This window comes from Ptychodera flava (assembly GCF_041260155.1).
Source record: "Ptychodera flava strain L36383 chromosome 23 unlocalized genomic scaffold, AS_Pfla_20210202 Scaffold_24__1_contigs__length_23054250_pilon, whole genome shotgun sequence".
NCBI lineage: Eukaryota > Metazoa > Hemichordata > Enteropneusta > Ptychoderidae > Ptychodera > Ptychodera flava.
In genome coordinates this window covers 15,376,070-15,447,218 of record NW_027248278.1, presented here as the reverse complement: position 1 = coordinate 15,447,218, position 71,149 = coordinate 15,376,070, and the positions used below count along the sequence as shown (strand labels likewise).

Genomic DNA, 71,149 nt, shown 5'->3' with positions numbered 1-71,149 from the left:
CCTGCCATTTTCTGAGAAGTCATTTTCATGTTCTAAAGTTTTTATTAAGGAGGGTAGATTGTAGTGACTACATTTCTGTTCCTCTCCATAATGTCTATTTGTCTTTGGACTTTGTTTCGAGATCTGTGACTTTGGGTATTAGGCCTTTTTTGCTTTTTTGAAGTGATTCACCTTCTCCTTGGAAACGACCTTGCTGGGGATACAGTCATTACTAATCCACTTGTAACCAATACGCCTAATTTAGTTCATGATCCAGAGCCAATTGAACTAGAAATTCCTGAATGTATCCCTCATGTGTGTTTACTCGAGCCATATGGAAGAAAACTTCTGAGAATCATAATATTCTTAAAAGTGATGTCACAGACGTTGGCTTAAATGACACTTTTCTCAGTCAGGTGTTTGTGACTGATCATTCTGTTATCCCAAGTGGATTTGAAACCTCCAGTAAAACTTCTGATGACCAAGGTCAAACATTTTCTAGATCAAGTCTTATTTCAGGACAACACAAAGACCCACAAAGATCTTGTGTTTGTTGGACAGGATTGTTGACAAAGCTAAAGTTCAGATAATCCTGCTTGTTATTATACAAAGTCTGGTATTCTCATGCGAAAATGGAGACCTCAATATGTCTTGGTTAATGATGATTGGGCTACAAAACATCAAATTGTGGTTCCAAAGTCCTACCGTGCTGAAATATTATGCCTAGCCCATAAAACGCCCTTGGCTGGTCATTTAGGTGTCAGGAAGACTTATCTTATTGGCCTAATCTTAGACAGGATGTAGCACATTTCTGTAAAATTTGTCACACATGTCGAATGATAGGAAAGCCAAATCAGACCATTCCAAAGGCCCCTTTACAGCCAATTCCTGCATTTCAAGAACCATTTAGTATCATACTCATAGATTGTGTTGGGCTCCTACCTCAAACAAGATCAGGAAATGAGTACATGTTGACAATTATGTGTACATCTACTCGGTTCCCAGAAGCCATACCACTGCGGCAAATACTATAGTGAGAGCTTTAGTCAATTTTTTTCACTTTATTTGGCCTTCCTAAATGTGCCGAGTCCAATCAAGGCTCCAATTTTATGTCTGGAATTTTTCAACAAGACATGGATCAGTTAGGCATTAAACAGTATAAGTCCTCTGCCTAACGCCCCGAAAGTCAAGTGCTATAGTGCGATTTCATCAGACTTTGAAAAAAATATAATTAGGGCCTACTGTTTATACACAGAGAAGCTGTTGGATGAAGGAATTCATTTTCTGCTCTTTGCTGTTAAAGAATCCATTCAAGAGTCTCTTGCTTTAAGCCCATTTGAGCTTGTATTTGGACATACAGTCAGTGGCCCACTCAAGCTTTTCAAAGAAAAATTCCTATGAGATGATAATGATTGTCAAAATATTTTGCAATATGTATCCGAATTTCTATGTATCCAATATGTATTGGATCCAATATGCAATATGTATCCAAAACTTACGAAGGCATGTGAATTAGCCAGAGAAAACCTTGAGTCATCTCAATTAGTTCTTGTTCTCCTTCTGGTTGCCAGCACACCACTCCATGCTTGTTACTTTGGACCCTATCTAATTGATAAGAAAAAAGGTGATTTAAATTACATTATAATAACATCTGACAGGAAAAAACAAAAACAGTTATGTCACATTAATATACGTAAGCCATATTTAAATACGAATAATCCATAAGTAAGACAACCTGTCAGTGTAGTCAGTTCAAACCACTATCAAGGTAGCGATGATGAAACTGACTTGAGTGAAATACTCTAATTTCAAAGCTGCTAAGTTCAAAGCTGGGCTCGGTCAAACTCCAGAATTCAGAAATCATGGAAAATCTTGAGTCAAAGTTCCCACACCTCCAGCTGTCACAACAACATTAGAAGAAAGAACTGATTTAAGAATACAAACACTAGTTCCAAGATGTTCCAGGGACGGTAAGCCTGTGAAACAAGATTCCTCCAGACTGAATCCAACGAAATGGAAATATCTCCAGGAAGAAGTCAAATATCTACTGGACAATGACTTTATTGAACCCAGAAAAGAAACTGGAGTTCGCCGTGTATTCTTGTGCCAAAACCAGATCAAAACTATCGTATGTGCACGGATTACAGAAATGTGAACACTTTCACAAAGACGGACACTTTTTCAGTCCTTGGGATTGGTGATTATATTGATAGAGTGGGAAAAGCAAAGTATGTGACAAAATTTGATCTACTTTAGCAAGTCCCTCTGACGGATCGTGCTCGTGAAATATCTGCCTTTGTTACACCAGGCGGATTGTTCCTGTACGAGGTAATGCCATTTTGAATTAAGAACTCGCCCGCAACATTTCAACGGATGATTAAGGACGTCATATCCGGTTAAGAAGGGTGTGAAGCATATGTCGATGATGTTGTCATGTACAGCAACACCTGGGAGGAGGAACACATCAAACTAATGCAGAAATTCTGTGAGAGATTGAGCAAAGCAATGTTGACTATCAACCTAGCCAAATCTGAGTTTGGTCAAGCAAGGGTGACTTACCTTGGACATACTTAAGGACAGGCTGAGGTAAAACCTGTCAATATAAAAATCAGTGCCATTTCAAGTTTTCAATACCAAATTGCAAGAGACAACTGATGCGTTTTCTCGGTAAAGCTGTTTACTAGAGAAAATTCTGTCCAAATTTCTCCACTATTACTGAGCCTTTGACAAACATACTTAAAAAGAAAGTAAAGTTCGTTTGGTCAGAACAATGCCAACAGGCATTTGATACACTTAAAGACATACTACAAAGTTTTCCTGTCTTGTCTGCACCAGATTTCAGTTTGTCATTCAAATTAGCAACAGATGCTAGTGATGCAGCTGCTGGTGCTGTTTTCTTACAAGAGAATGCTCATGGGATAGATCATCCTGTTTGCTACTTTTTTGACAAATTGCAGAAAAACTACTCTACAATTAAAAAGAGTGTTATCTTTGATATTAGCTTTACAGCACTTTGATGTTTATATTACTTCTTTAAATCAGCCAATAGTGGTTTATATTGATCACAATCCTCTTGTTTTTCTGCAGAAATTAAAGAGCAAAAATCAGAGGTTGTTGAGATGGGGTTTAGTGTTACCGGAGTATAGCCTTGACATTCGACATATCAAGGGTAGAGACAATTTAATCGCAGAATGCATCTCTCTTGTTTGGAGTTTGTTCTTTACACTTTTAATAGCATTTGTAAAAGAAAGATTTTTCTTTTTTTGAAAAAAAAAATTGAAGAACGGGTGTGTTTTGTAGATCTTACACGCTTGAGTTTAATTAAACTAGAACATTCAGGGTCACTGTCTTAAATGACCTGAACTTTCAGATTAGTCATAGATGGAGATGTTTTGGTGCAGTTATTAGTATATCAATAGAAATTCTGGATTGTTCTTTGTTTTCTTATATAACTATTAGTATATATACTGGGGCAGCGTGGTTTATTCAGACAATTTATGGGGATCCTGTCACAGACGTTTTACTTCAGGACTTTGGAAACTCCAGCAGTATAGTTTTCAAAACTTTGTCTCACTGACACACTGGATTTATACTGTTAGACTTTGCACTGCAGTGGACTTTGCTCTCAAATCTTCAAACAAGCAAAAGGACTGTTCACTTTGTCTCACTTTCACGCTGGACGTAGACTTTGCACTGCAGTGGACTTTGCTCTCAAGTCTTCAAGCAAGCAAAGGACTGTTCGCTTTGTCTAACTACCGCGCGGGACGTAGACTTTGCACTACAGTGGACTTTGCATTCAAGTGTTTAAGTAAGTCAGAGGTAGGGTTCAGTAAAGATAAAACCAAAAATAGGAAAAGTAAAATTAAGGATCTTGAAGATACAGTAAAACTATTGGAAAATATCTACTCTGTTACTCCAAATAATGAAAATTTTAAGTTATTAGAAGATGCTAAAACTCAAGTAGAGAAGGAGTATGATTATATTACAGAGGGATCCATTATCCGCTCTAGAGCAAGATGGTATGAAAAAGGAGAAAAGAATAATAAGTATTTTCTTAGTTTAGAAAAGATTAATAAGAAGAATTCAACCATTAAATTCTTAAAGAAAAATGACGATGTTATTTTAAAGAATGCACAAGAGATTAAAAATGAAATTAAATCTTTTTATGTTAATTTATACAGTAAAAGAGAAGTGGATAATATAGATGTGGATTATTTTTTGAATGAAGGGCTACCAAAGTTATTTCCAGACCAGAAACTCATTTGTGAAGGCCCGTTAACCCCGACTGAAGTATTTAAAGTTTTAAATGCCCTTCCTAAAAATAAAAGCCCAGGCAATGATGGCCTGACAAAGGAATTTTACATTGCCTTTTGGCCAGTGATAGGTGATATAGTCATTGACGCTTTAAACCTAGGTTATACTCAGGGTAAATTCTCAAATTCACAGAGACAAAGTGTTATTACCTTAATTGACAAACCAGGGAGGGATAAACAATTCTTAAAAAATTGGAGGCCGATTTCGTTGATTAATTTTGATATGAAACTGGCTTCAAAGTGTTTAGCGCGTCGATTAGAACAGTGCCTTCCCTGGCTTATTGGACAAACACAGTCAGCCTTTGTTAAAGGTAGAAATATTAGCGATTACATACGTTTCATTGATGAAATGTTCCATTATACCTCAAAAAATTCTATTCCAGCAATTTTGTTAGCAATTGACTTTGAAAAAGCCTTTGACACTGTGAGTTGGGAATTTCTTTTTACAGTTCTGAGTCATTTTAATTTTGGCGATTCCTTTATGAAATGGATCAAGGCTCTTTATTGTAACATTGAGTGCACTGTTATGAACAATGGTTACAACACAGGTTATTTCAATTTAGAACGAGGAGTTCGTCAAGGAGATCCTCTGTCTCCTATGCTTTTTATTTTGGTTCTTGAAACACTTTTATTTTCTATAAAATCAAATACAGATATAAAAGGTGTAAATATTCCAGGCACGGAAGCCAAAGAATCTGCTTTTGCAGATGATATGACCTGTTTTTTAGGGTCTATGGACTCTGTTTCAGTTCTTTTTGATATCCCTAAAAAATTTCATAGTAGTTCGGGTCTGAAGATTAATACTGATAAATGTGAAGCAATTTGGCTAGGGAAATGGCGAGATAGAAGAGACAGGCCGTTCGGGGTCTCATGGCCCACCTCCACCATCAAAATCGTTGGGATTCATTTTTCATATAATTCTGTTTTTGCTCAAGAAAAAAAACTTTTGTAAGCCAATGGAAAATTTAGAAAATGTGCTTAAGATTTGGAAAACTAGAAAATTGAGTCTTATTGGTAAAATTCATGTGCTTAAGACGTTAGCCTTATCTAAACTTACTTACGTAATTTTAAACTCTCCTGTGTCCAATGATTTGATTAAGGAGATATATAAAATCGCTTACAATTTCCTTCGGGAGGGTCAAGACAGAGTTGCAAGGAAAACAATGATTGGGGAGGTGGGCCAAGGGGGGCTCAAAATGCCAGATCTTTTTATCATGAAAAGGGTTCAAAGAATACTTACAATCAAACAATTACTTTTCAGTAATTCGCAACACCCATGGAAAAGGCTTGTACTTGATAACCTTAAAACAGTTGGTGGTTCATTGTTATTTCTGTGTAACTACAGTAAGAAATCACTGCCAACCACATGTACACACTTTATTGGTGAGTGTTTGGATGCATGGTCAGAGGTCAATCAGATAACAGGGGATAAAGACCAGTTCATTTGGAACAACAAGTATATTTTGTTATGTGGAAAATCTATCTTTTATAAAAACTTCAATGATGTTGGAATTCATTTTATTTCGGACCTGTTTAAGGGTCAAACAAAGATTTCATGGAGAGAATTTGAAAGGAAAGGTTTAAGTTTGAATAATAAGTTGAAATGGATGGGTTTGCTGAATTTAATTCCCGATTCTCTGAAGTGTAGAAGAATAGAACAGTTTTCAAATGAAATTTTCATTTGTATTAAAGATGAAAAACTGTTACTTGAATCTTTATCTAAACCCAAACTCAAAGATATGTTGCTGAAAAAGATTATAACCAGACCAAAATCTGAAGAGCAAATAGAGTGAAATCTCTTGAACTACCAAGTTTAGAATGGGATAAGATGTACAAACTGATTTATAGAGTCTCAATTGATAGCAAGTCAAGAGTGTTTCAATTTAAACTTCTTCATAACATTTTGTACACAAATCAACAGCTTTATTCATTTAATTCTGTTAAATATCCTTCGAACTTGTGTGGAATTTGTCAGAATTTTCCAGAGACAATAGAACATCTATTTTACAACTGTAACCATACGAAAGCCCTATGGCAAAATATTATGTATGCAATAGGTCGATCACTAGCTCTCAGTTCGACTCCATCAAAGCTTTGTATGATTCCTGGTGATCCAGCAGATAATCTTAATGTGAACTTATTTCTTTTGTAATTCGTAAATATATTTACAGATCAAAATTTGCAGGGCAACCCCTTTCTTTTCGGGGTTTTGTTTTATTCCCCAGAAAAATTCATGATATTGAATTATGTATAGCTAAGTCCAAAGATAAGCTTGACACTCATAATGAAAAGTGGTCACCTTTTCTCGACCTTTTTCAGCAAATTTAAAAAGCTGACTCTGTACACCAGTCTGTTCTTGTTTCCCAGTTTTGTTTTTGTCTCTTTTTTGCTTCTTTGTCTGCTGTTCTGGTTTTTTTTTGTCAATAAAAATTTTGTTCATTGCAAAAAAAAGTCAGAGGACTGTGCACTTTGTCTCACTGCTATCCTGGAGTGTTTTCGACCCAGGTGAGATAAGTAGCTTGTAGACTTTTACAGTTTGTATTTTATCCCTTGACTAAGCGACTCTGTATGTTTCTTTGTTTGTTTGTTTGTTTAGTGTTTATTTGTCTTGAGATGAGCATATACTCCAGTACGTATGTGTCGTAATTCATTCGTTAAAACAGCCACCTATTCATTCATTATTTTCTGTAAGCAACGACTGAAAGGAGTACTGAAGAGTTCAATTCAACAGAAACGGATATGGCGACTACAATCGTTATCCATGATATAAGCGATGCATACAACGAGCGCTATGATAATGAACATTCCAGTGAGACCCCTGGCGTTGGTGAGTTTCTAGCAGAGCAGTGGTTTCTTTAAAAGTAATTATGCTTATCTTGATGAATCAGCTATATTAAATGTTAATATCGATGTCGCGTATCAATATTACACATTATTGCCTGAACACATGTGTTATATTGTCTCTTGCTACGCGGGCATATATACCGACATCTTCAAGTAATGATAATTTTATTACATGCCTCTTCACAGTTAACGCTATATGACATTTAGTTACATGCAGGGCATTCTCAAACAATTTTACCATTATCGACCACCATCAAACATATTTTAACGAAAGTCAAAATAGCAATGCGGGCATTGATATATTAAATCCAGTATCAAACATCTACCTTGACGTCAAAAACGTCGAAGGGCTTCACCTGACCGGTTAACTATAAAAACCGGTCAGTACATCGTTCACCAGCCGGCTAACCCCCCGGGTGTTCACCGATTTGCACTCGCATTGAGGCATATAATAAAACCTGTTGTTTTACCAGAATTGCGTAGTCTAAAGTCCCAATGAAGATAGTGACAAATGACAAAATAGTGACAAATGAATAACGATGATAACCTCCAAGTGAGCACTCAAGCCTTCTTGAAGGAAAGCAATTTTATTGATCCCAGTGCCTCGTAACACCAATGTAGGAAAATCCTTCAATTTGCGAAACGTTGGGGATTACTGGTAGCGCTACCGTCTACTTAGAGAATATCTGTATTGTATTAAGCATCAATTACATTTCATGAAAGTTGAATTATTACAATGAATAGTAACATCACATTGACGTCATAAAAATTGATTTACAAAAAAGGCAAGTGATGAGAACACCTCATAAGAACATCAACATGTTATAAACACTAAATGCTTGCAAAGATAGTGACTTTAATGTGAGAAAAACAAAAAAAAATACAAATTGCACTTGATATGAACATTATGAAGTATCACTTTATGCTTGGTATTAAAGAGCATCTGTTGTTAATAAACGGTAGATTACGCCACGGGGACAGATATTATGAATATACAAAAGTTTCTGACCCATCGCTTGTCGGGGATTGGATGTTGGCGGCGGCTCATTTTGAAGCTCTCAGAGTTAAAAAAAGACTTTGCTGCCTTAATTTTGTGAAATCTAAAGTTTAATTTACCTTTCCCCATAGAGTTAATACATCGTTGTCTGACATTGTGAATACCGAATGTCGAAATTGTGTGCACAAAGAACTGTGTTTTCATTGTCACGATAACCTTAGACAGAGAAGTAGTTTTGATTGTTTTTTCCAGTGACCTAATGTTCAGTCAGACCGACAGAGAGGGCGTGGGTCGTTTCTAGAGCTAGGGAGGGGATTCAAATGTGAAGGACTCATTTTCGTCTGTCAAAATATTATGTACATTGATATAAACTGCATATGTGTATCTGAAAATTTGACATAATGTTCTCCATTGCATCGAGAATCATGGCGACATTATAGCGTTGTTTCTTCATATTTCAATTTAATTTCACAATAATCTGAAATTCTGCTTCACGAGTATCTCAGTCGTAGCAAATACATCTATCACTGTCATTGTACGCTCAGGGTTTTGCACCGGGCAAATGTACCCCTCATTTCAATGGACATGACTTCAGAGTCTCATTGCTATGTAAACAAATGTGCATTCTACGATCATAACGTTAACTAAGTTTTAGCACCGTTTCATTTCTATTTGCTTGTACCATTTCAGAACGGAAGGGCAATGGCCTAACCCCACTAGCGGTAGCAGTGCCAGCTATTGTTGGAATATTTGCAGTGTTGGATATGGTAAGACGAATGCTCCGAAATAGAAAGACACTCCAGAAACCCCGTGTGCGGAAAAGAAAAAGGAATTCTCCTTAAAGGTGTGGGCGCTGTGACGAGAAGAAAGCCAATAGCCCGGTATACACGGTTCTAAGGCTATCCAGATGTTTGCAAAAAGTCGACGCCTGTTCTTAGTTATTTCTAAAAGCAAAAGTTGGTGAATGGCAATTGTAAATTTGTACTTAGCGTGACACAAGTACCTGTAATTCATTTTTGGACTTCATCGTTTCAATATTTTGACCTTGTTTGTCTTCACAAATCAATTAATGCCCTTATTGATTGCCAATCAATTTTTAATTTACACTTTAAGGGGCGATCAACTAGACAGAAAAGGACATTTCACGAACCTGGTGGTAGAGTTAAATTTACTAGCAATTCACTTTTTAATCGCATTCAAAGGCTATATAATATTATTATTAATGTCTGCCAATTTTTAATATTTCTGTTTCGAGTTTTAAAAGAAAAGCTAAAAGCGTTTGTTTTTGATTTTTTACTTTGTCCTCGTTGTGCATGTCATTTGTCATTTGTTTTAACTAGCTTTCTTGTCCTGTAACATCATGTTATTTGTTTTTTACTAAAATCCTCCTGTAAGTGTGGATGTATATGGTTTTTAACTATATCATATCTGTGTTGGAGTTCGAAGTCAGTCAGTCAGTCAATCAGTCAATCAATCAATCAATCAATCAATCAATCAATCAATCAGTCAGTCAGTCAATCAATCAATCAGTCAATCAATCAATCAATCAATCAATCAATCAATCAATCAATCAATCAATCAATCAATCACTCAATCACTCAATCACTCAATCAATCAATTGAAATCCCCATCAGTTGTCCAAACAAATAAATCCGGTGTTGTATTTGTTAGATATTGAAGGTGAATGACCTCTGCAAGTCAAGAGCTTAATAACCCTGTATTCAGCTTCAATTTCCTACTAGTGTCTATATTATCATAGCGTTGCCTCGAGAACGTTTACAAATAGATCAATTACAATCACATCATTTTGAAACCAGCCAGATTTGCAGTTGTAGACGTTTAAATATTCATTAACATGCCGTGTCAAATTTCGCCATCGTTTGAAAAAAAAGACGAGTTAAGTTCAGCCTCAAGCTAAGTGAAAGTGAAACTTTGAGGCTTCAGGTCAAGATGTTCCAGAGAATTACTCCCCAAAAAAACCCGATAATTCAGACAAATTCACGTTAATGAGTTGCCTGTATTATAGTATAATACACGTGAATTTACATGAATCCACATGAATACAGGCTTTCTGAATACAAGCAATGGATTCTTGACTGTATTCATCTGTATATGCACTCTTCAGCTAAAATACAGGCAATAATCCATGTTAATACAATAAGTATTATAGGGTTTTTATGCAGAGTTACTCCCCAAAACATAATGATAATTCGAATGAGTTACGCCACAAGTATGCGTACTTTGGCATTGAGGAATTCAGACACATACTATTTAAATCAGTTGGGCGTCAGGGGCAATGTCAAAGGTCATCGAGGCACTTGAGAAGAACTGGTCGGTAAAATCCTGTCTATTTTTTAACATGATGTATATATCCAATTAAAACTATTGTACTCTATGTAAACAACGCTCGCTCTCTCCCCTCTCTTTCTATCTTTCTCCATCTCTCTTTCCCTCCCTCTCCATCCTCTCTCTCTATCTCTTTCAATATAAAGAACATTTCTCGTAATCGTTAGTAGTCTTTACATGAAGTAAACAGTGATTTTATTATCAGTTAACAAGTTTGTGTGAACATCATTTCTTATTCGAAGTTATCCGCTGAATTTAATGATAACTTAATCATCTGATAAAACGGAACAGCACATATTTGAAAAAAAAGACGAATACGACCAATCGAAATCTTGCATACAAATATACATTATCGTATACGTATCATTTTCGACACTAAATTACTGCCGCAGAAGTCAACTTGTCATCACCTCATTGCTTCGGCACTATACCTACAGGGTTACTTATAAAATCTGTACACTGGCGCAATCGCTCATGGCGAGTCTTGCAATAAATAATAATTAAGTGAATAAACCATGGCAAGTTTTCTTCAAAAATTCAAAGGCTGGGTCATTACCATGGTTAAAAATTGTCGCCGATTGGGAGAATTTAGTAAAATATGCAGTCACGACTAGTAGCCCTCACTGCATATTGTACTACCTGATTTAGGTCGCCAGTTCATTAAACTTGACAATGAGATGTTTCAAGGATGTGATTCAATGCATCGATTTGATGTCTTTGATCTGTCTTGTTATCTCGGCACTCTATAAAACACAAACAAACAAACAAACAAACAAACAAACAGACAAAAAAAAATAATTTTAATACATTTTTAGATATTCTAGCGTGAGGGCGTGCTAAAGTTACTCCGTTACCACAAAATTGAAAAATCTATATATTTAATAGAAGTGCACCAATATGTTGAAATATTCATTTATTCATATATTAATTAGTACTTTATGATATCTGAGACTAAGAAAGCATTCATCTTCACATAAGGTCATAATATCATGTGAGGTGAACCACATAGGGATAGCAATGTTACAAAGAAGTTGTACCTTGTCGCCGTTTGTTTCATATGCGATAATCTATCCTTACAGTTTGCTAAATATTTCAGTTCCGAGAACATTTTGATCCGTCATCATAATTAGAAGACTATTTCACATGTTAGCAAAAAACACATCAGAATTATCTCACTTTCATTTATTATATATCCTTGGTAACTCTATTCGGTTAAAACGATCATTTCTGCGCTTTTATACTAAGTTTGTCCAGTTTTTATCTGAAATAATACTAGCCTTTTTCGGTGACCAAAGTTCCGGCTACGTCGCCACCAGCGGCGGCTGCGCCGACTCTGGCGACAATGAACCCGGGTAGTGAAAAGGCCAGGAGATCCCCCAACAACAGTCAACAACTCTAGGGCGCTGAGCACTATGAACCCGATGCCAGCAGCCACATTTATTAACTTCTGTGATTCTAGGTAGCCAACGATGCTTATTGTTATATTCTCTGTCAAACTTAACGACTTGGTCAGCAGTGTTGTCACTTTCTGTGAGGAACTTTGACACCGATAGCCGAGTCTAGTCAAATTTCCTTCCATGCAGTTTTCAGTATACTGTTTATTGGTTGCTGTTTACAATAATTTTGAAGATTCCTGATGTAAATTGTAAAGCATCTAACAGTAAACGGGTAATAATTCCTATGTTTACTCAAAATGTACTCACTACAGAGTGGTTTTTCAGTTTAAATAAACGTAAAAGCAAACTACAAAAAGGCAATAATTTATCATCTTAAACGTTCACTTGACTGTGGTTTAATTTTTAAACAAAACCTGTTGAACTGTTTTCTAGGTCTCTTTCCATATATACAGAGCATAAATAATAAAAATACTAACTCCTCATATATCTTTCTAAATTTGACAGAAAAGCAACGGTATCATGGTCGGGTATTAAACATTTCCTTTTCGCTGCTTAGTCCTATTGAACACTTATAGTCCCAAATTTCAACACCTTTTCAGCATATTTTGTTTTGTTTTTCTGAATACCATCTGCAGTGTCCTAGTCGACTTCTGAAGTATGTAGTGGCTGCAGTAACACGTAGATTACAGCTGCCTCGCCCTGCCTAATCGGTTCTATACACAAGACAGTGAATAAAAAATTACACACTACCATACATTAAACGCAAACAACCAATCCATGATCAATGTGTGGAGTTGTTTTCCTTTTACGAACTAAGTATTAAGCCTAATCACGCAGTCTGTTAATTTCTGATGTGTATTCTTTATCATTGATGTTCGATGTTCGAAACTACGTCTGGTCACGAATGCATCGCATATTTTCAATGTAGGCCCAACATACAAATTTTATTTGAATACTCAGTATGTCAACAACCTTTAATTAATGCACGGAGCAACAAAGCATAATTTTGATATTGAATAAAAGAACTAAAAGAACAAACTTCTTCAAAGTGGCAACTAATGCACGTGAAGTTCAAAACATATCAGACGAAAATCAAACAGCCATAGCTTTATCAAAACATGACTCAAAGTGAAACAGAGACTAGATAAGGACACTGTTTACTTCACTATGAAACTCCACATTTCTTTCAACTCAATAAAAACACCTTTGTTAGCGTTAAGTTACTGTTTTTCAAAAAAACAGAGGTCTATTTATATAGCTGACTTTCGTTTCATTAGGGTGTCACCCCTGTCAGTTTTCGCTTATACTTCCACACATGTGTATCATTCCGGAAATCCCCCGACTGAAATAACTGACAAGTACAATCACGCCAGTTTGCCCAGGCACTTCGGGGATTTTTGTGACTCATGCACTCTTCGTCGTCTGATTAAAGCGCAGCATACACGGTTCAATAAAAGACACTGTAAAAGAGACAACCGACAATACAGATTGATTTGCCGCTTTGAATTTCAGACAGAAGCAGTCAGCGAGTAATAGTCTGCAGTGCAAGGCCACGCCGAACAAAAGATAATTTCTGATGACTAGTCTATAGTCGTTTATAGATCGAAAATGAGCAAGATACATCCTGCTTTAATCATTACACTTGGCGAATTGGAAGTCCAATTTGACACATTTTACTGCTTGTTCCAATTTTTTAACAGCGCAGTGACACTGGAAATCTGAAACATCAGGGCTGTAATTTTGCTGCAAGTAAATTAAATGCTTGGAACAATGATAAAATCACAATTTTAAAATAAGCCGGCGTTTTCATTTAATCTTTCTAAACAAAAAAAATCAAATCAGACGTGTAACAGTAGCTGTTATTGTAAGATTCATGCGACTAAATATTTCCACTTTAATATTCATTTTTAATGGAAAACCTGCTCTTAAATCACGTGAAAAAATTTCTGTTCCTGGTATCGACGGTCATGCTTATAATACAAATGGCGACGTTATGGAATGCAGAAATAACGCAAAACAATTCTATCTGCAAGCGACTTTGAGGACGTTAAATGACTAGAAGTACATAAATTTTACTGTTTTTCACGCCTAAATATTTTATTTGTCAACCGGACTCGTGCTTGCAAGAGGGATGCGTCTTGGAGTGGCGTGACGCTCTGTCTGAGGGCGCGGATGGTTCTGTGACTTGACGTAATTCCTCGAATAGAACCGAGACCAAGTTTTACTGAAGACGGTTTTCCGTTCATCCCTCGGTACACCAACGAAATTTGTCCTATGTCGGCCGTGAACATGTCCTACCGACGTATAATCAAACAGCTTGGTACGTGAGTTTGTATTTTCATTTTAAACATGCCTAGTTTGTGCAAGAATGTAAGTTCTTACTGTTTGTAGCGTCCTACATTACGTTTCAACTGTTAGCTTTCGGATTGTGATATTTGCATCTTTGCTGACTTCCAGCACACACAGTACAGGAAATTCCTCGCTAATAAAAAATCAACAAAGCAAAACTTACAAATACACTGCAGCCCACTCGTACCTACGTAGGCACGAAATCTTTAACGCTGTAATTTGCGATGATTATTCTGGGGGATTGTCCGAGACAGCTTTTTCCCAGTGCAGCAAACAAACACCGCAGATAGCATTGGGTGACATCCGGGTGCAGACTTCTAGTAAATTCAGTTACATGTAATTTTACGTAATAATCACAAACATATTTATCAAGCTGATGTATTGATGTAACATAGTTATTGACTTCGACATTATAGTTTAGAGAAGAAAGTGAAGGTTTTCGTAACTGCCCTATCCCCTATGAAAAATGAAATTTTCTCCCTCTCTCAGTTGCAACTTTAATATTTTTCAAGGTAGTATGCGACTCAAGAATATAAATTAGGGATCACCGGACAATAATGAATAAGATTTGCTAATATTTGAAAATTAAAAATCCCTAGGTTAACTCTATGGAGAAAAATATGTTTTTCAATTTTCGAAGAACTAAAACAGTGAAGTTTTTTCATACCAATTGTCTAGTCGGAAGGTAGGGTTCCCATGCACCCCATTAGTCCAGTCAAAATATGAAATGACCCACCACAAATTGCAACAGAATTTATTTTTTCACTCTTCACCTCAGAAAAACCCAGAGAAAAACATATCAAAAGTCTTCCAAAATCCAAGGAGTGGAAAAGTGCCTAATTTGCATAAATCCAAAATGGCCGCCCTGGTATTATAGGTTCAATGCTTTTGGCCACTTACTGCCCAATATTGGTCCGATTTTGGTAATTTTTTTTTATTTCCATGTACCTTGTACATTTTCATCATATTTTAGACATGTTTACAAAAATTCCATTGTTTTTATTTACAAAACAGGAACATAATTGTAAAACAATGGTATTCTCACACACTATGTCTTCTAATCAATACTTGTTTCATGATTTTATAAGGTGCAAATGTCTGTAATGTTAAATAAATAAATAAATAAATAAGTAAATAAGTAAATAAATAAATACACAAGGAGTGGAACAATGCCTAATTTGCATAAATCCAAAATGGCCGCCCCCGGTATTATGGAATCAACACTTATGACCACATATTGCGCGATATCAGTCCGATTTGGACAATTTTTTTTTTATTTTCTTATAAATTGTACATTCTCTTCTAATTTCCAACATTTTTAGGGCATTTCCAATTGTAGTTATTAATAAAACAGGCACACAAGTCTGAATTTCAGGGTAAAACAATGGTACACAAACACACTTCACCTTCCAATCAATACTGGTCTAATTTTGCAAGATGCTAACGTATATGGTGTGAAATATATAAATAAAATTGAAAGCAATCTCAGTATAACTAATACAGAATATGTATCCATTTTGTTTTTGGTTGTTAATTTGCCAATAACCTATTCCCTATTTCACATTAAAAGCCATCGGCTGAACTTACGCATTTTTTAGAACATTCGTCCTATAAAAAGTGGGCGGTTTATTCATATCAAACACAGTCAACCTGGTTTGAAGTCTAGTTATATCTAGTGTGTTGATATTGTGTTACCAGGGTACACTGGTTGTCACCATAGTTGTGAAACTCAACATGAGGTTCAATACTAGCTGGTAATTGTAAAATTACCAGTTTCCCAAATGATGTTTATTTTACCCAAATTGTAGATAAACAGCCGCGCCTGAATTGACAAAGTGTGCCAGCGCGGGAGAGCCAAGCAAAGGGAGAGGGGGTTTAAAGTCTCCTGGAAAGTGTACAGATCACATGGGAATTAAATAGTATTGGTAGTAAAGGGAAAGCAACTCCACACATCGTTCATATTTTGGTTGTTTGCGTTTTGTGAATGATATTGTGTATAATATAAGTGTTTGGCTGTTTTATGTAAAATGTTGCTTAGCCATGGCGAGACGTACCCGTAATCTACGTGTCTTGTGTTAATCCGCACTGGCGCAGAGAGATTGCTGTGACACTATGATCCTTTGGCGCTACGTTTCGAAAACAGACTTTTTCTTCATCACCCACTTAAAATTCATTTTTGATTGGTGAGACCAATTGATTGATTGTTAGATTTTTTAATTTGGTAATACGTTGTTCCACTTATGTTTGTTGTTCAAGTAGGGAAGCTAGAATGTCTACAGTTTGATCTCGTTTTGTTTGTGTAGGTTTGTGTGACCCTGAGTTTGAGCTATTGTAGTTTTTGTGAAGTCTGGCGCTTATAAATGTGTCACCTATATTTCTGTTCCTTCTAATAATTATATGCGATTATTGGTTGGGTTTAGAACAGTTTTTTTAGTGTTTTGTCTTTTTCAAGTTCACTCCAGTTTTCTGTCAGGGCTTGTTTGATTTTTGTCGTTTCTATGTACGGGCTATATGTTGGTATTGTTGGTGGCGTTATTTCTTTCTTTTTGTTGTTCAAGCAGTCTTTTTCTGCTTTTATGATCTGTCTCTCTGATAATGCGTTCTATTTCAGTTTTTTGTATTGTCAGACTTGTAATTTTTCACTAAATTGTGTGACTTTTTGTGTAAAATCGATTTCGTTGTTACATGTTCTGATGTATCGTAATGATTCACCTTTGATCAGACCTTTGAATGTTGCTGCCGGATGGCATAAGTTTCTTTGTAAGAATTGAAATGTATCTGTTGGCTTTGTGTGTGTGTTGATGTCGAGAATATTCTCTTTGTTGTATCGACGACCTTTGTAGATAGGTCTAAATATGTGATTTCTTGAGAGGAGCTTTCAAACGAAAAATTGAAAGTAGGATGCATTTTGTTGATGTTTGATATGAATTCATTGAGTTCGTGTTGTGTTCCGATGAAAATCAGAAAACATCGTCCCTGAACCTCAGCGAGGTCGATATTTGTTGTTTGTGTTTCTGTATTATTCTCGTTCCTGTCTCATGAAATGTAATATCTGCTATTTCTGGAGAAGATGGGGACCCCATCGAGCATCCCCATATTTACCAGTAGCATTCATCGTTGAATTCGAATGTGTTGTTTTTTTTAAGATTACTTCTAGAAGAGCTATCATGTGTTTCGTTGGCGGTTGCTTGATTATGTAACTGTTTGATGATCTTTCCTGATTTAATGCTCTGCCGATTGATTCAATTGCCTCATCATGTGGTGTATTCGTGTACATGGAAATTACATCCAGTGTTACTAGTGTCGCTTTTGGCCGGAACTTTGATCGTCTCAATTTTCCGTATAAAGTGTGTTGTCTTTGATGTATGTCGGTTCTTTCTTGACGATTTGTTTGAGAAAATGGTCAATGAATTCTGATATGTGAAATGTTGGACTGGAGCATCCACTTATGATTGGCCGTACTACGAACATAGCTGCTGGTGGCGGCAATTTGTGTATTTTCGGTAGAAGGTACCAAAGTGGCGTTCTTATCTTTCTATCGACTGGATTCAAATATTCATATGTGTGATGGTCAATGTGTTTTTCATTGGACATTTCTGTTATGAGATTGTGTACCGGTATGTCTTCTATTATATTTTTTGTGTCATCTGTTGCCAATTTTGTGTAGTATTGTTGATCGTTAAGTTGACATTATCTTATGTAATCATCAGTGTTTAAAATTACTGTTCCCCGTCCTTTATCAAACGGTTTGATGGTTATCTTCTTGTTTTTTGAAAGCGTTTTGAACACTATTTGTTCTGCACGTGTCATGTTGTTTTTTTTGTGTTTCGAATAGGTATGTTAACAATAGCCAATTTTGTTGCTTCCAAATAATTTTCTATTTTTGTGTTCTCGGTTGTATGTGGGATCCATTTCGAGTTCATTTTGACTGGGTGTTGTACGGTCTGTGTCTCATGATATATCAGAGTCTCATTTTCGGAATGTATATTTTATGTCCCCTAACAGGTGGATTCTGTTAGGACGATTTGTTGTGGGAATGAATTTTAAGCCTTTGCTAAGTACGTTGATTTCAATGTTGGTGAGTTTGTGTGTCGATAGGTTCTTAATGAATCTGAGTTGTTTGATGCAGTGCTCAATTTTGTTCTATTGTGACTTTTCGTTATTTTTGTCATTCTATGATTCTTGTTTATGTCTCTCTCTAATCCGAACCTATCTCCAAGTGTGTACCCCAGAAAACTCTGTTTTCGAAACGTAGCGCCAAAGTATCGTAGTGTCACAGCAATCTCTCCGCTCCAGTGCGGATAAACACAAGACACGTAGATTACGGGTACGTCTCGCCATGGCTGAGCAACATTTTACACAAAACAGCCAAACATGATATACACTTATATTATACACAATATCACACACAAAACGCAAACAACCCAAATATGAAGTGGAGTTGCTTTCCCTTTACTAGCAAAGACGAACAACAACTGATGAATAATTTTGTCTTTCTTGTCTTTCTTTCTTTCTTATTTATTTATTTATTTATTTATTTATTTATTTATGTATCTATTTATCTATTTATCTATCTATTTATCTATTTATTTATTTATTTCACATTACAGACATTTGTATCATATAAAATAAAACAAGTATTGATTACAAGACATAGTGTGTGAGAATACTATTGTTTTACAGTAAAATTCGGACTCATGTCCCTGTTTTGTAAATAATAACGATGGAATTATTGTAAAAATGTCTAAAATATGAAGAGAATGTACAAGGTATATGGAAATAAAAAAAAATTATTAAAATCGGACCAATATTGGGCAGTAAGTGGCCAAAAGCGTTAAAACTATAATACCGGGGCGGCCATTTTGGATTTATGCAATTAGGGGGTTTTCCACTCCTCGATTTTGGAAGACTTTTGATATGTTTTTACATGGTTTTTTCTGAGATGAATGGTGAAAAAATAAATTCTGTTGCAATTTGTGGTGGGTTACCCCCTTTTTTGGCCTAAAATGACTGGACTACATGGATATATCAACGATGTGAACTGGTCCGAATATTTGTAATAAATGTATATATTGTTAAATAAATGTGGTGCAATTTTTATGTGTTAACACGTTATACAAAGAAAAAAAGCACGTGCACACATACAATGGTGTTTCTATCTAAAATTTTGGATAAAGCATCCTATCATACAAAAAGGACATCTCCAAGCATAATTATATGTCTTAAGCATGGAGGAACACGCCATCTGACGGACAAACCTCACATCGATGCGGGCTATACTTGGGATTTTCTTTATATTTTTCATGCGCTCTTAAAGGTGTTAGATGAAGGTGCTTTTCAAGGAATTTTAATTATCACGCCATATAATTTGAATGGAGCCTCCGGGAAAAAATCGCAGACATAGTTTTGAAGGATATTGTCAAGGCTTGTCAATGAAGAAATTCTAACCGGAAATCTTGCAGCATGTTTGCATAAGGCGGGAAAAACCGGTTTTTTGAAGCTTCAGCAAAACGCTTGTCACGTGACTCTTATGCAAATAATGACTGTGTATTGTGCTTGGTCGGATAGCTCTATATCAGGGCTTTCAGAAAATGTATACTTTATTGGGGTTTGGGACGTGTTCAATTGAGAAAAAATAAAAATCTGTAAGTGTTAAAAGGTATTTAGCTACCTTAATAACGTAAAATTGGAAGTTGAAGGTGTCGCTCAGGTATTACGTTGAATTGCCTTCTTCCAGTGGCGTTATGGTTGATCCTTTGGTGAAATTTCTCTTCACTGGGCATCGTATTCCTTGTACATATATTTTAGTAGTGTCATTATTATATTTTTCAACTTTTATCTGATTTTAGAGCTTTTTTTGTTTGAGATCGAAGGATATGCTCGAAAGAGCAAGACCGATACATGAGTAAATTGCAATGGATTCTCAGATTTAGATTTAATGTTTTGCTTGTTCTCTTTATATTAAGAGAAGGAAAAAGCATGCCAAATTGAATTCGAATTTTCTCCCTTCAAGTCGTCTTGATATCACTGGCAGCGGTAGCAATAGTATATATATATATATATATATGTGTGTTGTAACCTCCACAAATGTAATAATCTCCACAAATGTAATATCAACCACAATTGTAATAAAATGCACCCATAAATGTAATATCGCCCATAAATGTAACAAAAATCGCCCATAAATGTAATAGAAACATCAACCACAAATGTAATAAATGGTAACCATAAATGTAATAAAAAAACACCCATAAATGTAATACTTATCAACCATAATGTAATAATCTATTTTTTCGTTGCAATTGAGGAATAAGCCCTTAAATATTGATCTATGTAATAAGGAAAGCACTCCACACATTATTCATATCTTGATTGTTTGCGTTTTAGTGTGTTTGTACGTATATTTGAAAGTGTATTTTACGTTTCACTGTTTTGTGTATAGAACTGATTGGCCACGGCGAGACACAGCTGTAATATGAATGTAAGTGCAGTCTCTACTCCAGAGTGGAGGAGACTGTATAACACTACGATCCTTTAACGCCGTTTTTTCGAAAATTGCCGTACTTTCTTAATCAATTGCCTCAAATTCGTCTTCAGTGGATAAATTGTGTGGAATAATCGATAGATTGTCTGTATTCCTATGTTGTCCGACTTGAAGTTTGTTCCTTCACTAGGGATGCCAGGATGTCTAATTTTGCTCTACTGTGTTCAAGGTATTCTTCGTATTGTTTTTTACTAGATTTTATTTTTTATTTTATTTTATTTGATACAGGGATCAACGGGCAAACCCACTAACAGATCTGCGAAACAAAAAAGTCACACCATCACAAGACAAATGTACAAGACAACCATAAAAGTAGCACGATACATTAAATTGAAAAAAAACATACACGAATCAAAAGGAGAACTGTTAAAATGACTGGATAAAATAGTTTTAAAACTACACAGCGTAGAAAAATATCTATATTACATTTAAAAGAGATATCATTAAAAACAGACATGCATCTGGGCACTGTCGAGAATTTTCTGCAATTAAAGAACACAAGTCTGGTTTAAAAAGGGGTTTCCTGCGTAAATTTCTACTGGGGCATAAAAGCAGATTTGATTTAGAATATCTGGAGCATCATAATGTGAATGAATTATTTTGTACAAAAAGCACATGTCAAGGGTTAGTCTTCTATTGTGTAACTTAGGTTGAAATATATGTTCTCGTCACCATGTTTTGTGTCGTAAGTTTCTGTTATAAGGTTTTATATTTCTCTGTCATAATTGTTCTGAGTCATCTGTCATAAACTTGGTGTGGTATCACTGGTTGACGAGTTATTTTGACGCTTCCTTATTATGTAATTATCAGTGTCTAGAACTGCTGTTCCACTTCCATATCTAACGGTTTGATCAGTACCTCGCCGTTTTCTGATAGCGTTCTCAAAGTATTCTATTATGTGTTTCGGAAAAAAAACCTAGTTTCAGGAAAGTATGCAATAACATTACACTAGTCTTATTAAAGTTATATTTACTCAGGGCAATGATAAACAAATGATCACATATGCAAGTTCAAGTTTATTACATTTATGGTTGAGTTTTATTACATTTATGGTTAATTTGTTTATTACATTTGTGGTTGCGGGTTGTTACATTTATGGTTGACTATTTTATTACATTTGTGGTTGATTTTATTACAATTGTGGTTGATATTACATTTGTGGAGATTATTACATTTGTGGAGGTTACATGTGTCACTGTACTGACTGGGGCATTAGACAGTCCAAGATAGCTTGCCACCATTCTGTAATTATTTGTTTGTAATAATTAAAAGCAGTTAATAGATTTGTCAGTGATATTCACTGAACAATAGATTTCTCTGATGTAGTCAATCGGGTTGCACAGAAGCACTGTCGTAAAGTTGGTTGTCCATTGAAAAGTGAGGCAAGGCTTTTATCATAGGTCAATTACATTAATACTATTCTCTATCCGTATTTCTGCTTTGATAAATGAGACAGTTGCTCCATTACACCGTTAATATCATTCAGATACACTTCTAGTAACTTCTCCGTGTCATTGAAACATTTAGTCATAATTTCACAGTTTCTCATGTCTTTGCTTTGGTGTGATTGTTTCAGAACTGCCGCTAGTAGCTCTTGAAGACTGCAAAATAGTTGTTTTACTTGAAAGCTTTCTGCAATGGCTGCGGCTTTCCACAATTCTATGTCTGCATTTGATTTTTCTTCTGTTAGCAGATGCAAGTGAACAAAGCCTTCGTCGTCTGTTGAGAAATACAAATTAAAATAATAATCAACCTACCACATACTTTGCAGAAGATTTCAAGGCTACAGACAAATATGCTACCTGAGATCAGCTTTGTCCGGCGTTGGAAGATGACATACACACAGCCCGTCACAGAGCTATGTAATCTCTCTCTCTCTCTCTCTCTCTCTCTCTCTCTCTCTCTCTCTCTCTCTCAAAGTGTGCAGACGTCCTAGTAGGAAATAAGTGAGAAATTACAGTGCCCGATGCTAAATGCAAATAGTTATAAATTATTTCAAGTGCTAATTATATCCGTTGACTTACATTTTATGCATCTAGCAATCTTCACACTGAAGTCTGAAGATTGGTAGATGCATAAAACCTAAGACGCAGATAGAATTACTTTGCACTTAGAGTAATACGTGATATGTCCTGAAATTAGATGAGGGTCTTTATAATCAAAATACGTGTGATACATACAATCAGCCTTGGTGTCCTCCTCCACGCACGTGTTCGTCTCCACCTTTCTCTTCTTGCGGATACTCAGATTTTCCCCCTCAGTTGGCGGGAAAAACCGTGCATAAACTGACGAAGTTGCATTACTGACCGTTCTCTTAGCCTGGTCAAAGTAGCCTGCGAGCAGATGCGATTCCTTAGATCGTTGCTCTGTGACGGCATTGGTTCGGAATTCCTCCCATCGTGAATTGAGTCGGTTGATGATTTGCTGTAGGTGGTCAGCAATCTTGTTGACTTCAGCGACGTGTTTTTCCGCGGCCCTATCGATGTCAACTTGAAGTTGAGAATCGCAGTATTCAGTTACGGTCCCTGGAAAGTTAAGAATAAATGCAATTGAAATCCCTCTACATGAAACACTAGGCAAAAAAAGCCCACACAGACTGCTTGAATACACTACTTGTAACTTACACACAGCAAGTCAAGAAGCCACCATCAACCAGCCAGCGGTCACACAGAGACATGTTAATGCAACACACACCAAGCATTCGAATTCTCTCAACGTTTGCCATAATAAGCAAATTCAATCGTTTTGATCCGAATGTATAATATAATAAACTGAATCATAACAATAGAGTTATCTATAGTGAAAAAAGTTATTTCCGTGTCTGTTTTGTTTAATAATCAAATTATGTTCTGTTGTACTCTATGATGCGTAATACTACTCTGCACAATTTGAACATAAATTTCTGGTTTTTTTTGGAAATTCATAAGATGGCGCTACTATAACTGTACACACGCTCAATTAATTGAGCACATAACGTCTGGGAGATTTCAAAGGATATAAGCTTTGACCTAGTATACTTACGAATGCTTTCGATTGTCTTGGTTAACCTTTGAATTGACGCAGGTCGCATATGTGGTCTAAACTCATTGATGTCAACATTCAGAACGTCGAGGAGAGACGAAAGCTCTCGTTCCTTGAACAGATTCAAATGTTTATCCAGCTTTGCTTCATGAACAAAATCATCGATGGTTTGAAATTCATAGTTGACACGAATCTTGATGGCTTTAAAAATGTCAAGAGCCCGCAGTCTATTCGCTCTGAAAAGCAAAGAAATAAACAATAAAATAATAAAATAAATAAATAAATAAATAATAAAAATAAATGAATAAAACAAAAAAAATTGAAATTATGATATTGAAACTGTTTATTTTCAACCACGACAAGGGCAGCTTTGTAGTAGTAACGCGAGGAAAAGAAGAATGACAGGAGCTTAGCACAAAGCAAAATTGTGCATTTTTCACTTCAAGTGAAATATTAAGTAAGATTTTGCGACTTTGTTGTGCTTTCACTACTGTAACTTCAGATAATATTGTCTATGTCATATCTGATGAGGTGATGCAAATTGAAGCTTTAGTTGCAGTCAAATGGAAATGGATGATATTGGTTACAAAAGAAAAGATGACCGCTAGTTTGTAATTAGTACAATTTTGAAATTGATTTTCTTTTTCGTGTAGTGGAATCTCATCTCCAATATTTGACGTCGGAAGATAGCAGTCGATGTATTATCCTTACTCGTTTTGCAATATGTAAAAAGACTCGATGCCGTTTGTTAAGAACGAATGGATACATCATTACAACCAAACGAAGGCTTTTCGAAGGTAATATTTGACACATCGTTTTTGCAAATATAGCCTGAAAGTTGTGGCAAAAGATGCCACAAGCAGTGTGTCTGTCAGTCTGTTGCGTGGAAGAAAGGAGGTATAATTCACGGAAAGTTAAATGTTCGCTAAATCGCCTTTTTGGGTTCGATGAAGGTGATATTTGTGGGTAAAATGTGATTTTTGAAAGAAATTTTGTATTATCAAGAAAGCTGTTCTTCACAGTATCAGCGAGCATTCATGTCCCATTGTTTTAAAGAGGTTTCAATAGGCGACAAAATCTTCGTCGGATGTAAAAGCTTGCGGTGTGTAATAGTTCAGTTACTAGTAGTGACGTAGGCTGTTCAGTGTTCTTTATATATTAACTGCCACCATGTTGAGTTCAAAGGTCATACAAAACGTCCAAATGTCATACTAAAATTTATGAGGCACTCCCAAGGTAACAGACTTGTACCAAATCGATATCAACATGATATCGAAATATTAGTACAATCCTATGGTGAATATTCTCCCATATAATTAATTTTGTGTGATATGTGCCGTTTTATACTTAAACAATAGCGTGTATGGTTTTGTAAGTTTTGCATTCTGCATTCTAAAGGTCAGTGTAAAATTACTTGACACACTTACTGTAAACCAGTGAAGCAGGCAGTCACCTCAATCAAGTTCTGTTGTTCGTCGAAAATAGCTTTTCTTACGTCACGTCGCGTGTTCCAGTCATATTTACTGAACTCACTGATGTCAAACGTCTGCACTAGAGTGTCGTGAACTGCCGACCATCTTTTTTGTTTGTCGTCTGTTGCACTCCTGACAGCCTCCAAATGCTTGTACACGGTATCAGATCTAGACGCTTCCTCGGTCGCCATGTTTGCATGCACAAACACGATAGGTACCAGTGGTACCTCAGCCAGTTGGCTATTTTTATATACCGGGTATTTCCAATGACTCTACACCACTTCGGAGAACCACACGGGGGTATCGCATACATACGGGTGTCGCATACGTGCATCAGCCCAAACGTCAAGAATTGTTGCCTCGCTACAGCCTCGACGCCCCGCCCCCGGACAACCTCAGCCATATATTAGTTCAGTGTGCAATAGAGTCTGTACCTTCACGTGAGAATCACTGAGAAATAAGGTTGTCGCGTGCACGTTCCCTAAAACCGAAACGAAAAATACACCAAGATGGCGTCGAACGAAACAACTTTGTCATCATGCATGACTAAAATCAACACTTTTGTGGAATGCATCGATCCAAATCAGTTGACCGAGGGATTAAATAACATCGGTGGATGTCTCTCATCTATCAAATCGTTCATGGATAGCCTGGCAACGTTCCCCGAGGGTGATTATTCGCTGAAGAGCAACTTTAGAGATGTTAAGTTCCAAACCCGGCAGGTGTTGACGAGTATCTTCGATGAAATGGTGGAACTCAGGTACAATTTAACTGTTCCCATATACCTGAAACATTTTGTAATATTGGACAAGATTCTTTGAAGTTACGAGTATCAACAATAAGAAAATTCAGATTTATGAGTGCCTGCCGCTTGTTTCGAAAAATAGTAGGCTGAGCCTTTGACCTTTGACCAAAACATTAATTGTTAGCTCACATTTGGTATATTTATACCAATGAGAGCTTATATTGTAAGTCAGAGGCGTCTGTCTGTCTGTCTGTCTGTCTGTCTGTCTGTCTGTCTGTCTGTATGTATGTATGTATGTATGTATGTATGTATGTATGTATGTATGTATGTGCGGATGTATATCCGCTCGCATCAAAAACTCCCAAACCGCAGCACCTACCGTCTTAGTATTTGGTGTACAGGTGCACCCGGGGGAGAAGATGTGAATTCATTGAAATGAATACATGTCAGTGTCAAAATATGCAAATGAGGAAGAAAAGGGAAAACACTGCAAATTGCTAATCACAAAATCTGTAACAACAGGCTATATTTGGTTGAAACTTGGCATGCAGGCTCTTAAAGTGACTTTGATTTGTTCAAATTGTGGTGAAATTTTTAAAGTTGTATTTTTGGGGCAATTTTTCCTGTTTTTTTGTCCAAAAAATTCTCTTCTCTGAAACAGCTTGTCAAATTACTTGAAAATTAGCATGCATAATCCTAGGGTTGTCCTCTGCTAGATTTGTTCGAATTGTGGTGCAATTTTCATATTTCTATTTTTGGGGCAATTTTACCCATTTTTGGTCAAAAATCATTTTCTCTCAAAGTTTGTATTGGATTGCTTTGTAATTTATTATGCTTGATCCTAGGGTTGACCTCCACCAGATATGCCAAAATAGTAGAGACATTTTCATATTTATATTTTTGGCAATTTTTCGTATTTTAGGTCAAAAAGTCATTTTTTCTGAATTACCTATTCTGATTGCTTTGAAACGTGGTATGCATATATTTAGGGGCAAATTTAGTTGTGTGTCTTCAAATCGAGTTGAAATTTTCATGTATGTATTTTTGCATTTTTCCTATTTTGGTCAAAAATCATTTTCTCCAAAAGTTATTGTTGGATTGCTTTAAAATTTATTATGCTTGATCCTAGAATTGACCTCTATTAGATGTGTTAAAACTGTTAAGACATTTTCAAATTAGTATTTTTGGGCAATTTTCCATTTTTGGTCAAAAATCATTTTTCACCGAAATGGCTTTCCGATTCCTTTGAAACTTGGTATGCATGTTCCCAGGGGTTTACTTTGTTGAGAATGTTCAAATAAGGACATTTTAGTTTGAATGAAGTTATCATTTTGACAAAAAGTACTAAAAAGGAGCAAAATTGTAAACTTTGTGAAAATGCCAGTAAATGTGCGTCAGAATTTTACACGTTTGTATTATTTTTACATAAACGCTACCAAAGACGTCCAGGACAATAATAAGTTGGGGTTTGTAAAAATATTGTTATGTAGGTCATTTCCCCCACACTCATCATGACCTGAGTTCAATTAGTCTAGAACATTCTCAAGGTCACTGCCCTTGATGACCTCACAACCTTGAATTCAATTAGTCATGTTTGGAATGTTCTGGAAAGTTGATTAGTTGTGTAAGGGAGATAATTTTAGAACAGTAATTAGCATGTCAATAAAAGTTCTAGATTGTTCTTACATGCCTTTATAAAAGGGACGTGCACAGCTTCCAGTCAGACTTTTGGGATCGTGTCTCTTGTGTGTTACTAAACTCCAGCAGTAGTCATTCTCAAGACTTTTCAAGACCTTCACTGTCAACGCTGGATTTATACTGTGGTCTTTGTGCAGCTTCAAGCCTGCAAGCCAAAGGACTGTTCATTCATCCAACTGACTGTTACAACTCTGAGACTGGAGCTTTGCCGTCCCAGCTGAGATAAGTAGTCTGTACACTTTTAAAGCTTGTACTCTGTCCCTAACTTAGCAATTAGTTTTGTTTTCGTAATAAATTTTGTTTAAACGGAAACTGCTGAGTTCACCCTTTTGTTCGTTTTCTCTGCACGTAACAAATTGGGGGCTTGTCCGGGATACGAATATTTTGAGCCGTTTGACAACATTTTGCCTGCTTTTTTTAAAAACTACAGTATTCTGTGAACTCAGCGAAATTTAATCATGGCGGAATTTAAACCAGAGGAAATGGATGACCTTGATCAGGACACATTTGATTCCCTCAGAAAAGACGACCTCATTGCACTGGCCAATTTCCTTAAAGTAGAAGTCAAAAGATCTATGCGCAAGAGGGAAATACAGTACCGTATTGCCAAACATCTAGTTGATTTAGGCCAATTTGAGGAATCCACCCTGAAAGATTATGAGCCCGAGTCTACCTCTGAACTCAGAAAATTAGAATTAGAATTGCAGACAAATTTGGAGATCAAGAAACTAGAATTACAAATGGAAAAAGAGAGACAGGCATTAGAAAAAGAAAAAATACAAATGCAATTAGAAATGGAAGAAAGACAGAGAGAGAAAGATAGGCAGAAAGATTAGAAATGAAACGTTTGGAGCTTGGACAGTCAGGAAAATTCTTCCCTTCAGACAAGTTTGACATCACTAAGCATTTCAGGTTAGTTCCCCCTTTCCAAGAAAAGGATGTTGATAAATATTTCCTTCATTTTGAGAAAATTGCTCAGAGTCTGAACTGGCCTAAGGAGTCCTGGTCTATGCTTTTGCAGAGTGCTTTGGTGGGTAAAGCCAGAGAAATTTACATTCAGTTGTCAGTAGAGCAGGCTTCAGATTATGATTCTGTGAAGGAATTAATTCTCAAGGGTTATGAGTTGGTGCCTGAAGCGTACCGTCAGAAATTTAGGGATTGTGAGAAGGTGAAGGATCAAACTTATGTTGAATTTGCTCGAACAAAAGAACAACTGTTTGATCGTTGGTGTTCTTCTGAAAGAGGTTAGTCAGAATTATGACAAATTACGACAACTTGTTTTGATTGAGGAATTTAAAAGGTGCATCCGGAGTGACATCAAGACGTTTATCAATAGACCGAGTTTATCAATGAACAAAAGGCAGATACATTGGAGGTTGCTGCACGTTTGGCCGATGATTATTCATTGACCCACAAATCTTCATTTCTCAGCAAACCATCCCAGTCCTTTTCCTACAGAAACAATGCAGGTAAATTTAACTCCGTCCTTTTCATCCAAGAATTTTTCAAAGGAGAGTAGGAAATCAAATGACAACAGTTCACAAAATTCAAGTAACACTTCCACATCATCAGATCCCAAGTCTCAATCTCCTTCTGACAAACAGTTCGGTACACTTTCTTGTAATTATTGTAAGAAAGACGGCCATTTAATGTCAGAGTGTTTCAAATTGAAAAGAAACGTGAAGGTCAAAGTGGTCAAAGTGGATCTAAGCCCACCGGCTTTATTTCTTCAACTCAATTAGAGTCTAATAATGTGTGCAACACATTTTCTGAGGTTAGACCCCTTATTCCCAATCAATGAAGACAGGGTCAATTCTTTTCAAGATAGCATTATAGGTATTTTCGAACCATTTATTCACGATGGTTTTATATCACTTTCTAGTGATTTGTCTTCCGCTACCCCTGTCAAAATTTTAAGAGATACCGGGGCTTCCCAGTCTCTTTTGTTGGCAGATACCCTGCCGTTTTCTGAAAAGTCATTTTCAGGTTCTAAAGTTCTTATTAAGGGGGTAGATTGTAATGACTACATTCCTGTTCCTTTCCATAATGTCTATTTGTCTTCGGACTTTGTTTCTGGACCTGTGACTTTAGGTATTAGGCCTTTTTTGCCTTTTGAAGGGATTCACCTTCTTCTTGGAAACGACCTTGCTGGGGACAAGGTCATTACTAATCCACTTGTGACTGATAATCCTACTTTAGATCAGGATCCAGAGCCAATTGAACAAGAGATACCCGATTTATTTCCTTCATGTGCCATTACTCGAGCCATGTCAAAGAAAACTTCCGAGAATCAAAATACTCTCAAAAATAATGTCACAGATGTTGACTTAAATGACACCTTTCTCAGTCAGGTGTTTGACACGGATCATTCCGTTATCCCTCGTGGATTTGAAACTTCCAGTAAAACTTCTGCTGACCAAAGTCAGACATTTTCTAGATCAAATCTCATTGCAGAACAACACAAAGACCCAGATATTTTGTCTTTGTTTGACAGGGTAGATGATGAAGGTAAAACTTCAGATAGCTCTGTTTCCTATTATACAAAATCTGGCATTCTCATGCGTAAATGGAGACCTCCAGACGTTTTGGTTGATGACGATTGGGCTATAAAACATCAAATTGTGGTTCCAAAGCCCTACCGTGCTGAAATATTGCACCTGGCCCATGAAACCCCCTGGGCTGGTCACTTAGGAGTCAGGAAAACTTATCATAAAATTCTCAGTCACTTTTATTGGCCTAATCTCAGGCAGGATGTAGCACATTTCTGTAAAACTTGTCACACATGTCAAATGGTAGGAAAGCCGAATCAGACCATTCCAAAGGCCCCTTTACAGCCAATTCCTGCATTTCAAGAACCATTTAGTAGGATACTAATAGACTGTGTTGGGCCCCTACCAAAAACAAGATCAGGAAATGAGTACATGCTGACAATAATGTGTACATCAACTCGGTTCCCCGAAGCCATACCACTGAGAAATATAAAGACAAAGACTATAGTGAAAGCTTTAGTCAAATTTTCACTTTATTTGGCCTCCCTAAATGTGTCCAGTCCGATCAAGGCTCCAACTTTATGTCTGGAATTTTTCAACAAGTAATGGATCAGCTAGGCATTAAACAGTATAGGTCATCCGCCTATCATCCAGAAAGTCAGGGTGCTCTTGAGCGATTTCATCAAACTTTGAAAAACATGATTAGGACCTACTGTTTTGACACAGAGAAGCAGTGGGATGAAGGAATTCATTTTCTGCTCTTTGCTGTTAGAGAGTCAATTCAAGAGTCTCTTGGTTTTAGCCCATTTGAGCTTGTATTTGGACATACAGTCCGTGGCCCACTTAAGCTCGTTAAAGAGAAATTCCTATCAGACGATGATGATTGTCTGAATATTTTGCAATATGTCTCAGATTTTCGTACAAAACTCTCTAAAGCATGTGAATTAGCCAGAGAAAATCTTGAGTCATCTCAGCAGTCAATGAAAACCAAATACGATAAAAACACCTCAAAACGGAAGTTTGAACCAGGTCAAAAAGTTCTTGTTCTACTTCCGGTTCCTGGCAAACCACTCCATGCTCGTTACTTTGGGCCATACCTAATTGATAAAAAATTGAGCGATTTAAATTACATCATAATAACACCTGACAGGCGAAAACAAAAACAGCTATGTCACATAAATATGCTTAAGCCATATTTGGATAGGGATAATCCTACTATAACTCAGCCTGTCAGTACCGTCAGTTCTGGCCATTATGAAGATAGTGATACTGAAACTGACTTGAGTGAAAATACTCTAAACTCAAAGCTGGGCTCGGTCAAGCTTCAGAACTCAGAAATCCTGGAGAAGCTGGAGTCTACAAAGTTGGCACACCTCCAGCCAGAACAACAACAACAGGTGAAAGAACTGCTCCACGAATATAAACACCTGTTTCAAGATGTTCCAACGAGGACAAACGTCATCTATCACGACGTTGATGTTGGGGACAGTAAGCCTGTAAAACAACATCCATACAGACTGAATCCAACAAAAGCGAAATATCTCCAGGAAGAAGTCAAATACCTGCTGGACAATGACTTTATTGAACCCAGTAAAAGTAACTGGAGTTCGCCGTGCATACTTGTTCCCAAATCAGATCACAGTTATCGTATGTGCACGGACTTTAGGAAGGTCAACACTTTAACAAAGACAGACACTTTCCCAATCCCGAGGATTGATGACTGCATCGACCGAGTGGGAAAAGCCAAGTATGTGACAAAATTTGACCTACTGAAGGGATTTTGGCAAGTCCCTCTGACGGATCGTGCTCGTGAAATATCCGCCTTTGTTACACCAGACGGATTGTTCCAGTACAAGGTGATGCCATTCGGAATGAAGAACTCTCCGGCAACGTTCCAACGGATGATCAACGACGTCATATCCGGGCTAGACGGGTGTGCAGCTTACGTTGACGACGTCATCCTGTATAGTGACACCTGGGAGGAACACATTAAGCTCATGCGGAAATTCTTCGAGAGACTGAATAAAGCAATGTTGACTGTCAACCTTGCCAAATCTGAGTTTGGTTGGGCGAGGGTAACTTACCTCGGACATACTGTAGGACAGGGTGAGGTAAAACCTGTTGATGTCAAAATCAGTGCCATTTCAAGTTTTCCCATACCAAACTGCAAACGACAACTGATGCGCTTTCTCGGTATGGCTGGTTACTACAGAAAATTCTGTCCAAATTTCTCCACAATTACTGAGCCTTTGACTAACTTACTTAAAAAGAAAGTAAAGTTTGTTTGGTCAGAGCAATGCCAACAGGCATTTGATACACTTAAAGCCATACTGCAAAGTGCCCCAGTGTTGTCTGCACCAGATTTCACTTTGCCATTCAAATTAGCTGTAGATGCTAGTGATACGGCTGCTGGTGCTGTTTTATTGCAAGAGGATAGTCATGGTATAGATCATCCCGTTTGCTATTTTTCACGCAAATTTAACAAATCCCAGAGAAACTACTCTACAATTGAAAAAGAGTGTTTATCTTTGATATTAGCTTTACAGCATTTTGAAGTTTATGTTACTTCTTCAAATCAGCCAATAGTGGTTTATATTGATCACAACCCTCTTGTTTTTCTGCAGAAATTCAAAGGCAAAAATCAGAGATTGCTAAGATGGAGTTTAATGTTACAGGAGTTTAATCTTGACATTAGACATATCAAAGGCAGAGACAATTTAATTGCAGACTGTCTCTCTCGTATTTAGAACTTATTGTTGTTCACACTTTTAAGATTACATTTGTAAAAGAAAGATTTTTCATTGAAAAATTTTCTTTTTTGAAGAGGGGGTGTGTTATGTAGGTCATTTCCCCCACACTCATCATGACCTGAGTTCAATTAGTCTAGAACATTCTCAAGGTCACTGCCCTTGATGACCTCACAACCTTGAATTCAATTAGTCATGTTTGGAATGTTCTGGAAAGTTGATTAGTTGTGTAAGGGAGATAATTTTAGAACAGTAATTAGCATGTCAATAAAAGTTCTAGATTGTTCTTACATGCCTTTATAAAAGGGACGTGCACAGCTTCCAGTCAGACTTTTGGGATCGTGTCTCTTGTGTGTTACTAAACTCCAGCAGTAGTCATTCTCAAGACTTTTCAAGACCTTCACTGTCAACGCTGGATTTATACTGTGGTCTTTGTGCAGCTTCAAGCCTGCAAGCCAAAGGACTGTTCATTCATCCAACTGACTGTTACAACTCTGAGACTGGAGCTTTGCCGTCCCAGCTGAGATAAGTAGTCTGTACACTTTTAAAGCTTGTACTCTGTCCCTAACTTAGCAATTAGTTTTGTTTTCGTAATAAATTTTGTTTAAACGGAAACTGCTGAGTTCACCCTTTTGTTCGTGTTTCTCTGCACGTAACAATATTACTGCTTGTTGAATTACCTAATATTGTTTACATTAATACCATGTAGAGCAATATCACAAGAGGACATCAGTACCTAGGTATGGTACACTCCGACATTTTGATGTACCAGGCTGCATATTTTGTGTGTGTGTCCATTGCAACAGTTGCCAACCTTAAATATTTCGACTTTGTATTGGATGGACTTTTCATCAATGTACTTGACATTATGATTACTATAAACCACGGGCCATAAAAGCTATGAAATATTGTATGTGCACTCACTCTGACGTGCCGCATCGAACCAAATGTGAGACAAGTGTCATTGACGCTATGTTTTTTTATGTAAGGTGTATAGACCTTTACTGGTCGTCCCACTATGCACCGCTGTGGCTGTATCAAACACCGTATACAAAGCAAAACAACAAACATACTGATAATGTGCTTTACAAGGAATTGTTATACAAAAATGGCACAAATTTGTATTGCAAAAAATGCATTATGTATTTTGCATCCACCGGGGACGAAAATATAGGTCAGGGTGTAACCTGCCATATTGTCTATGAGTAACAAACCCTGCGTGTACCCTACGTCTTAAAGGTCTATGAGTAACGTATGCTTTGTATACCATAACACGCACTGCATCATTGAACTGGTGAAAGGATTATATGCATAAGAGTGTTAGAGATCATTGAATATTGCCCTAATATGATATTCGATGTATCATCAGAGGAAAGAATTGTACAATGGTAAAAAGCAGGAAGTTAAACAACGACCTCAGTAAATGATTGTTCTTTCACTTCTCTGAACAGTGCTTGTAAACTCGTATCAGCCTGAGACGTTCGCCTTTGCAAATGCCGTGATCTCGAAACTGTTATTCATATTATCATTAAAGTAAACGATGCTACAGTTATATTTCCAATAACATTTTAATAACCTTTAAAACTTTTAAAGACTTTAAACGTTACATAAGTGAAGGTTTTCGTACACATGGTGATACCCCGAGTACACAATATACGGTGTGGCTTTGCTACTAATTAGGGTGCCTCATTTTTCACCACATCGTATTTTGCAATAATAGACTCTCACAATCTTAATCAATACTTGGTACTTTGGCAACAGATCTTTCCGAAGAGTGGCTGTCGACGCCCTCTGGTGTCTGAAGAAGGAGTTGGATTTCATGGCTATGGACATCGATACTTTTCTGGAGGCAAACAAGCTGTCAAAATACAAGGAGGTGTTCGAAGAAGAAGAGATATTCTATGCCCGAGAACTGCTCAACGAAGAGAACATAAAAATTGATGATCTCAAAAGTGTCATGAAACCAGCGTCTTTCAACAGACTTAAGGAGAAACTCCGTGAAGCAGGTTGGTGTCGAATAACATTAATTATTACGCATAACAATTTTACTTGTTTCCGTATTGTCGATATCTTACCTTAATACATTACTAAGAACATTTTGGACTATGGCATTCACAATAACTTGTCATAAAACTAGGAGGTCCATCTCATTGTTTTTTTTCATGTCTAAATGTGCATCATCGATGTTGATATTTTCAAATCAGTGAATTCATTGTGACTCAATGGCCTGCACAAAAAAACAACAACAAAAACAACAAAAACAAGAAAAAACAAGGCAGATTGGCATACTTTAGGATAATCAATGTAAGAGACAGGGTGGCGTGTTGTGACACACGTTAGTTGAGCACAAGTGACGCAAGAAAACTGTTCCTCGATTACGTTCATCTAGTTGTAACTGTAGCATTTTCTAGAAAGGGTGATGTAAGAATGTCTCGGTGCCATGTGTCAGTTAGACTTGAATTTAACTCGAATCCGTAAACTGTAAGCATGTCGGACCCTCTTACTTACCTCTGCGAACCGACATGCTACTTTTGAATTCTCGTCCCCTGTTTACACAACTCATGCTACCTTGACAAGATACCTCAACGAGGAACATTGTGTTGTGCCAAACCCTAAGGCTAAATTTAGCCTTGAAAAGTCACGTTTTATGAAATCCTTGTAAGATCTGTCGCTGAATGATATACATGAAAAACGTGAAAGATATACAAAGCCCCGAAAGAAGGTTCGCCCCACATTTGATTCTACGATATGAAAGTAATATTTATTTATTTATTTATTTATTTATTTATTTATTTATTTATTTATTTATTTACTTATCTATTTATTTAGTTATTTAGTTATTTTTTGTTTCTTTGTTTGTTGATTTATTTGTTTTTCTCTATTTATTTATGAATCTATTTATCACTCTTTATCACTAATGAGCACAACGTTTATTTTTCCTTTTTCAGAGAAAGTGAAGAGTTTCCTGAAAAATGAAATGGAAGACAAACTGAATAATGCTGGGGCTGTGTGTCAGAGCAAATCAGAAGCAGTGAATGTTAGACTTAATAATGCCTTGCGTGATCTGGGAAAGGCTGCTGAGGACACGATGAAGTCTATAGACGATGCAAAGAAAAGGGCCGAGTTCCGCAAATTGATGTTCGACATCACAAAGTTCGCCGCCGGAATTATGATCAGTTACTATGGATTCGGAATGGTGTCAGCTCTTTCGAAAGGCGTCTCATCTTTTGCAAACGCTATGGTATACCAGGGCACAATGACTGTTGCCGGCGTACAGTTGCGTAGTGTCGCACAGGAGGGAATCAGAAATGTGACTGAGGGTAAGAAATTGTTTAATGGTTTTACCACAGGGATAGAGGGAGTGTGATTTTACTTTAGCATAACATTGATCCCCATCTCGTAATCTGATTACAAGACCTCAGTGTCTTCTGAGGCTGCAACTACTGGGCGCATCCACTAAAATTTTAATTTCCTAGTATTCCATGAAAATTACGAGAAACTTTTTTTCTTCCTTGCTTTCACATTTGATGCATAGTTAATTTATGCACTTTTCAGGTTCTCCTCCCGAGTTGTATTGCTATGTACAGTCACCTGTAATCTAAAGTTACCCATATACGGTCAAAGGGGCGTTCCTTGGTATTCAAAATGCCCATATGGGGGTGCTGTTTTTTTAAACGCGGCCACCCACTTACAATCGGTTAGATTTTCTCTTTCCATGGTAACTGTGGCAAAATTGGAACAGTATACTTTTAAAACCAAACAACTAATATCAAACACATTTTGTGCCTTCTGACATCCAGATGCACGTCTCTTTTTGTGTCTGTCATAAGTCAGGACAAAAAAGTTATTACACGTTAAGTTTGTTTGTTAGTAGTTTGTTTAAACTTAAAGTAGAATGCTCCCCGGGGACAGATATTAGAACTCTCAAATTCTTACAATTCTTTTCTGGTCTACCATGATCGGGCTCTTTTTAAAACCCCTTGAAGTAAGTAAGAAAGAAATTATTTTCTTAGTTTGTCGGAAATCGTAAATTTTATTTTTCTCCAAGGCATTGAGACACGGACAGCGGCCATTTTGAATTTCAGATAGCGGTTAATGTTCATATGGGTAGTTTGTGTCCCTGGTACCAAACTTTGCACGGTGAACCATGATTTTATTTTTCTTGATTTGGTAAGAGTACGGTTGAAGGTTTCATTGACGAAATTGTGAGCAAAAGTTTAAGTCTTTCATTTTCGAGGCGCATACTACGCAAATTAATCGGTCAAGGAATATGAATTACATTTGGCGCCATGTACAGTAATGTCGTGTCTAACAAAAGCATCATTTTAATTAAAAAGCCGAATTTAAAATACATACATTTTCTCCTTACTGTACTAGGCAACCGCATATATAATATGCAATAGTTGCAAGGCTGGCGGTCCGAAGATGACCTATGAACCTTTGAACCTTGCATTGAAATCATGTTATGGTGTCATTTCCTTTTTGTCGACAGACTTGGAAATAATAAAAGCCTTGCGCGAGGACATAGAAGGCCAAGCGTCAAAATGGAGCGATTACACCGAAAATACAATCACAAACTGGACGATCCTGATAAAAGAGTTGAAAAAACTTCTGGACATGCTGAAGAAAGACGTAAAAGCTGTACATGATCCAGTAATAACTGATTTGCGTTCACACTTGGACACATCAAAGACGGCTCTGGACAGTTTTGGTAGCGGAATTGATAAACTAGAAGAAGAGGTCAAGCGTGTAGTTGCCTCTTAACACCTCGATTTAGACTGATATGGGAAACGTACCTGTTTGTTTTCATTCACATTACACTTTTGTCGAAATCGAAGAACCCTGAATATCGGAATTTTTGTAACATTATTGTTTACACTGTATCTTTTCTACAACCAGATAGTTGTTTTACTTTTTACTTACTCCGACATTTTTAAACATTATGCAGGAATTTCTCTGTAAGGCAGAGCATGTTTTCAATGTGTTTCTCAAGTACATAGCAAGACAACTAACAGTCCCTAAGAGGAAACCCCTGTTACAGGATCTGTAAAATTGGTCAGATATCAGGGGTATATTAACAGGTCTGTATCAACCCTGGTATTAAAGGAACGTATACAGTGATGTAATTTCTGAGTGTATTCAGTGCTGGGACTACATTACTGAAATACTGGTATACAAACAGTGGTGTGTCAGTGTTGAATTTACAGGGCCTGTTACAGGGTCTGAAAATTTGTCAGATTTCAGGGGTGTATATTTTCAGACAAAATGGGCCAATTTTAATGACAGAAATGAATACAGGAATAATTATGTGAACATTAAGAAAAATTATTGACCCTGTTACTGGTTTTCACATTGCTGTATACAGTCCTGTAAATACAATGATGGGACAGGCAGAAATTTCAAGGCCTTGTCACATCACTGTGTCTACAGCACTGTATATAGCCATGTCATCACAGCACTGGCCACAGACCTGTACTTCCGCCCCTGTATCGGACGTCGCTGCTGACACAGACCTGTACCATATGGTTGTGTCAGGGTCTGTACAGGGCCTGTCACAAGGGTTAATTTTCTATGTGTACCTTACTTTTCATGATGACCGCTGATTTTTACTCTTGAGTCGGTAAGAGAATGGGTGAGAAAAAGTGGGTGTCTCTCGTTTTCGACGGGCCTACTACACTGAAGAATTATATGTTGTACGATAGTAGGTGTGGTTCAAGTAAAGCACGTGAAGTGAAGGTAGCAACTTTTGAACAAAAAAAACGCTTAAGGTAATATGCCCCTCGAAAATGAAAGGATTAAACGTTTGCTTAATCGTTCCTTAATGAAATTGTCAACCATTCTCGTTCAAAATCAAAAAAAATATCAGGGGTTACCATGCCAAATTTGTTACTGGAGAAACCCATTACCCAAGATTTATCGATACTGAAATTTAACATGATCGCCATCCCTATGTTAAGTCTATGGAGAAAAATATAATTTTCGGTTTTCCTAAAACTAAGACGTTAATTTTTTTTCTTACACCTAGAGTTTTAAAATGAGCCCCGGCCAAGTGGTAGATCAGAACAGAATTGTAAAAGTTTTAGAGTCCGAACGCCTGGCCCCGAGGAGCGTTCTACCTTAACGCAAAAAAATTATTCAAATACTGTAAAGTAACCCCAATCAATTTGCAAACACAGACGAACAAAGTCAAGACAGGGCATTATTGTGTTTTTGGAATTTATACAGTTTTATACATGAAGCGTATGACGCAAGAAGCCTTTACAATGAAAGATAACTTTTGGTACAGCATTTATGCTTAAAAAGGGTGTTTCTTTCAAAATGTTACTTGTGTGTGCACACTTTAAAACTGGTTTCAACCAGTCTTTGGGATATTTTTAATTGTTAGCTTTGAGCTCGTTCATGCCCGTTGTTGACAGCTCGCATACTCGTATTACTGGAAATTCCCGGAGTACAGAAATACAGCCTACGCGTACGTACCTGGGCAAGCAACCTTTCACGTTGTACTTAGAAACTGTTCCTTCAGGGGTATTTCCAGTCAGTCATTCCTTTGTCATCCGAGTGCAACAAAACATACACATTGCATAACGTGTTGTGTGAGCGATATTTTCTTGTGGCTGAAAGTATGGTGTTTTTTATGGCAGCATGTGCCTCGAAAGTAAAAGACCTAAACGCTTTCTCGAACTTTCTTCAGTAGAGAACAAATTACCGGACATTTACTGATATTTGAATTCCAAAATGTCCGACATCCCTGTGTTAACTCTATGAGGGCAGATAAAGTTTTCGAGTTTCGAAAAACTATGACGGTGGAAATTTGTCTTACTCCAAGAGCTTTAAAATGAGCCCCCAACAAGTGGTTAGATCAGAAAAGAATAATTTGTGAGATCGATTATCTCTCCCAGAGGCACATTCTACCTTACGAAGACCTCAGATGTCGATCTTGCCATTTTTTCTTTTCGATCACTTGGGGAGTTAATGTGACGTAAGGGTTTGGACGTAAAGTACAAAAGGTACTAAATGCACTTAACTCGGTATTCAACCGTAAGTCGCTCCACGAGTATGTGAATTTCTAGTTCGTGGAATTCACCATTGACCCATAACATTCAAAACAGGCCTGGCTAGAGTGGCAATGTCAAAGGTCATCGAGGTACTCGAGTATTTGTCGGTAAAATCCTGTCTATTTTTGAACATGATGTATGCCTCATTAAAACTACCGTAGTCTGTGCGAATAGATCTGTTTTTGTATTTCGTCGGAAAATTGACAGGTAGTAGTGCTCAGCAGGTCTATTTTCTTGTCGTCCAAATACAGCGAATATTTGTATGCTGTAATAAACATATAAAGCGAGAAAAATTGCTTAAGCTAGATTATTGTACCGATTAAAAATGCACTAGACAGCAGTAGTGTATGTGTCAACGTAGACTGTGCATGGGCCGTTCCCAGAGACAGATGCCTCATAAATCACCAGCTCAGTCATGTAAAGGTCAAACAAGATGACCAGGGATGGCAGGTTATTTTAAAAGATATCGGGTTCTGACATCAAACGTAAACTATATGTTATCAATCCATTGCAGACGACATTATCATAACACTATCTGAACTAAATGACAATCTGCATACCATTGCGTCATGGATAATTCGTAGAATTTGAAGTAGTTCGTTCACTGTTAAAATATTGATAAATTAGGCAGGACAAAACTTCTTTAATTTTGATAGTGCTAGTCAACTACCTATCAGGAAATATTTTTCTAGTTACAACAGAGAAATCTTGTGATTTTAAACGGACTGCAATATGATTTGGGACTTTAATGAAATCGCCGTAGTTTTCACACGCGCTCTCTCTTACATATCAAGACCCTTTACAAATGAAGAAGGCAAAACTGCAACACATGTTGTATGAAATGTGGTTTGGCAGAAAACCTTGAACCTTATGAGAATTTCGTGATTTATTTGTCTCCTTGGTAACTGATTACACGAAAATACAACATTTAATAGCCATTTTCGTCATATCACCATAATGACCGTTTCAAGTTAGCCTGAGTTGAGCATTTGCTCTAACCTCGGAAGAGAACGATCAGTAGACCTAAAGAAATAGTATGGATTGTGTTTCGATTGAATTGAATATTTAAACTATTATTACGGTTGTTGGTAACATTCCTATTTTATTCAACCGATAATATTTTATACTGTGATTTTGTAACCTGTCCGTAGAGTAGCTCATTTCTAGTTTGGGGAATTCCTGCAAGCCCACAACATCCTGCACACGCTTGGTTTTAGTTTCAACTTGAATGTCAAAGGTTATCTAGATACAGTGTACAGGTATTGGTGTCGATAAAAGTACATCTATTTTTGAACATGATTAATAGTTTATGGATACCTACGGTAGAAATCTAAACCTAAATCGTTGTGTAATTTTTAAATATCGGCGAAAGAGGGACATCGGCATGTATGTGGAAAAACGTGTGGTTTTAAGAGAATAACTTCAAAAACTTTTAGAAAAACTCGGTATTCAACCGTGAGTCGCTCTTCTAGTTCGGGGAATTCACCACGGACCCATAACATTCAAAACAGGCCTGGCTAAGGTGGCAATGTCAAAGGTCATCGAGGTACTCGAGTATTTGTCGGTAAAATCCCGTCTATTTTTGAACATGATGTGTACCTTAAAACTACCGTAGTCTAAGCAAATAGATCTGTTGTGATATTTCATCGGAAATTGACGTGTAGGAGTGCCCAGCAGGTAGATTTTCTTTTCGTCCAAATACAGCGAATGTGTATGCTGCAGTTCTACCAGGAAGGATTGGCAGTTTTCTATTCTAGTCAATTGCCAGTTTACAATATTGAGATTGTAATCAGTTTTAAGGGAAAGAAAACCTGGCACCTTCAGGGGCCTTCCAGCAATCACATTATCTTAGTTGATTAAATATTCAAACTTCAAGAGGGAAAGCTAAACCACATGAATGAAATTCATTTCCCGACTGTGCGTTGTTACACTTATGGTCGCCATATTCTGCCCTTCATAGGGTATGAATGCTTTTGCAGACACTGGTAAAATCAACAGTTTTGCTCGTTTGTAACTAGGGATGCAACAGATATTTCACAAACTAATAAGAAAAAAAAAAGAAATGACAGATTTACGTGTTCGTTTCACAACGATGGACAAACATTTCCTGCTAAGAAAGGTCCTACAAAAATCTCCACGCGGTGTTTGAATAATTCCCTGACAGTATTAAATATAAGAGGATTACTATCATGAAAGTGTGACTAAGAACTTTATCGAGGAAGAAAAGGCCACGTAATAATGGCAGGAAGTTAGGAAAACCACTGTCGTAAAAAGTGTAAAAGTGATTGTTCCAGTATTGGACATTTTATACTTCGACATGGTGCATTTTCTTTCATTCTGAAAGGTAGATGAGATCAGAAAAAAAGACCAGTAAGGCGTTTGCCTCTCTCTTAGACTTGTCTCACTCCATCATCATCATCATCATCATCACCATCATCATCATCATCATCACCATCATCATCATCATCATCATCACCATCATCATCATCATCATCGTCGTCGTCGTCGTCGCCGTCGTCATCATCATCGTCATCATCATCATCGTCATCATCACCATCATCATCACCATCATCACCATCATCATCATCATCATCGTCGTCGTCGTCGTCGTCGTCGTCATCATCATCGTCATCATCATCATCGTCATCATCACCATCATCATCACCATCATCATCATCATCATCATCATCATCATCATCATCATCATCATCATCATCATCATCATCATCATCATCATCATCATCATCATCATCATCATCATCATCATCATCATCGTCATCATCATCATCATCATCATCATCATCATCATCATCATCTGTCACGCGCTCTCGAAAAATAAAAGACCATTTCTCGTAATTTGTAGTATTTTTATTAAAGCTTCAAGCTTATACATAGAAATAAAAAACTGTTGGAGGAACTGAGTTCTGTGTACTCACGACCACTGAGGAATAGGCCCGCTATTCACAGTAATTGCATAAAAAACTGCAGCATTTTAATTTATATTTCAAGCTTTGGGAAAAACAGTCGGGCGTTGCAAACACACAATGTTAGCTGCATAGCTTGACTGGAATGAGTTATTCACACCATCAACATAATATGATTCGCTGTTGCTCGTATGTTACAAGTTATTGCCCTTAAAATAAGATCTCGTAAACTCTGGTGAAGCAATCGACATTCTATCAGGCTCAAAGTACACATGTAAATATGTTCCTATATTGTGTTGGTAGAAGGCATAGTTATGCCGGTTGTCAGACGAAAACTGAATAGAAGGCACGAAGACACAATGAATCCATATGCGATCAACTCGATTTTGTTGAAATATAGTACGATGGACATATACGTTTTTTGTAATTTGTGCACCTCAAAATTGACAAATTGTTTTTCTGTTTGTCCTTTAAGAGAGCCTACGTATCGACGACAAGTTGAACTTCCTCTGCAAAGTCATTGATCTGTTTGCTGAAATTTCGAAGGGACTTTTCAGCAGCTTGGAAGTGTGAGGTAAGGTCGTAAAGTTCTTCTTCTTCAAGCTTAACAATGCCCTCCCTCAGTAGGGTTCTTAATTCCTTGAACTTCATAATGAGTTCCTTCCACGAGATGATTCCATGCTTAATGACGTCCTGCCAGTATGACATCATGAAGTCAATGTCTTTGATTTGTTTTGTGATCCTTGCAACTTCTACGAAAACAAGAAAAAGAAGACCAAACGTAAACTTCTCCTGATGGTGTGTTGAATTTTATGATGCATTTATTATTTAATGGAACAATCTTGATGAGAAAGTTGGAATTTACAGGTGGTAGTGTTTGTGCATGACTGTCACTTAAAGCAAAATGGTCAATGTTGAGACAGTGGTTTTCAACTGAAAGCTTTGCCTGGTCGATGCTTTCATTTGACATAGAATATTTTACCTTTACTGTTTATTTACGTCGTCCCGTGCCAACACGTTTCAACTTTTACCACTCATAACACTGTTTTTGTACAGAGAGACTTTAGTAAACACCGGGTGATTTTAATCTTACTGTCACATAAATTTATTTATTGTAGGCTGAACTTAGCTACCAAGATGCTTCTTGATAGTTTATGTTAAGTTTGGTAAGATCAAAATTGCATTTCACTGGCTATTTCAATACATACTAACCATTTTGGGTTGCCACAGTCCCGGCAACACCGCCACCAGTTGCCGCTGCGCCGACTCCAGCGACAATGACACCAGGTAATGACAAGGTCAGCAGACCACCAACGACGGCCAACAGCCCGAGAGCGCTGAGCACTTTGAATCCGACTCCCGCAGCCTCGTTCATGGACTTCTGTGATTCCAGGTAGCGGATAATACTTAGTGTTACATTTTGCGTCTCACTCAGTGATCCGTTGAGCAGTGACGTCACTTTCTCAGATGACCTTTCACACTGATCGCCGAGTCTCGTTAAATCCTCTTCCATGCAGTGTTGGATGTAGTAATTATCGTGCTCTGTAAAATATAGATCCAAGGATTTAGTTTCTATGGTGTTTTGTCTTAGCAAATGGAAACTGTCAATTTGCTCTTTAATAATATTCCCACCAATCAACACTTAATTTACTTTTCAGCTATAGAAACGGGTGCAGATAGAAATACATCTAATTTTAGTTAAGGACCAAGTTTAAGTACACTTAAGCAATCAATCACTCTATTTTCCAAACGGTTTACCTGACTGTGGTATAAATTGCAAACAAATCTAGTTGAAATATTGTTTATCTTCCGCCTTTTTGCTAAGCATCGATGGTGAAACAACTAATTGTACATGCATCTCATATTTTAAATCAATTCCGAATATCCGAATGTGAATTAAACGAAGTCCTTTCCTTTTAAACGTACGATCTGTATGCTGTTTACAAGTACCTAGCGCTGTTTAAACACTTAGTATTTGTTAGTTATATATTAGCTCAACTAAGAAAATATCGCATGATACATGATATGATTTGAACTGCCGAATGTGTTGGAATCAGACTTTACTCTTTTGCCACGGCACCCATCTATATCGAAAACAAAATGAATGAAATAAGACTATGTTCGTGAATTACAAAGCGACGATAATTCTTTACGTTTGCGTACTTTACTGTACTTACACGAAAATTTCAGTCAGTCTTGTAATATCAAAGATCTGCGTTATTCTTCGTTACTCAGCTTGAATTAATATTGAAAGCACACTAATTAACGTTCAAGACGGTACTAGCTCTACTGATGTTACTTAGCAATCATACCTGCTTTGTCAAATTCTTCCATGAGTGCATCAAAATCCGAGGTTTCCATATTGTCTCTGAAATGTTTTACCAAGTCATGGGTCAGTTCCATTTCCACAATCTCAGATATAAATTCGATATCCTCACTTTCGAAGAGCACCCTGTAGCGTTCCAAACGGTGTTGCCATAGGAACGTGTCGACGCCCAAGTTCCTCGATAGAATTTCTGCCTGAAGACACTGCAGCATGTACTCACATTGCTTGCTGAAATGCCTGGAATTACAAAGGTTAAATCATTAAAAAAAGCGGAACCACAGAAGAGGGAAAGAAGTAAACATGTAAAATTGCAGAGGACGGAAGACACAAACAAATGAACCGATTATGTAAAAAGGGGGATAGAAAGGTTAAAAAATAATTATTCAACTGACGTTACATTAGTTTCTGAGGTTTCTGAAATTTAATTTAATTTCTTTTATTTTTGCCAACTTGGCTTTATGGCTGTTAATATATACAGCCATATTATTGAAATCTTGTTGCAGATATTCGTTGAACACTAGTTAAAATGAATAAGTACAGCAGTTGCTTAATTTTATAACAGCGCTCTCTTGTAAAGATTTTTTTGAGGATTGAACAACTTCTAACACCGTTCAATGTCTATTTTGCAAACTATAGGTCGGACATCTTGGAAAAAAATAGAATATGATGAACATATCCAAATTTATTGAGTGAAGTATCATATGTATTTGGTGTTCTCATTCTGTTTCACCATTCATTTTTAGGAATTGGTCAAGATCACCAGATCACAGGCGGCTCGTTTGAAATAATGATAAAAATACTTTCAATAAGAACATTCAAGCCAAGATCACAACCGTGCAATGAAGCTTTGTTCTCGGAAGTGAAAGAAATTTCGCTCAGTTAAATTATACATACACATTTCGCTTGGAACAAAATGTGTCTGATAATGGGTAAGAGTATTTAATAGATTGCAGGACACGAACATCAATAATCAAGAATAATGGCATGATTTTGGTAATGAATACTTACTTGATATTTACACATTCTTCCAATAAACGTCGGTAGACTCGTTTCACTTGACGAATGGCACTGTCGAGTTCCGCATTCACGTCTCTGCTGTTAATTTGAATACTCGTAAGCCATATGATAAGACGCCGAACTTCCACTATGCTCTCACGTAGCATGTCCCAGGCAGTGTTGACGTAATCATCGTCGAAACACTTGACACAGGCCTTGATATCTGAGATGAATTCTCGTATTAGCGACATTCTGCCTGTCGACCAAAACACAAATGCAGAAAATAATTGTGTCATTCATCGCAACACTCAAAGCATTGTGTCTGCATGAAAATGTGATTAACAGTTTCTAGATACCAGCCTAATTGAATTAAGTCCCACTGCGATGTTTTGAGCCAACAACACACATTGACAAACGATAAGGCCTTTGATATGATGGAAAGCTGTTAAAGTGTAATTTCAATACATTAGGGCATGGACAACAGAACGTTTACCTGTGACCCGCGTTCCTACTTAGGGCACCATGTACAAAATACGTCTTAAGTCAGCACTAAGAATACCCCGTTTCTACAAATAAGTGTTTCGAAAGATCACAAGGACAGAATTTGTTAAATGTTTAAGTATAAAAAAAAACATTTTCTATGGCATATTTTCGAACAGTATTAAGTTTGAAAGGTTCACCGTTATCGGCAAAAATGCAGCATAATTGTCAAGGTTGGAGGAAATCCCCAAATTTTGATAGAGCTGTACCTGGAATTTTGAAGTTCCAGATAAATGTTATAAGCCACGTGACCAATAACGAGATACCGAATGTGGTTTGCGTTCACTCAAGATACCTCGAACCCTAGCCGATAACAAAAAGAGCAATAAATAAGTTCTTTGTTATAAAGTCCGCCTCGAAATGTGTTTTCCGAGTAATCGTCAAACAAGGTCTCTTAGAAGCCCATTAAAAATGACATCATTCTTTATCCACCTAAGATGAGGCTACACTGTACTATGGCCCTACATGACAATGTATACTCAGTTTTGAACAGCGCCTCTCTGCAGGCCCTGTCTGTCGTTCAACATTATAACGAAAAATATGTGCAAAATTATCCCAGAAACGTGCAGCGATGGTTGTTTGAAAGTCAGACTTTTAAAAGAGGCGGCATTAGGCACGATGATATTGGGGTAAACGTGCATATAAATAGTTAACATATAAGTAGTTGGATACAAAGGTCATAGACCCAGAATCGATGGTCAGGGTACGTACCGCCATATTGCTGTGCTCAGCATTTAGCCGACCTTCGAAAACGAAACCGTTAATTTAAAGCGATTTGGCTGAAGGAAAACAATGTACTTTCACGAAACCTTAAGAAGACAATGCCTTGGGAATTCCCCAAAACTGAATAAACAAACCCTTGCAAATGAAAAGTGAGATCTCATTATAAATTTGTTCACGAGGTGTGGATACAAAGGTCAGATCGTCGTTTGAAAATACAAGCACGAGTAAAAACACAAAGTGATAGGCGAACGTGTACAAAATATAGCAGTTCACTGCGTCAGGGCGGTTCATGGGAACAAACAGATACTCACTTGTTAGGTCAAATATCAATCAGTGTAACAGCCAATCGATGAATAACAAGAGGTTGCCGGATCGAAATATCTGCTCGATATCCTGTCGTTCAAAGCAAGCTAGTGTGTCTCTGCCGTAAAAAACACTCTCAATTTAAGTGCCAGCGAAGAAACTCAGTGATTTTTGCTCGCGATACGCTTACATGGTGCACGCGTGTGGACGAGCGACTTCACCTTCCGAAGGCTTCGGCTAAAATGTGCTCCCACGCTTATTTATATCAGTATCTAAGAAAATCCCAATCTATTTCGGGAAATGACGTAATTCAAAACAACCTATTTTTAGAATTCAATCGATCATTCAGCTGTGTACTACCTCCAAGTAAACGTCGTATAGTGTGCATTCTAATGAATGCCAGTGCCTCTAGCGACTTATATGGTATTGTATGTTTATGAAGTAGTGTAAAGCTAAACAATTTTACCTTTTTTCCATGTTTACCTGTTTAGAAACGAAGCATGCGACCTACATGCCCCACAAACAAAAACCCGGTGAGCGACTGGTGGCGCACTTCAAAAGTACTACGTTTGAACCTGTCCTCTGCTGCAAAGGAAGTTCAGTGAATCAATGACGTAATAGTGTTTAACAGAACGATCAAAACACACACTTAAGCGCCGTTCTTCTGTTTTAACTACAATTCATCAAAGGTGCCTTCAAACTTTATTTGTTTGAAAAAGAATGTTTCTAAAACTTTAAGTATTGCGGCAAGTTGCACATCAAGTCACATGTCATTACATCATTACCTTCATACCTCATTTATTCACGCACTGAAACACTTATTATGCAAAAGTATTCACAAAAATGAAAAGATACCCAGTCTCTGCCATAATATGTCTTGGATCATAATTATTTATTTAATGAGCACCTCGTTAGAAGAACGGTAAATACTTATACAGCCTCTTGAGTTTTGCATGGAAAGACTTTCAAAACACTATACATTTGTATAGAGTGAAGGTGAAGAATGGAAGTGACGAGTATTTAGGTATGCCATTGTAACACTTTTGGAATGTACATTTTGGTATTATCGAAAATTGGTATAAGGCATGCTATGCAAAACACAAGTGAATTCAATCTAGGGCAGCAACATACAAAATGGATGAGGAAATGATAAAATACTACATAGTGTATATTAGAGACATTGAGATATATGAGACTAGTTCAGCATTTAGCCATGAGTCAGATCAAATCACAATGTTATACAACCCGTATGAGTTCCCTAATAGTGTAAAATGGACATTGCCAACATTTCCCTGAATAATATGACATTTTTAAGTATAAAAATATTTATTCTGTATAGAAAAATAAGGCCAGAGAAATTTGTGTCTGTTACATACCCATTGGTGAAAAGTTTAATCGATGTTAGGAACACAACGACGTTTTTTGCTTGTCACATACAGCAACCTTTGATGAAAAGTAAGATGTTTAATATAATTGTATTTACGATTACTTTCTACTGCATCTAGTATCCTTGGCGGTGACATGAGGTAACCTGTTATTTACATGGCATTATTAACCAATTCGAACGCACGACAAGAGCAAACTTGCTCCTGAATAAAGTTCTTTCAGACAACCTCCCGTCAACTAGTTCTTGATCTCCAATATACAATATTTTACTAGCCTTGTGTAAAAACACTATCTTTGCATTGCAGAATGTCAACTGTAGTTCGACTGGAATAAATCAATCTTTTCATTCCAAAGAATTGCATTTTATCCTCTGTTCTGTTTTGTTACAAGATCAATGCGCTCTAAACCATTTTACTTTGTAGGATCTTGTAAAGTTCTAAGATTAAAATAATGTTTCATTGGTGTAAATATTTTGCTAAAATACTGTTAGTAAAAGTTTTACACCAGTTTAGTTTTCTCTTCACTATTTCATACGAAAAATTAACAAAAAGTAAATACACACCATATGTCCTAGCACATTCAACTCAATTTGGTTAAAATAAACTAGAGATGAACACTTTTAAAAGTTTGCATCTCAATAACTGACAATGTTCTTTCTAAAGGTCGTCAGAATGACCTTAAGTATTGACAACACGTCGAACTTCCTCTGCAAAGTCACTTGTCTCTTTGTTGAAATTTCCAAGAGATTTCTCGGCAGCTTGAAAATGCGAGGTGATGTCGTAAAGTTCTTCTCTTCTTAGCTTGACAACGCCCTCCTTGAGAAGGGTTCTTAATTCTTTGAACCTGATAATGAGTTCCTTCCAGGATATGATTCCATGCTTAATCACGCCTTCCCAGTGTGACATCATTGATTTGATCTCCTTCGTTTGTTGCCTGATCCTCGCAACTTCTGTAAAAAATATCGAAAAAGAATTCCAAAAGTAAAGATTATCCTGTCATGACATGCAATGATGACAGTTTCGATGCAAATTGGCATTTATCTTTTGTAGTAAAGGAGGTATGTTAGCTTTATTGAATTACCGCTATTGTTAGCAAGAATATGTTAACAGCAATAACCACAGATTGGTTTATGAACGTTAGTGTGGCTAATAGTGTCGAGTTCAATGTAGATGCAGACCTTATTTCCACTTTTTGACATAGAATTGTCCACCTTAATTCTATCAAGTTGCGCCTTTTCGTGCCTGGAGCACGTTTATATGTTCCTACTGATATAAACATAGGTAAGCGATCCTTATACCTTAGTACAAGAATACAGAACGTGTATGGCACGTATCAATACGATCATATACGTGTAACTTGGATGAATGCAGAACAAGAGTATACGTAACTTGAGATCTCTACGAACCAAGTGTACACTGTACATTATTTCTATACGCACAAACGTGTATACTAAACGTGCTTTGCGAGTATATAGAATCATTATATGTAAGTATATTGTAGGTAAGCATTTTGCCAAGTAAAACTACCTCAAAGAAAGCCTAAAACCGCAAAAAGTGCTTATATTGTAAATTCTTTAAATTATTTAAGAAATTTACTTCACATTTTTAAATGCTAAAAAAAGGTCTGGGCACGGCTGCTTTTTCTAGGGTACACATGGTTATCGGTAGCACATATAGTTCTTATTTTGCTTAAGTGGTTAGATGTGATCTGCGTATTTAACTGGGCTGTTTAATAAATTATTTCTTCAAAGGCCATACTGACCGTTTTGGGTTTGTGCTGTTCCTGCAACACCGACACCAGTTGCTGCTGCGCCAACTCCAGCGACAACGGCACCGACTATTGAAGCCGAAAGCAGGCCACCAACGACAGCCATAAGCCCGATGGTTCCCAGCACTTTAAACCCAAAGCCGGCCGTCTCGTTCCTGGACTTTCGTGATTCTAGGTGGCGGATGACGCTCAGTGTCACCTTCTGCGTCTCAGTCAGTGACCCGTTGAGTGATGACGTCACTTTCTCTAATGACAGGTCACACTGACTGCCGAGTCTCGTTACATCTCCTTCCATGCAGTGCTGGATGTAGTACGTATTGAGCTCTGTGAAATATATCAATTCAAGGTTTTAGAATAATGAAGATGCAGCAGATGGAAACGTTCATTTGCTTTATCACAGTTTTATTGCAGTTCACTGCAGTGGCTTCGCTGTCTAATACTGAAAATGGTTGTACATGTATTCCTGTAAATCACATACTATCAGTTAGTTAATTTCGCGTTTTGGAAGGAGGACGACACAAGGCGAGAATATCTTTAAGAGAAAGCAATTTATAAATCTATTCTCTTCCAGGTTTGCATATATGTAGTTTACATATAATTAATTCGGTTGAACATTGTTTAATCTCGAATAGTATCTTGAATCATCGATTCATCAACTGAATATCCAAACACAATGAAATTATGTTTCTCCCTCCTGTTGATGAGTTGCTTACAACTAAGCACTGTTTTAAACAATTTTGATATACGCTTATTTTATTTTGGTCGTGTATATCATTTCATAGCATTTATGGGTTTCATTGCCGAATGTACTAGATTTAAAACGCTATTTTATAGATAAGCTGTGCTCCCCTACATCAAAAACGGAATTGATTGAATGTAATGTTGCTAATTGATTACAATCATACGTTTTACTGCTTCGTTGAGAACATTTTGAAACAAGTTAATTCAAAGTTTGAAAATCTTAAAGAAACTGCCGATCTTACTATGCAATCCTACCTGCTTTTTCGATTTCCTTCATCAGGACCTTGAAATCCTGGCGTTCCATGTATTCCCGGAAGAAAATAAATTTCCCTAAGTCCATTTCCGCAATCTCAGAGAAATATTCGATGTCCTCGTTGTCGAAGAGAGCCTTGTAGCGTTGCAAACGATGTCGCCATAGAAACGTGTCGACGCCCTCGTGTCTTGACTGCACTTCTTCTTTAAGGCACTGCAGCATGTACTCAAACTGCTTGCTGTAATGTCTAGATTTCAAAAAGTGGAGTTGTTAACAATGAGGAACAATAGATGGGAAGGGAAAAACAGGAGCACATTTTTATAAAATGCCAAATTCTTTACAAGCGAAAACAGAAGCTACGATACATGTAAGAAAAATACGTCTGGAGACCACGGGATCAAATAGTTCAAATACTATATTTTTGCCAATTTAAGATTAACGACTTTACAGATGTACCCGGTAAAACATGCAAGCAATTGTTGTTGCCCTCTTGAAAACTAAGCAAAATGGCGGAAAAATGAACCCGAGTTTTAGATGATACACTCGTGTACTATACGTTTCCTGAGTCAAGTGGCATTTGACCCTGTGACCTGACGCAAATGATCTATCCGCTAATATAGAGCGTTATATTATGTTTGGACATAGCATTTTAGAGCGATATGTAGATTGACATACCAGGCCCGGAAGTGGGAAGAATTTGACAATCTATACCTTACAAACTTCGAAAATTAAGGTCAAACGCTGAAACAATGAAACTTTGTGATTCGTGACAATGTATGCGTCAACTTTCAACTTTCTTCCACTATACTATCAAGTGGTTTAGAATGGAAAATATAAGTTTATGATATGTCCAGGGACAAGAATATAAATATTCAAGCCTAAGAGGTGATTTTGGTGATGAAAATGACTTACTTGATGTTTACACATTCTTCCAGTAAAATGCGGTAGACTCGCTTCACTTGACGAATGGCATTGTCGACTTCCGCATTCACGTCTCTGCTGTTAATTTGAATATTCCTAAGCCACCTGATATGGTTTCTAACTTCCACTATGCTCTCTCGTAGCACATCCCAGGCAAGGTTGACGTAATCACCGTCGAAGCTCTTGACACAGGTTTTGATATCTGAGATGTATTTTTGTATATAGAGAGACATTCTGCCTGTCGACCGAAACAAATGAATAAAATCAGTGTGTTACCAATCGACACACTCGAAGCACTGTGTCTCTGGAGCTGCTATTATGAACACGATGGAAATGCTATGCTATTTGAATAAAGTCCCAGGTTTATGTATGGACTAAATGGCGCCAATAGACAAACGACACAAAATTTGTTGTAAGGGGCAAAACTCGGTGCTAACCCTGTCGATATAGGCCTATTAGGATATGATTTACAGAACGCATAAATGTGTCATGCGTTTCTTTGTAGCACACTGTGCGACCACTGTTTCAAGCAGGTCTTAAAAACGCAGTAGGGAAAGTTAACCGATTTCAGAAAAAGTACTGAGTTTATTGTCAAAGGTAGGGGAAAATCTGAACATTTTGATATAGTTGTACCGGGACTTTGGAAATTGCAGATACTTGCAATGGGCGGTGTGACTTATCATGGTATATTTAACTCAAAGGTAAAACGCACCTCGGGGACAGATATTCGGACTCTCAGTTTCTACAAATCTTTTCTGATCTACCACTTGTGAGGGCTCATTTAAAAGCTCTTGATGTAAGAAAAAAAATTTCACCGCCTTAGTTTTTCGAATATCGAGAATTTTATTTTCACCATAGAGTTAACACAGGAATAGCGGCCATTTTGAATTTTAAATATCAGTAAATCTTGCGTAATTTGTTTCCCTAGTACCTAAATTTGCACGGTGACCCCTGATGTATATATTAGATTTAAAGCGAAAGTGTATGAAAGATTCCTTGAGGAACGTTTGAAGAAAAGCTGAAGTCTTTCACTTTCGTTTTCGAGGCACATAACTACCTCTGCCCTTGCCAAAAAAAGTAAGGACAATAAACAAGTTGTATTATAAACTCTGCATCGAAATACGTGTATTCCGATTAATCTCGAATAAAGATTCCTAGAAGCCATTAATCCATTATAAAAGAATGACGTCATTCTTTTGTCCACTCATCGAATACGAGTCCAATGCCGTGACGACAATATATACACAGTTTGGACGGCGGCACTAGAGCTGTGCTAGTTGATTGGCAGGCCCCGGCAGTCATTCATATTGACAGCGTCAATATATCCTCGCAATTTAGGCAAAAGTATCCCAGAAACTGTGCAACGATGATCATTAAACGTCACATTTCTAGAGATTCTTTATCTGGCGCAATTACATTAGGGTACACCTGTTGCCTTTAGCACAAAAAAGACAAAATAGGTACGAGGTCACATCAAATGGAATTGGCCGAGTGCAAACCGTCATATTGCTCTGAGTCAGCACTTTGTGGACCGACAATTGAAACGAAACGGTTTCTTTAAATCGAACTGGCTGACGGGAAAATGAATGAAATGCGCTTTCACGAAAATTTGGACCCAATGGCTTTGCCTTCAGTTTGAAACCTGCCCTAAAGGGAAAGACCAAACCCTTGGAAAATAAATTCATAATGCCTTTAAAATGTGTTCACAAAGAGTGGATACACGCGGCCAGTTAGATTGCTATTGGATTATAACACAAGTATTATAAAAAACACAAAAAGAGGAAGTTTGCAATTCATGGCGTCAAAACCGATTAGGGGAAGAAGAATATACTCACTTATGTTAGTCAAATGTCGACCAATGTCACATTATATCGACGAATAAGTATGTGACGTGCAGATATTTTTACTATATTTACCTGTACATGGACCTACCAGAATGTAGGCTCGGAACAGCGATCTAACAAGTCAGTCTTCCCCGTAGAACGCGTACACCTCGCTGAAACGTGCCGGCGAGGCACACACTGTGACTTGAAAAGGAAACGCTTACTGCTTTACGAAGACCGGCTTTTCCTTTCGAAGGCATGGGCTGCACTGTCCTTCTTAGTTTTATTCACTTGATGTTTATCAAGTGAATTGGAAAGTCCCGTCTATTTCGGGAACATGACGTCATTGAAAACGAACGTAGTTTAAGTAGTCTACCGCGTGAACTCAGTCAAGCGTACCGTCTCCGAGTAAACGTTGAACAATGCGTCTTCTCATGGAATCAAACGCGTCAACTGTATTTCAATTCAATGGGGAGGTGTAACACTAGACAATTTTACGTGTCCAGCAAAGCAGCCACCGACAAAAATCAGGAGTGGGCGACTGGTGGCGCACTTCAAATTTTACTTTAACGTGTCCCCTACCAAGTTTTAATTTCAGTGAACGTCGTTATTGAACAGAACAATCACAACACAGACGCATGTGCACACAAATCATCTGTACAAAAGCTGAATGTCACAATGGTAGACGATAAAACTACAAGTGCGAACAAAGCGATTGGAAGTATTTATTGACTTTCAAAGCAGATTTACTCCAAGTAATTAGAATGACATTATCACTTTAAACACGATTGGATTTAATTTGGGATTATGGATTTTTTATATTTTGCAAATTTCTCAAACGTGTTAGGTGCCATATAGCTGAATGTTGCAATATCGCAAAATACTTATAAAACAAGTGTGTAATATAAGAATTAGAGTAGATGAGATAAGATTTGTACATTAAATCAACATTACTTCCCAAATAAGTTCCAATCGTGTTTTAGTTGATATACATTTACATCAAAGTAAGAAATTGTACAATGTTTTTGCCACGGAGACATGCAGACATAACAGATGAGCAGACGTTAAATAAATCAGCCAAATCACCGTGACTGTATCTTCACACGATTGCCTCGGGGAAAGTTCAGATATTCGGACTTTCATACTTTAACAAAGTATTTTTCATGATCGATCTACAGCTTGTGGGGATTCATTTTAAAGCTCTTGGTGAAGAAAACCCACACTTTTTACCGTCTTAGTTTTTCTAAAATAGAAAATCTTATTTTGTCCATTTGATTAGTAGCACAGGGAAGGCGGTTATTTTGAATTTCAAATATCGATAAATCTCGGGTAGGTTGTTTCTCTAGTACCACAATTTGCACGGTGACCCCTGATTTTTATTATTGATTTCGAAAGAAAATGGTTGAAATGTACGGTTGAAGTCGATCACTTTCGCAATGCAAAAATAGACGTGAAAACTAGGACGGGAAAATAACATCTACAGAGGCATGAAGAGTGATGCACGATTTTAAGCAAATGTGTATTATCATTGACGACGCATTATCGTTTGACTTGCATTATCATGTAATGTTCTTTTGCATTTTAAATAAAAAAAATGAGCACTCGATCGTCGTACGGCACGGAGCTCGCGCGGAGGGGACCGCCATTTGGTCTGTTTACCCGGAGAGTTGCCATGTCAACAGTCGTCGCGCGCGCGACATCGCTGTCACGCCACGCGCTCACTATACCTGTTCGGGGGTAGACCATGCACGGTGCCGTCCGAGTGTTTGCTAGAGCTTGGCCAAAAATACAATATCTTTAACAGGAAAACCATGGGAAAACATTACAAGACTCAACATGTTATTTCTGTATTTGGCAACCAGAAACACCCGTGTTCCTCGAAGCCCTTCAATTTTTTTAAGTTGGCAACATCGCTTCGCAGGCCAAAAACCGATGACGTTCATCGTGCATATCTCGACGTTTACCGTGAAATATCACAGCTGATATTTTACGGTGAACATCACTAGGATGAAGCGATATGGGCATGAGTATATGATAATAATATACATAGGTTCTCGCAAATGGTAAGCATATAAAGAAATAAACAAGTTTAAAGTAACGTTAGTGTAACATCTTTTCGAAATGACACTGTCATGTACACCATATTTTGTCGTCACTCTTTTAATAGTCATCTAATTGGCGAATGAAGGTAATTTCGACGATAAATTCAGAAAATAGGTAGCGCTTGAGGCTGAAAATATGAAAATTCGAATTCCGCAAGAGTAGTCGTTACTGTCACACGTTTCCCGCCCATATTATGCATTCTTGCCTTTAAAAGATATTCAAAATTTACGTGACTGGTGAAAGAACGCATAGCGCTTCGCACAGTGTACTTACGAAAGACTTTAGAGCCAACTTGTCATCAAGAAGGTGCATTTACTCCTTGCAAAAAACGTTACCTGTTTGATAATGCATCTTTTGTTAATTCCGATATTGAATTGAATAAAATCCACTGATGACGCGAGATTTATAAACTTTTATCAAAAAACCTGTTAAACCGTCCCTGATGACTACATTACGTAATACTCTGAACATATTCACATCTTTGGAAATAATTACCCCAAAATTATTGCTTAATCGTTTCATGTACATATAATACACACAAGGTGACTGGCAGCATTGTTCGCATCACTTCCGTCAGCTCCTTTGTGTCGGCGTCACACGACAAAAACATTTCAATGACGTCATCAAGATGTGACGTTTTTTATCCACACTGAAACCCTTCTGGAGGTGCCTCTACTGTCAGGGGGAATCTTCGATAAGACAAGTCAAGATGGTTGCCTTACACCCGCTTTATATATAGTCGGCGATGCATTCAATTATTTCAACTTGTTGAATTCTCTTTCAGGAACTGTGCCACCTCCTCTTCATAGCGTTCCTTCCAAGCTACGTTGATACCAATTTGTTCGATGGCCAGAAGTGCTGACTTATCACCAGAACCTCCCGGGGGATTCTGGGAAAATAGCTGCTCAAGCTGGAGACAGGTAAACAAAAAGACAAACACTTACACTTTCGATCAGAGAAGAAAATACTTCTTCCATCATAAGCTGTCCACTAAATAATCGAAAACGTACTTAGAACGAACTAGTCAGGAACTTAAATTGTCATAACCTTTGAAATCTTTGGAAAATTAAGATCAGCGTATTCATTCCGCAACTGCTTGCGCCCTCTATCGATAGGCTTATCACTCACCTGTTTCATCTGTGACTTATTATTTATCAATGACGTCACTCCCTGAATCATTTCTCCAAAACCAAAAACTAAGCTGGCGAACCTGTATAAAATACAAAAAATCGTACATTTTATTTTCCTCCGTATAGTTTTAACACAGGGACGGCAGCCATTTTGAATTTCAAATATTGGTCAATGACAGGTAATTTAATGCCTCTAGTACCAACCTTTGCATCGCGATCCTTTATTTTTATTCTTGGTTTGGTGAGAGAATGGTTGAAAGTTTCACCTTGGAAGGTTTCAGCAACGGTTTCAGACTTTCACTTTGGAGGTGCATACTACCTTCATAAGATCATCTTCTTTGGCTTAAGTATCATGCAATGGCGTAGACAGCAATAACGCCGCACAAGTCAGAAATCAAAATCGTGTCAAATTACCTTTCTCGGATAACGTCCCATTTTTCCACAATGAAATCGAAAGCCAAGGCTTGCCCAAAATGTGTCTTTCCCACGCTTCCAATATTCGACGGACCGTATTGCATCCGAACTTTCGTGCTATCCAAGCTCCATTCCATGAACCTGGCAACAACAATTATTTGCCCTGTTAACTGGACATAAGGACGTGAAAATGAAAACACTTCCACCTCGAGAGGAATGATTCTACTCTTCCTGTCATGTTCGCTTGAACAGGTGGCGGAAATTTTTCAGTTATAAATGATTGTTGATTTAGTACTGTACACGATTTGAACTAATTTGGGATAATTGGATTCTCATATTTTTTCAAATTTCTAAAAAGTGTTAGGTGGCGTATAGCTGAATATTGCGATACTACACAATACTCATAAAAACAAGTGTGTAAATGAAAAAGAAAAGTCGATGAGGTTACATTTGAAGATTGAATCGACATTACTTCATCATCCAATTATCTTAAATTAGTTCCAATCGTGTTACCTGTAAGACGTTATTGAAATTTGAAGATGATGAAAGCAGTTTGTAGTTGCCCTTCTTCTGCAATTTAATATATTTCCGTCTCGCCAATTGTGGTTCCTTCCCACATTCAAAAACAAAGCAAATGGAGGCCAGTCATTTCCAAAACCCACTGCAATCGAAACTTCTCACTAAAACTTCAACAATATCCTTACTTGCCATATGATTTCCCCTCGTCTATACCTTTTACAAGCCCACTTATAACAGAAAACATTCGCCAACTCTACACTTTTCGTACTAATTATCCATTTTTATTATCTTTCATCTACATGAATAAAATTATGACATATTGAGAAACAAAGATTTTAACAAAGTTATAAATTACCTCCACAGTACCCAAGGATACTGTGAGGCTGCCAGTGCCTGACGTAATGTGTGTGCGTCATCAGCATGGCTTGATACCTCTTGTCGTCGCCATACTGTGTCCCACACCTCGGAATCTCCCTTCATTACACCAACGAAATATACAAAACTTTTTAAATCGGCTGGAATTCTGTAAACAATTTAGAATCAATTCAGTATTAAAAGTAAACGTTAGAGTAGCTTACGATATAGTGTACAACTAAACACATCAGAGATCACGTACCGTACCATACCATACCTCACTATATTATTGTACCGTATGCGCATCGTACTGTATCAGTACAGTGCAGTACAGTACAAAACAGTGGAGTGCAATGCAGTACAGCAGAATAAATTTCGGTAGAGTACAGAAAGGTACAGTTGCAATACAACAAAGCCTAGCGCAAGACCGAAAAGTATAGTAGAGGTAATTGTGGTACAGTAAAGTACAGTATAGCTCAATACTGAACAGCACATGACACTACCAAATGGCATTGGAAAATGTTGTAAACAGCAAAATCAAAAGCCGAACAGTCCAGTCCTGTCCAGTACAGTACCGTACAGTGCAGTACAGTACAATGCAGTACAGTACAGTACAGTAGAGTAGAGTACAGTACAGTACAGTACAGTACGGTACGGTAAGGTACAGTACAGTACAGTACAGTACAGTACAGTACAGTACAGTACAGTACAGTACAGTACAGTACAGTACAGTACAGTACAGTACAGTACAGTACAGGAGAGTACAATACAGTACAGTACAATACAGTTCAGTAAAGTGCAGTACAGTATAGTTCAGCACAGCAGTGTACAATACGGTACATTACACCACAGTAGTACACACTACAGTACAGCACAGCACGGTACAGTACAATACAATACAGCTCAATGCAGTACAGCACAGTGTACTTCAGAAGAGTATTTTATATCACATTGCTTTTTCGAATTCAAATGCCGAAGCTAAGCAGTGTAGCAGTGAATTCTTTAACATGAGTCTAATATAAACAGACTAGGAACTCACTCTTCGTCCTTGTTAAGCCAGTTGTCAAATAATGTGACAGCTTGACTGACAGCCTCTTCGTCACCATTTTCGCACAGTGTCTTCAGGGTCAAAGTTCTCAGAAATCGCTGTTGTAAGTTGCCCTTTGACCCCAAGGTACCGTAGTTGTCTCCCACGCCCCAGCCGAGAAGCGCTACGAGATGGCGTATCTTCTGCTTTATGTAATTCTGCGTGTTACAATACCATGCAAAATTTACGGAACTGGAGATTTCAATGACATTTGTATGTCAGTATTAATCAATCATTTCTAATAGAGGAAAGGGTTGAAATTTAAAAGTTGACATAAAACGGGACAAGATTTCGAATTGCAGAATTATCTGATCATAAGGATTAAATAACGTTCATTTGCATAATTAGTGTGAATATTCGGAAAGTGTCACTATAAATCGCTATACCTTTACAATGTTAAAATTGATAAAACGACTGCTCTGTAAAGAATCAACAGAAGCAAATGCTGATTTTATGAATGTATATGGAACTTATTGGAATGTTTTGCAAAATATACTGCTTACGTTTTGTAAAAGGTTTAAAAACGGCCATGATTGGAACTATTCACTACTCTCCAGTAATTTAAATCAGCAAGAATTTAACGTTTACATATATATATACCTCTTACTATCCCCAGAAGACATTAAATCATACCTGCAGAAGGCCGTAAGATTCTGTAGTGTACATCCGTTTACGTATGTAATTGAAACCTTTCATAGCAGCCATCCAGGGCAGATAATCATTTTCTCTGTCGAGATACAGTGTGACGCTTAAAGCAAGGTTTGTAACCAGTAACCCAGCTCTGAAACAAACACAATTGTACATTTGTCAACAGAACAAACACGGCTAATAGCGTTCTATCATTATCTGCGCTGTCGTCAACGTCATCATCATCTTCATCTTCATCACTGAGACCATTACCTTTACAGCAACCATCGTCGTCATCAACAACAACGACAATGACAATGGCAAAAGCAAAATACCAAAGGAACAGACACACCTACATCAAAACCACCAACACAAGTATTGGCAAGAAGATCGTCATCCGCCATTGGTAAAATAACTATTAACAAATTTCAGGACGCCACATAGGCGACCATGTCACCTCAAAGCCTCACCTCTGAAGCGCGAAGGCGTCATCCAGTATGGCTGCTCTCGTAGACGGCGAGAACTCTGTGTGATCTCTCTGCAGTTGATCGGTGAGGGCGTCCCAGTTATCGTTTTCGTAGTTGACACGGTAGAACCCGGCCTTGTCTTTGTTCCCTAGTATCCAGTTTCCTTGGTAATCAATCTTCATCTCGATATTCGCTGTCATGAAACGTATTCATACATGAATCTTTGCATTCATTTTTATCGTAGAAGAAGAAATGTTTGAATGATACTATAAAAGTTAAAATTTTTGCCAAATTTTCTGCTGAAATTTAAGTTTGAGTGCACTTGATGAAATAGATTGAAAGACCCGTCGACCGACAGCGGTCTTTCCGCATAGAGAGCGCCCTCGAGTGACATATCTTTCAGTCTACCAAACAAACTGGGCCCATCTTCTTTCTGGTGTAAATCTGTGGTAAATTGAGTGTGCCTTCTTCGATGAATATATAACAACATATCCCCTAGGATAGTCTCGAATTGTACTTTAGCTACACGTAGGCACAGTGTTTTCCGGTCCCGTTAAAGTTTGTGATATTTGGGGTAGTCGCCATTCTCTAACTCTTTTCTAGTAAAAATAAATAAAAAATAAAGGTAAGTAAAATATTGACAGTACCTAAACGTTACTCACTCGAGTTCATTTCCAACCATTGACCTTTTGGAGTCCTGTTCGTATGGGTTAGATATGCAAAATATATGAACCATTGGTACCTGTTAAGAGAAAAATAACCATACAGAGACATTACTTCAATTAATTTGGAATAGCTTTCATATGATCCATCGGCAGTAGAAGCCCCATAGCCTAGAAATTAGTTTTATGATCACATTGCTACATTAATAACCACTCCTCTTTCAATCAAGATCATTTCATATGAAAATGTTTGTGCTGATCTATTTAAAATTGCACGTTACTCGGGCTCTCTCTGCCAGTGTAGGGGGAGAGAGTTGCTGTCCAAGTTACTATTTACATAATAATAACGCAAATTAAAATAAACTTTAATCAGGAAAACAAAGGAAAGAGGACATTTGTGAGCTACTCTTTACTTAAAATGTAATTTGAAGCGTCCAATAGAGAAAATGTGATGTGTCGATAATGGTCCAGAAGTAGGCAAAATCAAAATTGTTATCAGCATGCATGTATATTATGGCAATGCAAACTTCGTGTAAACACAAATACAAAACAATTTCACTGATGTTCACACATATAGAGACTCTAGGGATACTAGACAATTTGAGTGTTGGTAAAGTATCAATCACCTGTATGGACTATCATTAATATTAATATCCGAATCGTCTGTCTTAATCGTAAAGTGGCTTTGCTTGACGTTCACATTGCGCATGCCTGATGACCTGTCCCTGGACACGGTTACGACAGGATATCCTTTCTGGAGTGTCCATGTGTCCATTATTTCTTTAATCTGTAGTCTGCTATTTGCAGCCTGTTTCAAAAATTGGGAAAATTGGACTCAAGTTCTTTAAAATAGACCATTGTCTTTAAATTGTGTTATTAAAGAATTCTGACCCTCTGATCTTCTGAAAGAAAAAAACAATAATGTTAACATCATTACGCCTTTTTCATTTGTGATATTCAGAAGTATTCGAACGGCAACAGTAACGTAATTTTAATACCACTCGACTATTTATAAAACGCACAATGTTATATAGTTACTTTGGACTTACCTCTGAAAATTCTTCCCAGAGTTCATCCATATCAGCATTAGAATACATGTATTTCTTGATATAATTCTGGAAGTAAGCAATATCATAATCATGCAGATAAAACCATCATTTACTTTATACTTTAACAACCACGAGAAATGTCATTCGTGTACGTATAAGTACACGTTTAAAGGCAATATCGCACGATCACATTTTTCGATAATGCAATTTGATCAAAATACAACTGACAGAAAAAAGGCGGATTTTCATTTCTTCAGAATAATGATGATTTTATCTGCCGAAGAAAAGTTGTCTTTTACGTCTTGAAAATATACTGCTATTCGCAGGCGAATTCTGCAGGAAAAACGTATCGTTGGATCTTTGTTACGACAAATATTTTCTCACAACTGTGTGTCTACTTCTAACAGTGGCATGTGATCTATAATATGTATTTCTGTTCGGGAAATAACGCTGCTTTCTTCGGAACAACAGTTTTATAACACTCATCCTTTATCAAAACTGTTTGAAGCTAAACATTTCACGTGAAACATGGCAAGTCTCAGAAACAACAAACTTTAGTTCAGAGTTCAATAATTCTATTTGGCTTCCGTAATGTCATGCAACTACAATATTTCATCTATTATTTTCGTTTGGTTTTTTTTTCTTTTTACACCAAAAACTACCAGAGAGAAACAAATATTCACTTTTACTGATTATAATGTAAGCCAACAGAAGCAAAGAAATTTAGGGGCATAACTATTCTGCCTTATTGTTTGCTAAGGGTGCTATCTGCTAATTCATCTGTTATTAATAATCAATGACAGATGAATTAGAAAAGATGAATTAGAAAAGACTCTATGAATTAATGTTTTGTCATGGCATTGCTTAGCCTGACACCCATTTTTCAGCAATCAGCGAAGAGCTCACCTGAAGGGAACTGCGAAAAGTCGTTTCGCCGACGAAGTATCGCAACATATAAATGACGCTGAGGCCTTTCCAGTAGGTGACTACATCATAAAACTGTACGATATCATCCGGATCATTGATTGGTGACGACAAAGGGTGAGAGTTCATGAAGGCGTCCATTTCTAACGCTGGCAGTACTGATTGAGCAATTACCATCTCGTTCTGGAAAATGGAATTGCACATGCTAGCGTTCTACAATACTGAAGGCAGTGTGTATTGGAACCGACGTTGGGTGTGGGGAGAATGCTAGCAGGTTGTAATAGTCTTAACAATAGATTAGTGCAAAGTTTCTCAAATAGCATCACAGTACATTTCAGTTCAATTTTCAGCGCAATATTGAATTTGTTGATTTCTAGATTCACAATCTTTTAGCCCAGGAATGATATTTAACATTACATTATCGCGGAAAGTAGTTTCAATTTTAAAATGTCAGGAATCTGGCACTGTTCACTGGTTTGACAATGCCATGGTTGCCTCATTTACCATTCACATCTAATATTTAGAATATCTAATGTAGAATGTATTATAGCCAAGATCTGGGGCTATTAGCTCAAAGAGTGGGTGAAGGCAGGCAAATGGTCTCCTGCCCCGAGGGTACATAGTCCCTTGTTTGGGCTTTAAAGGTTTCATTACATGCCTCTCTAAAATAGGTTTCACTCCAAATGTTTAGGCTTATCATGACAATAATAAGATGTCAAAAATGGAAGATTTTTATCATTGATTGGCGCATTGATATTTGAACAACTGTTATGCGGTCTTTCAATTTTTTTATGCGTGATATTCAAATAATTTAATTTGATCATGTTAAGATCCCAAAATTGTCAAGTTGAAAATAGTTCCGGTCCATTTTCAGTCAAACGATGACTATACGACCCCCGACGTCACTAACGACTTGCCATTATATTCCATAGAGCGCGTGACCTTCGATATACGAGGCATGTGATATAGAAAATATTATGCTGAATACCGTGCATAGAAGATTATTGATACCGCACACATTCTGTGTTTTCCAATATCGGTTGTGAGTAATTATCTGAAACATTTCGAAATACATGACACAATTCACACTATGTGTTACCTACCATCTTCCAATCAGGAAATATATGATTCAAAGCTTCTGACGCAAACATTGAAGCGAATCCTTCTTTGAGCCACAAATCTGTCCACCATTTTGGAGTAACCATGTTACCGAACCACTGAAGAAAAATGCATCAAAATTAAAATATATATTACCCATTGGTATGAAACTCTCGCAATGCGGTGAACTATTCGTTATGACGTCTTTGGCAATAACATTTTAAAATTGTTACAATTTCAAAGAAATTTATCATGATATTTTTTCTGAACAGCATGGTCATAAAATAGACTATGGAAAACAAATCCCTTCGCCAACACATTTCTCACGATCGATGTAGCCGACATAAACTGTCGAGAAAATGGCAAATTTATCCAAACGTGTGCGCACATAGTTATATTACTGAAATTCAACGAAAAGATAATTTCTCATAAATCTGAATCGTTTAATACCATGTGTGCGATTTCATGAGCGATTAGATCGACTGTGTCTTCAAGAACTTTTGCAGCAGATTTCTCTTCGTCGACGATGGTGGCGCTCTCACGGAGTGTAATAAGACCCCAGTTTTCCATGCCTTTCGCGGGATGGTCAGGTACCACAAAGAGATCTGGTCAAACATAAATGCGCAGATGAGCAATAAACAACAATCGCTCAAGAAAAAAAACTAAAACAAATTCACATCTGGGTTTTGCGTTCTTTAATAAAGTCACAACTTTGACAAAAACATGAACGACGTCATGCTTAATCTTATATCATATCGAAATTGCAATTCATAAATAATAGTGATAGAACAATTATGTAACGGCAACGGAGTTGTGTCAAGTAGGCAAGAATGCCATGAACTCCAGTATGAATGCATTCATAAGAATATGTCTCTAACTTTTGTTTTTTTCAAAGCAATTAAGTAAAATACTACCAACAATGAAATACTATTTAAGAGAAATGTACTGCTACATCTTTCTGACAAGCACTGTAACCCTCTTTACTATTACCAACAAATTATATTTAAATACAAAAAACTCCAATATTAGTTTATAAATTAAATCTGACATTTTGAATTTGATTTTATCTTTAAAATGAATTTTAACATATAGAGTTCATCGACACTAGTATGACGCTGAAAATGATTTGCAAGCGAAACGCTTAAAACTCTCACCAGATTTTTGGATAGGGTCTTCTATGCCGAAATACTCTTCGAAATAGCCGTATGACCAATTTGCGACGTTAAGGGCAAACTGAGTTGTGATAAGACATCATCACGAGCCCAGACCCTGATCTGCGTCAGGGAATAAAAAAAAATTATTAAAGGAAGGAAGTTATTGCCCTGCATTTTTTTTGTAGATTTTGACTGACAGACAAATGGTTTCCTTGATAATAAACGTGCTGAAAGACTGCCAACAAATTGCCAATAAAAGATATTCAAATAGAAAAACCTCCAGTATTTTTTAAAAATTATATCTGACAATGTGAGTTTGATAAGATGAACCAATGTGATTACCTGTTCTTGAACAACAATTGTGTTTCAAAAAAAATTATGAAGAATTGACCTACTGAATTACTTACAATTTTTCCATTCGCTCTTGTCAGCTCTAAGCTGTCGAAGTCAGACAACGCTACAGCTAACAGATAGGTTGACATGACGGGCGTGGTCTCAAACACGTCCTGTACCAGGACGAATCCTGCAGTTTGTTTGTTGATAACTTCTTTCCGTTGGAGAGCGATCGATATCGAGGCGCCCTGATGATGCTGATGGAAAATGTCGCTTTCATTGCTGGTTCATCAAAACAGGGAAACGCCTTACGAGCATAGGTTGGTTCAAACTGGGAGGCTATGGCATACCTGTGATAAAAGTCAAATAAATATACTAGAGAAGACTTAAGGTTGAACGCGCCTCGGGGACAGATACTCGAACTCTCAAGCTTGTACAATTCTTTTCTAATATACCACTTGTGGGGGTTCATTTTATAGTATTGCTGTTAGAAAACTTTTCACCTGCTTAGTTTTTCGAAATTCGAAAATTTTTTTTTCTCCATAGAGTATACAGGGATGGCGGCCATTTAAATTTTAAATATCGGTAAATCCTGAATTATTTGTTTCTCTAGTACCAGAATGCGCACGGTGACCCCAATTTTTATTCTTGATTTTGAAAGAGAATGGTTGAAAGATTCCTCAAGGAAAGTTTGAGCAAAAGCTTAAGTCTTTCACTTTCGAGGTGCGAAATACCTTAAGCGAGATACAGTCGCTACCTTTTTGCCCGCAGCCAACTGAAACTTGCTTTACTGAACATGTTGAAATAGTGAAGGTAGATAAGAGACTGTCTCAGATTGTCTCACAAGTTCAAGCAACGAAGTTCCTTCGTTTAGATCAAAACCCTTGTTCAGAATTGCGATAATGATAATAATGATATCTGCAGACACTTAGCAAATTTAAAATAACGATACTTTTTTCTTAGTATATGATGAATGAAAAGTTAACGATACAATGTTACTGTCGGTAAATTGTGTTTGGGAGTGATCACAGTAGTATGACAAGAACGAGTTGGCAGTAAAATTTGTTGGTAGGAATGTGCAGTATTTCCTTATTTTTACAAGCCATGTAAGGAAAAGTTAATAAAAATGCGAAAGTGAAGTTCGCTGATTGAATGGAGGTTCAACACTTGACCCCCCCACCCCTCCCCCGTACTACGGCCAGGGGATTAGGGTTAGAACTTGAGCAAAAATTTGAGACGGACCCTAAGGAAAACTGGCTGGCTGTTTGATCGATTAAAGCAATTAAGTCGATGACATTTTACAATATTGAAAACATCTTTAACTCTTTATGACTGGTTTATTTTGTTGTGTTCTACTAGGTCGAATCTCGAACAGGTTTCATGAAATACTTGATTTGTGACGTAATCACACACCGAGAATGTAACAAAGGTGTCATTATGTATGTGAAATACGACAAAAACGTATCACCGATGATGAATATTGGATCATCAAAAATAGCACGATTAATGGGAAACTACATAGTGAGTAATACGCACAATTGATGATTACAATTGGAGCAAAATAAGTGAATTCTCGGCTTTACATCTACTGATAATTTTGAAAGGTAGGTTGGAAGCACACACACACACACACACACACACACACACACACAATGAACACAAACTCAATTTATGTTCAACTGAGGCGATGTTTCTCAAGGCTTTTGATTTACATCACCGGTTCAAGTTCAAAGCTTGCGATAGGACTGCCGTAGACAAGTGTCATGCGTGGATGTATAAATCATACCGAGGTTTTGGGACAGAATGCAGTAGACAAGATACAGCCTTTTGTTCGTTTCAAGGTAGAATGCGCCTTGGGAGAGATATTTTGACTCTCAAACCTGTTCAATACATTTTGGTCAACCACTTATGGTGTGGGGGCTCATTTTGAAGCTCATGGAGTAAGTAAAGTTTCCATTGGCTGATTCATATTAAAATCGAAAAAAATCCTGTTGAGTTAACACAAAGATGGAGGCCATTTTAATTTCAAGTGTCAGTAAATATTGGGTAGGCTGTTCCTTTTGTGCCAAATTTTTCACTATTAGCTCTACTTTTTATTTTTTATTTCGAAAGCGAATTTTTTTGTTGTTGAATGTTTGGGCAAAATTTAAGTCTTTCAACTTTCTGGCGCGTACTTCCTTAAGTGTAAATTTGCTCGCTCGGACGTAAAACAGACAATTTGTTTTGTGCACATAAGAATTTCTGTTACACACCGGGAAACAAGCAAAGTTAAATTATTTGTGCTCCTGTTACTTTGAAAAAAGCTGACCCAGCGTTGACCCCGACTGTTCCCTAAGCAGCACATTATCTTTTCTATTGAGACGCGATGACTAACTATAAGACCCTAGTAACAGCTGCTTGCTAATTCAATTAGTCACTCGAACGCGTCAAATGTTCGTTAAGTTGACCTCCTTAAGGCTTTTATTGAAAATATCGATTTTGCGATTGTACAATGTCTTTGCGTATACTGTAGGCACTTTCAGGCTAAATAGGCTAACACAACAAACCACGCTGGCGTTCAGAATTTGAAACCAGTTTTAAGAAGTTCGCAACTTGAAAGTAGATCATAACTCTTTCCGCCTACTGAAAGAACGACCAGAAACTGTACTCAATATTGCCACTTGACAGACGTATCCAAGGAGGTGCATTAAATAGCATGACATTACATGTCTGTGTGATGTAGATTTTTTTGCAAATTTCTTTTCGTCAGTTTCTCGTTTCGACCTACTTCTAATACCCAATAGTTGATCCAAAACATTAGGCCGTGGTTCAAGTATCACCTGTTTCGTTTAACCTCCGCTAAAAATAGACGAGTCTGTCTTTCATATTGTTCAGTTGCAGATGGATCTCGAAAGTTTAAACTCGGATTTTTGTATCGATCAACTACAGCTTGTTTTAATGTTTTCCCGCTTTGCTCATCCAATTACAGATGACGTCACTTGTTACCAAAAGACTGCATGCTAAACGTTATCAGCTGATTCTAATGATCGACGATACACGTCGGCAGGTGAGATGGTGTAAAAATCCGAAGGGCAAAGTTAAAAAACATAATTATGGTCTTGCTTCTTTTTACAACTTGAAATTGTTTACATCTGTCGAGGACATATATTTGGACTCTCATATCTGATCTACCACTTGCGGAGCTCGTTGTAAAACTCTTGGTGTAAGAAAACTTTTACCGATTTAGTTTTTCGAAATTAAAATAAAATTATTTTTCTCCATTAACTTAGCACACGGATGTCGGTGATTATGAATTTAAAATGTCTGTAAATCTTGGGTTATATGTTTCTCCGGTATCAAAATTTGCACGGTGACCCCTTATTTTTATTCTTGATCTTGAAAGAGAATGATTGATAGATTCCTGAAGGAAAGTGAGAGCAAAAATTTAAGTCTTTGACTTTCGAGGCGCATAATACCCATTATTGATATCTGATCCAGTTTCACACCAGGTAGATACATCTCCTAAGCTGTACCATTCCTTCGTCAGCATTTCTTTTTTAAAATTTGAATAATTCCTCAATCTCGAGAAAAAAATCTGTTTACGTTTCAAACAGACTTCATTGCTCCAAAATTGTGTTTTTCAAAGGATCTCAAGGTCATCCGGGTGTAGACTACATAGTACATTGTTCTTTCTAATATGTTTCCCTGTTTCTTCATTTTTGAAAGCATGTAACTTTTTTCTTGCATTTTTATTTTCCTAATGGGAACTTTTACAATCAATGACACCACACCTTACGTAGAACATCAATTTGATATTTGTATCGTGGAAATATGTGTTAAAATTTGATGATTAATTCAAGGAATTATCATGTACTTTTTGGTCGTTTTATGACTGCTGCAGACGACAAGGTATAGCACGTCTTTTGTGTACTATGTCTGCATGAGTGCAATGGACTTGGGTCATTGCCCTTGGCTTCTTCCCGCGCTATTCAGTGTTTAGACAAACGCACAATTGACGACAGCCTCTGCGGGATAAATTTCTCAACAATCATCCATCATTGCCGCTTAATTTTTAATTTTAATTGCCGAGGCGTGGCATGCGCTGATCTTTTTTGAAATGGGGTGAAAATTTTAACGATCAATACTGAATAGCTGTCGTTAGCTTTTCCCGCTATCATCATGTGAACGACTTACATTAATTAATGCCATGATTTTTATTCACCTGAGTAGAACAGTGGGAAAACGATTGCAATGGCCGCCTTAATATACTTACCCTTTGACAGTGATTCCATCTTCGTTTCTGACGTCATATGAGCTAAGATAAATTCCGAATAAGTCTTGTCTCAGCATGCCCTTGAACTCGAAAAATGTTATTTCGTACTCCTTTCCGCTTTTCAAATTTTCTTTCATCAGAAGAACGATGCCTACACTGTAAAGTTAAGTGTTCAAGGATAGAACACCAATTAAACGCCTTTTTGTAACACTTTTTGAACGCGTCTAGACGTTCAGAAATTTAACACAACGTGTTCAACCAACGTTCAATTTTTGAA

The 71,149-nt window shown here is 37.2% G+C and overlaps 6 protein-coding genes and 1 long non-coding RNA gene across 10 annotated transcripts; 1 reads left to right on the top strand and 6 right to left on the bottom strand.

Moving 5' to 3' along the window:
• Positions 1-21,784: 21,784 nt before the first annotated feature.
• On the bottom strand, positions 21,785-25,548 carry LOC139124969 (uncharacterized). Its single transcript, XM_070691090.1, has 4 exons — positions 25,218-25,548; positions 23,791-24,026; positions 22,950-23,294; positions 21,785-22,488 (listed from the first exon to the last, which is right to left on the bottom strand). The coding sequence occupies exons 1-4, from the start codon at positions 25,451-25,453 to the stop codon at positions 22,193-22,195; spliced, it is 1,113 nt and encodes a 370-aa protein (XP_070547191.1). The 5' UTR covers positions 25,454-25,548; the 3' UTR covers positions 21,785-22,192.
• A 15-nt stretch (positions 25,549-25,563) lies between these two features.
• Positions 25,564-38,269, top strand: LOC139124968 (uncharacterized). Its single transcript, XM_070691089.1, has 4 exons — positions 25,564-26,022; positions 34,703-34,947; positions 35,890-36,261; positions 37,434-38,269. Exons 1-4 carry the CDS (start codon positions 25,772-25,774, stop codon positions 37,703-37,705), a joined length of 1,140 nt encoding a protein of 379 aa, XP_070547190.1. The 5' UTR covers positions 25,564-25,771; the 3' UTR covers positions 37,706-38,269.
• A 4,573-nt stretch (positions 38,270-42,842) lies between these two features.
• LOC139124608 (uncharacterized) lies at positions 42,843-48,085 on the bottom strand. Of its 3 annotated transcripts, XM_070690739.1 has the most exons (6): positions 47,817-48,063; positions 46,992-47,085; positions 46,255-46,498; positions 45,233-45,483; positions 44,133-44,462; positions 42,843-43,672 (listed from the first exon to the last, which is right to left on the bottom strand). In XM_070690739.1, the coding sequence occupies exons 3-6, from the start codon at positions 46,491-46,493 to the stop codon at positions 43,401-43,403; spliced, it is 1,092 nt and encodes a 363-aa protein (XP_070546840.1). In that variant the 5' UTR covers positions 46,494-46,498; positions 46,992-47,085; positions 47,817-48,063; the 3' UTR covers positions 42,843-43,400. The 3 variants fall into 3 exon arrangements, with proteins under 3 accessions (XP_070546840.1, XP_070546839.1, XP_070546841.1); XM_070690738.1 differs by lacking the exon at positions 46,992-47,085 and having other exon boundaries at positions 47,817-48,085; XM_070690740.1 differs by lacking the exons at positions 46,992-47,085; positions 47,817-48,063 and adding an exon at positions 47,494-47,804.
• A 596-nt stretch (positions 48,086-48,681) lies between these two features.
• Positions 48,682-55,076, bottom strand: LOC139124611 (uncharacterized). Of its 2 annotated transcripts, none has more exons than XM_070690744.1 (5): positions 54,809-55,076; positions 52,868-53,114; positions 51,958-52,202; positions 50,956-51,285; positions 48,682-50,143 (listed from the first exon to the last, which is right to left on the bottom strand). In XM_070690744.1, the coding sequence occupies exons 2-5, from the start codon at positions 53,107-53,109 to the stop codon at positions 49,872-49,874; spliced, it is 1,089 nt and encodes a 362-aa protein (XP_070546845.1). In that variant the 5' UTR covers positions 53,110-53,114; positions 54,809-55,076; the 3' UTR covers positions 48,682-49,871. The 2 variants fall into 2 exon arrangements, with proteins under 2 accessions (XP_070546845.1, XP_070546844.1); XM_070690743.1 differs by having other exon boundaries at positions 54,793-55,073.
• Positions 55,077-58,342: 3,266 nt separating this feature from the next.
• Positions 58,343-61,057, bottom strand: LOC139124698 (aminopeptidase N-like). Its single transcript, XM_070690818.1, has 4 exons — positions 60,940-61,057; positions 60,259-60,464; positions 59,221-59,388; positions 58,343-58,487 (listed from the first exon to the last, which is right to left on the bottom strand). The coding sequence occupies exons 1-4, from the start codon at positions 61,009-61,011 to the stop codon at positions 58,343-58,345; spliced, it is 591 nt and encodes a 196-aa protein (XP_070546919.1). The 5' UTR covers positions 61,012-61,057.
• Positions 61,058-61,361: 304 nt separating this feature from the next.
• LOC139124816 (aminopeptidase Ey-like) lies at positions 61,362-62,837 on the bottom strand. Its single transcript, XM_070690923.1, has 3 exons — positions 62,689-62,837; positions 62,063-62,142; positions 61,362-61,593 (listed from the first exon to the last, which is right to left on the bottom strand). Exons 1-3 carry the CDS (start codon positions 62,835-62,837, stop codon positions 61,400-61,402), a joined length of 423 nt encoding a protein of 140 aa, XP_070547024.1. The 3' UTR covers positions 61,362-61,399.
• A 2,301-nt stretch (positions 62,838-65,138) lies between these two features.
• On the bottom strand, positions 65,139-66,370 carry LOC139124744 (uncharacterized). The gene is made up of 3 exons (XR_011550015.1): positions 66,288-66,370; positions 65,584-65,738; positions 65,139-65,252 (listed from the first exon to the last, which is right to left on the bottom strand). It is a non-coding gene; the product is annotated as an uncharacterized lncRNA (long non-coding RNA).
• Positions 66,371-71,149: the final 4,779 nt, after the last annotated feature.

Bases quoted from the DNA above. Each gene is read 5' to 3' on its own strand.
- LOC139124698 (XM_070690818.1), bottom strand. From the start codon at position 61,011: ATGGCTGCTATGAAAGGTTTCAATTACATACGTAAACGGATGTACACT. The intron at 59,389-60,258 runs GTGAGTTCCTAG...AATTGTTTACAG, and splicing joins TGGCTTAACAAGGACGAAGA to AATTCCAGCCGATTTAAAAA. The intron at 58,488-59,220 runs GTAATTTATAAC...TGTTGTTGCCAG, and splicing joins TATCCTTGGGTACTGTGGAG to GTTCATGGAATGGAGCTTGG.
- LOC139124816 (XM_070690923.1), bottom strand. From the start codon at position 62,837: ATGGACACATGGACACTCCAGAAAGGATATCCTGTCGTAACCGTGTCC. The intron at 62,143-62,688 runs GTGATTGATACT...TTCTCTTAACAG, and splicing joins ATTAATGATAGTCCATACAG to GTACCAATGGTTCATATATT. The intron at 61,594-62,062 runs GTGAGTAACGTT...GTTTCATGACAG, and splicing joins ATGGTTGGAAATGAACTCGA to CGAATATCGAGATGAAGATT.
- LOC139124611 (XM_070690744.1), bottom strand. From the start codon at position 53,109: ATGTCTCTCTATATACAAAAATACATCTCAGATATCAAAACCTGTGTC. The intron at 52,203-52,867 runs GTAAGTCATTTT...TTTGAAATCTAG, and splicing joins GAAGAATGTGTAAACATCAA to ACATTACAGCAAGCAGTTTG. The intron at 50,144-50,955 runs GTCAGTATGGCC...TATTTTTTACAG, and splicing joins AACAGCACAAACCCAAAACG to AAGTTGCGAGGATCAGGCAA.
- LOC139124969 (XM_070691090.1), bottom strand. From the start codon at position 25,453: ATGGCGACCGAGGAAGCGTCTAGATCTGATACCGTGTACAAGCATTTG. The intron at 23,295-23,790 runs GTAAGTATACTA...TTAACTTTCCAG, and splicing joins CAAGACAATCGAAAGCATTC to GGACCGTAACTGAATACTGC. The intron at 22,489-22,949 runs GTATGTATCACA...ATTTCTCAACAG, and splicing joins GGAGGACACCAAGGCTGATT to ACGACGAAGGCTTTGTTCAC.
- LOC139124608 (XM_070690738.1), bottom strand. From the start codon at position 46,493: ATGTCGCTAATACGAGAATTCATCTCAGATATCAAGGCCTGTGTCAAG. The intron at 45,484-46,254 runs GTAAGTATTCAT...TTGTAATTCCAG, and splicing joins GAAGAATGTGTAAATATCAA to GCATTTCAGCAAGCAATGTG. The intron at 43,673-44,132 runs GTTAGTATGTAT...TTGTTTTCGTAG, and splicing joins GACTGTGGCAACCCAAAATG to AAGTTGCAAGGATCACAAAA.
- LOC139124968 (XM_070691089.1), top strand. From the start codon at position 25,772: ATGGCGTCGAACGAAACAACTTTGTCATCATGCATGACTAAAATCAAC. The intron at 26,023-34,702 runs GTACAATTTAAC...CTTTGGCAACAG, and splicing joins GATGAAATGGTGGAACTCAG to ATCTTTCCGAAGAGTGGCTG. The intron at 34,948-35,889 runs GTTGGTGTCGAA...TTCCTTTTTCAG, and splicing joins GGAGAAACTCCGTGAAGCAG to AGAAAGTGAAGAGTTTCCTG.